The sequence below is a fragment of the Eschrichtius robustus genome, chromosome 21 (assembly GCF_028021215.1).
Source record: "Eschrichtius robustus isolate mEscRob2 chromosome 21, mEscRob2.pri, whole genome shotgun sequence".
In the NCBI taxonomy this organism is placed as follows: domain Eukaryota; kingdom Metazoa; phylum Chordata; class Mammalia; order Artiodactyla; family Eschrichtiidae; genus Eschrichtius; species Eschrichtius robustus.
Window position 1 is genome coordinate 32976040 of NC_090844.1, and position 70964 is coordinate 33047003.

The 70964-nt window shown below is 52.0% G+C and overlaps 1 protein-coding gene across 1 annotated transcript; it reads right to left on the reverse strand.

Annotated features, from left to right (window-relative positions):
- Positions 1-3252: 3252 nt before the first annotated feature.
- SFRP1 (secreted frizzled related protein 1) lies at positions 3253-47465 on the reverse strand. The gene is made up of 3 exons (XM_068532089.1): positions 46723-47465; positions 41644-41721; positions 3253-6585 (listed from the first exon to the last, which is right to left on the reverse strand). Exons 1-3 carry the CDS (start codon positions 47246-47248, stop codon positions 6263-6265), a joined length of 927 nt encoding a protein of 308 aa, XP_068388190.1. The 5' UTR covers positions 47249-47465; the 3' UTR covers positions 3253-6262.
- Positions 47466-70964: the final 23499 nt, after the last annotated feature.

Sequence of the window (70964 nt, forward strand, 5' to 3'; positions counted from 1 at the left end):
TCTCAGAGCAGCCCTAGCCCAGGATCCCACCTGGCTAGCTGATGGGCAGGCTTCTGCAGTGTGCTTAGTTTCAGAGCCCAGGACTCAGGAAATCCAGGGAAGAGAAATGGTAAAACCATCCCTTGCATCTCATGGATGCCTACAGCATAGCTTAGCTGAAATGCCGAGGACAGGACCGTGAGAATTCCGAATCCTTCGCCCCCGCCCCATCCACCAACTCTGGTGCTCAGGTGATGGGAAGGTCATCCTAATTAAAGCCACGTGGTGGGGTTTCAGCTGTGGAAAAATTGCTGGATCCTTTCTCCTACCTCCCACCTCCTCTGCCTCTCCTTAAACATACACATGCAACCTTCCCTCCCTTTATTTAAGCAAACAACTCTCTCCGTGATTAAGTACAGCCCCCGCTTATCTAAATAGTCCACAGACCTATAAAGACACAGGCACTCTCGGGTGCTATTCGGAGCTTGTTCTGGTACCTGTCTTCTCCAAACCTACAAAGAGCAGCTTTCCTCGGCCTTTGCTGACAGAAATTCCTCACGCCTGTTCCCCCGGTAAAGCAGCCTTGCTCGGCAGGCTGTCCTCAATTTATCAAAGAGGTGGGATTTCCCCTCCAAATACTTCATTCCCCCCGCCACCCCTCTTTTCGTGGCCTCTCCCATAACCTGAGCTTGAAGCTGCCCAGATGTGAACATCGGAACATGAAAAGTCCCCGTTCTGTTGTCAAATTCTGATTCTGTTTGGCGGTGGAGGGGAACACCATCGGGAGGTGAACTCCAAGGCCCCCCAGTGGGCGGGGCTGGGGGGAGGGATGGCGGGGAGGTCCAGAGGCAGACCCGGACAAGACAGGTCTGGATGGCTAATAGTTTGCTGAGGAAGAAAAAAAAAAAAAGGAAAGGAGTCTGGGGAAGAAGAATCAACCGTGGAGAGCTAGGACAAAGAACCCTAACGAGTGGATGGAGAGGATGGGCCCCCAGCTTGGGGTTTCTAACTGCGACTCTCCCAGTTTGATTTTCTTTCCACCCCAAAGCATGGTTCATATTTTGACTTCCGAGGAGATGGGCGCTGCGTGGGGACCCAGAGGTGTCATTATTAGTGCAGGGAGTCAGGACACTGCTGAGCGGACCAGCAGCGCCAGCTCCGCCCCTCACCCGGGAGCCAATCAGAAATGCAGAATTCCAACCCGCCCTCAGATCTATCCAATCAGAACCTGCATTTTAACTCGGTCTCCAGGTGATTGATATGCATATTAGAGGTTGAGAAGTACTCCTTGGAGAGCAGGATGTACCCGGCAGTAAAGAGTTAGGTTCATCCCCTCCCTCGTGTATCTAACTTACCTCTGTTAATTTATACCTAGTTAAGAATAACTCACAGAACTTCAGAAAGGGCTGCAGCAATATGAAGTGTGTGAGTAGGGAAAAGAGATACCAAAATAATCGTCTGCCTCTCATTTCCAAGCCACCACGTATGTCCTACTAGGATGTCATGCAAAGACCCAGAGGACTGCTGGCATCTGGAAAACCTAGAGCACTAGCTCAAAGTTGAGATTCCAAGGCCCCATGGCAAACCTCCCGAATCTGAATCTCTGGGAGTGGAAGACAGGCTGCATGTTAGTAAGCTCCCCTCGGTGACACATGCTAAAATTTAAGAATGAGCCTCCCTATTTCCTCTGAGTACTATTGGATGGTTGGTACGGATTTCTCTTCCGCCAGAGAGAAAGTGAATTGCTAGTACTTCTGGATCTGTTGTTGCCTTGGAAATAAGACCCACCTAACTTGGATAACATTGTGACCCTGATCTCTTTCTGGCCCTGAGTTGGAGAGCACCTGTACAACTCCTTCAAGAGGTGTGAGTGCTATAGAGCCTGAGGGTAAGGCTGTTCTCAGCACCGCCACCCTCTCTTAGTCACGAGGCTCTGGCAGTCCTGACACTTGGAACACCCCAAACTCCAGGGCGACGCCAGCTGCTGAAGCCAGGATGCCCTTGAACACACTTCATCATCTTTTTGGTGATTTGATTTTTTTTTTGATAATTCTATTTTAATTTTTAAATTTTTTAAATTTTTTTAACGTAGTTGATTTACAACGTTGTGCCAGTCTCTGTGATACAGCAAAATGACTCAGCTATACTGATTTGATTTTTAAAAATGCAAAAGAGCAATGAGAACATATGGGTTGTGGTGGTAGGGTTCAGTGGGGTGACGATATCCACGCTCAGCCTAAAAGAGATTTTCCTTCTTATTAACCACAGAGGAATAAAAAGGAACTGCCAGTATTTTCCTTGGCTGGGCTGGCATTCCAGGTACAGGTCCACTAGTCTAGTATGGGAAAATCTTTTGATACCCTAGCACGACTTAGTGGAATTTTTACAAGTCCTCATACCACGCCTTAAAAATGGTGCCTCTGTGCTTAGGTGTGGTCTGGGGTCACTTGGAGTATTTGCTCACTTCTGGGTAAAAGTGCCAGTTGTCTGAGGTCTGGAAGTGCCTTGTTAGTCAGGCAAAGACATGAACTGAAGTTGTCACTGTAATTGCTCACAGAATTAAAAGTCACAGCGAAGAATTCCTTAGGCAAGAAGCCTAGAGCAGCCTATAGCCTCATATCAGAGAGCTTGGGCTCGCCAAGTGGTACAGTCTGGGTCCAGAGGGAGGCTCAGCTGTAATTCAGACCTTGTTCCCTTGGGACTGGGACTTGGGAGCCCTGGGTTCTAGTTCCAGCAATGCCAGTGACCTGGGAGCCCCACCCTCCTTGGGAAACCCTAGCCATCTCACATCTGAGCTTCCCATCTGTAAATTAAAGGGGCAGACGTGGTCTCCTCTAAGGCTCATGTGGGTCTAAGACTCCAGGTACCAAAGAGTTTTCAAATTTTCGTTGGAATTTTAACATAGAATTGGCTGGAGGGGAAAGATCATGTGAAACCAAAAACATGGAAAAGAAACGCAGGCACGGTTGAAAAATACATTCTTGGAGAGCAAGTATTTAACTTTCTCTCTGACCTGAAACACACAGACGGGGGAAACTCCTGGAAATGATTCATGGGAGCAGGTGGTGTACGTGGGATGGGGTGAGGGTGTCTGCAGGGCCCCCCAGGTACTCCTCTGGCTCACCATGCCCAGTTACTATTTGAAAGCTGTTAAACTGGGACCCGAAAAAAATCAAGAGAGGGGTATGTGTGCAGTGGAGGAGGGTGAATGGTGTATCACTGGCGGGAAAAAGTCACCATGCGCATTACCATTGATTAATTGAGTGATTTTAGTCGAGTGAATATTGATACATGGCAGGAAGGCATGAAAATAAAATGAACACATATGGGAATTACTATTAACATAAGTGATAACATCAAAACATCTGGTAAAATGCAGTTAAAAAAACAACACACAAATGAAATGGAATGTAAAACATTTTCACAGTATTCAAAGCTTTTGTAAGAGATTTAGACTCTATAAGAGGAGTGCTACGTGGAGGAACTAGAGGAAACAGGAACCTCGTCTGTGTCCTGTGTATCTGCTGGTGAAAGGTCAGGAGGGCCAGCACATTATGCCACGAGAGTCTCTCCTAAAACAGAACGCCTGAGCCCAACACATCCACGGGGTTACAGCAGAGCAACTAGTTACTTGGAGTCTGATGAGAAAGACAGACTCTTGGTTTGGGCAATGGGGTTTCTGTAATTTACAGACCCAGATGCCTTAGGGAGCCCTCAGTGCTAATTCACCGACACCCAAAGCCAAATGTGACACAGGATGCTCTAAAAATAAAGTGTTCTTGGAATTCTCACCTCATTTTCTATCTTCTAAGATAAGTACTAATATTCTTCAAAGATTTAGCTGAGTTCTGCCCATGACCTCACTGGATTCCACCCAGAACGATGAATTTAAACCTTCACGAATACGACCTTTGCACTAGCAATAATTACCAAATCACACACAGACCTCTTTTGGAAACCAATGAGAAAGCCTGTGAGTCTGCACATCGTTTTTGTTACCTCCTTTGCTGAGAAAAACAAAGGTTTGTGACCAAGTGCAGCTTTGGGCCCAGAGCCTCCCTTTGCCCTGCAATGGCTGATGTGTAATAGTCAAGGCTGTTCCAAGTCCACAGGGAAACTCAGTCCCGGGACTCTGTGGTTGGACTCTACAACTGCAATTCACATTTCCAATTTATTTTGAACTCTCTTACTGCTTCCTACCTGAGAATTCCCATTTAGAGACTCCACCTGTTATTTATAACCTTCCTGGGGTAACTGCTATGGCCCACACAAAGCCTTTCCCAAGGCCTCCACCCTGGACAGAGGCCTTGTTGCCTGACCCACTCTGTCCAAACAAGCAGACACATATGAGCACAGAACTCTTGAGTTAATCAATCAAGACTAAGACCCAGATCCATACACTCATGAAATTGCTCTGAATTTCAGTTGACGATAGGAAAGTAGAATATCTCTAATTAACTAATATATATACACATTTTTTAAAAAATCGTCCAAAATTACAGGCAAATCACTTAAGATCCCCAACACTTTATGATTAAAAGTCAGAGAGAACCAAAAAAAAAAAAAAAAATGTATTAAATGATGGGTCACTAATTGTCAGGGGTTCGTTAGATCAGGATAACCCTCAGGAACGTAATGAAGTTGGCAGGCTGGTTTTCAGACTGGAGTTTTGGGAAGTTAACAGACTCTTCCACTGTTTCTGCGTCAGGCAGGGGCCATGCGGGTGACGCCTTCCAGCCCCACTGAAGCACTGGATTGGGTATAAACATTTGCCCAGAGGGACAATCGTTAAATCTTCGAGGTGTTACAGAGAATCAAGAATCAGGCTTGAGGGAGAAATTAATTTGGGAGGAATTACTTCCTATACATTGAACAAAGAGGAGTCAAGTTGCTTCCGTGAATGGGTTTATGTACATCACTTATTAAACACAATGGCTTTGAGAATTCTCTTAGGGCCCTTGGGGGAAAACCAGAGCTGCATTGCCTTTTAAACTCCCTCCTTGGATGGGGACCCTTGTAGCTTAACTTTCCCTCTGCAGAAATGAAAAAAAAAAAACCAAACAAACATTTTTTTAAGTTCAGAGGACAGGCAGGCAGGCTATTCTGAATTTCTCTGATCTCTAGGCAATCAAGTTCAAAGGAATCCATTTCTTCACAGGAAAGACAGGAATGGGATGTATTGTGAGTTTTGGTTAGCGTTGTGTTCGGGCCAAGGCAACGCAGAACCCCTCAGGAAAGAGGACCCACAGCTACACTACCAGGAGAAACCACCTCCCACTGGAAATGCTCAGAGAGACGGCCACTCAGCTAGAAAGTTGCCGCAAAGGCACCAAGAGACCCCAGTCTTACCACACCTTTCAAATGCTCAGTGGAGATTTTTTTTAAAACCTTGAAAAGTAAGTGGGTCTGTTGGTTGCTTTAAAACAATGTGAAATGAACAAACAAGGGAATTAGAACGCTAAGCTCTTTACCCAATGACAATTCACCCTAGACTAGCAATTTGCTGACTGTTCTCAATTTTTTGCTTTTCTCCTTTAACTCTGTTTTTTGAAAACCACCGCTGCCTTCTCAGTCTACGAATCATCACCTCTGTCACACCAAGGCAGGCCCGTGCCGCCCTCCACGTGTCAGGAGGTGAGATCAAACCCAAGGCTGACGGTGACCACCTCCAGGGCATCTGAGACTGGCTGGTTCGTATCAGAGGTGACACGTGGCCACAGGGCCAAGCAATGCAGGCCCCTCCCTTTGTTCTCACTATTTCTCCTGTGCACTGTCACTCTCTGAGTGTGGTGTGTGTCTGTTTCTGTCCACGAGGGACAGAAAGAGAAACTCCTCTGGAACTGAAAGCCGTGCATCTTACCAACAGTTAGAATTTTCTAGTTCCAAAGGCGTAGATTAGCTGATAGGTCGTAAGCAATTTGTAACGACACAAAGAGAGTGGCAGAACCTAACGAACGTTTGCTGTCGCCTCTCCCTTGCCGCCAACTCCCTTTCTTTACCGGCAGCGTTTTCTTTTGGAGCAACGGTGTCTCTGGTTGGGGTCGTGCTGCTCCACACTGTAGGTCTTCAGAAGCTTCCTGATCTAAATGGGTTTCCTCATCTGGGCATGCAGCTTTAAATATCGGCTATACTGGGGTCTGGCGCACAGGGATGGAGGGAGGGGTGGGAAATGCTGCAAGGGCAAAGTAGCTGGATTACGATGCCCTCCACCTCGAAGGAGCAGGGGCTGTGAACCGCCGAGGGTCCAGGGCTGTCCGCTCCCCCCTAACCCACCCCACGAGAATCACTTAAAGACCGACTGGAAAGTGGGACATTCGTGATTCTTCATCTTCCTCATGAAGTTTTTGAATTCTTTGTTTTTCTTGTCCCACTTATGGATGGCCGTCAGCAGGTACTGGCTCTTGACCTTGCGGCCCATGATGAGGAAGTGATGGCTGAGGTTGTCCAGCTGGTGACAGGGGCAGTCGGCCCCATTCTTCAGGTACAGGACCAGCTTCTTCAGCTCCTTCTTCTTGATGGGCCCCAGCTTCAGGGGCTTCTTCTTCTTGGGAACAATCTTCTTGTCACCATTCTCCTTTTTCACTTCTTTGATTTTCATCCTCAGGGCTAGAGAGGGGGAGGACAGACAGGGGAAGAGGAGAGAAGGGAGAGAGAGAGTTTTAGAACGCGGCTTTTCATCAGAAACCACAACCCACCTGCGGGCAGAAAAGCAGGAGACATAAAAGGCAAAGAGCACGTAAAGGAGGGAGGCTCTATCTGTCTATTCTATAATAAGGACCAAGGTCTCAGCTCACGTTCACGCACCAATTCTGCCCCCCGGTTTTGCGGTATCTGATGGTATCTCAATGGTTGCCACAGGATACCGTGAGAGTCTCAAATAAATGTTCAAAACCAAATCATGTGTCTCTTTTTTAAAACTCCAAGACTCAAGACTATCATACAATGCTTTAAGAGAAGAAGGGGATCATCTAATCCAATCAAGTCCACATAATCGAATGCTACCAACATCAGCACTCAAAGAAAAAACTTACCCTGAGTTTTGTTTGTTTGTTTTAAGGAGAAAGTTATTGGTTTAGTTTTTTTTATAACATCCAAAGGACCGAAAATTCTTTGTCAGTTGGGTCCTGGAAAGAAGGCAGACAGAACCTATGTGTGTGCAGTCAGCAAGGGAAAGCTGACTGCATCAAACGTCAGCGTCCAACTTTGTCATCAGAGAAACGAGGGTTCCAACCACTGGGCCTCCAGGGCATTCAGACAGCAGGTACCGTTGACGTGCTGTCCATCACTCATCAACCACTAGATGGCGCCACTAATGGGCTATCCTACCCACCGTGTAGACCCACAGAACCAAACTCGACTTTGACCTCTCGACCCGTTCGAGCAAGTCCTGGTGAGGGCCTGATGGATAAATCCAGGTGGTGATTCCTTAAATCTCACATGGTACCTGGGCTGCTTCCATTCTCAGCACGGCTCCCTGCAGAGAGGGAAAGCCAGCCCTCTGCCAACTCTGCCTTCTGGCCTCTTTGTCTCTACAGAGCCTGAGTCAACAGTGCTTCAGGGTTAGTGTGTGGACCACACACTCTAGTGCTGGCTTCATGGGGTTAACTGGTGAGGATGAATTAGCGTGGAGGCGTTCTATTCATTGGAAATGCACCAGAAACACAAACACAGCGTCCCGGTAACGGTCAACTCCCCTCGAAGCCTCGCCAGCCCTGGAGAGTTCCAAAGGAGTTGGAAATCATTTCTAGATTCTGGTCACCAGATGATGTGTCCATCCCTTGAATTCTTGTGAATTCCAAATCACGAAGCCCTCTCTTTTGAATAACTCAAAGCTTCCACCCACATTCCATGAGGAAAGACTTGAATCGAGCTACAGAACAGTAGCTAATGACTAGGAAAGCATCTGGATGCCCTCAAGAGCGCTGAGTATTTTCCATGCACTTCCTCAGTGAAACCTAATGCCTCCACGAGGAAGGTGCAATTATTTCCCCCATTTAACAGATGAGAAAACTGAGGCGTAAGGGTTACGTTTACTTGCCCAGAGTCACTGACCCTAAACTAAACCCACGGACTGAATGTGCACTTATAATCACCGTGCTGTCCAGGCCAAATTGCAAAATTCTTTATAATGAAGCTGACATTTCAAGTGCTGATTAAACGGACCAAGACAATACGGGAAAAGGGCTCGGGCTCTCTTCCCAGGTTTACCCACATTTCAAAATGACTTTACTTACGAAATGGTAAGAGTTCCTCCTGGTTGAAAGGGAACACCGCAAGAGTGAAGGCTTTATTATTTACTCTTTAGCTGATTAGAAAGCACACCCTTGGCCACCCCAAGAATTAGGAGAAATCCTAGGAACAAAGCTGCAGTGAATGTGTCAAAATCAGGAAATCAAATGCAATCCCACCCCTTTTGCTTACGGAAGGAGTTCCAGATCTGCAGCCACCGAGCCTCAGGGAACAAATACCCCAGGCCCGCAGCCCTTAGGAAAGACCTCACTCCCAAGGGTGGCGGAGGTTTTGGAGACTGGCCCAAGCAGCAGACGGTTAGCCCTGACCTCGCAGGCTGGCCCAGGCCCCGTGCACACGGGAGTGCGCTGAGCACAGTTTCCCAGTGAGCTCCTCTCTTTACTGCCCCCCGCCCCACAGAACCAGCCACTGCCCAGCACCTCTGATTTTGCTTGATTCCTGCACCCACTCCCACCCCGAGGGCAGAGGCAGGGGGACCAGCAGGTGGGAAAGCCGCGACTAGGAATCAGCAGAGACCACCCCTCTGGGACCTCCGCCCAGACCTGCCCAAGCAGCGCTCCCTCTGCCGCCCCGGCTCAGCTCCCCTTGTCGGCTTACCATCCTTGTACCTGGTGGGTCACCTGAGAGAAGACTTCACCTGGGCGAGTCTATAGTTCGCTCATCTAGAAATGTATCCGGGGGGTTGAGCCAGAGGAGACTCCCCGCCCAGGCCCGGGCAGATCAGGGCTCCATCTCTGCCCACCCTCCGCACTGCGAGAACCGACTGACCCAAGGAAGGCGGCCGGGGACTGCAGGGAGGCAAGGCGGTGAAGACACCCTCTGAGAAGTGCCCCGACATGTCACGGGACCCAAGGTCCAAGGCTGGGATCGATTACATCACTGGCAGGAACGAATGCATTTCCAGTGACAACTGGGCAGCCTCTTTTCTGCAGAGAGGTGAGCCATCATTTTTTTGGAGAACCCACTGTGTGCCAAGCACAGGACAGGTGCTCTCTGTGCGGCTCTCCTGACTTAACGCACAGCAACCGTTGTTATTACTGACGACGAACAAGGAGAAGGACTCAGGTTAAGGGACAACACGAGGCCACACTTTGTAGGAAGAGACTCAGGACTAGAACCCACCCCTGACCCCAAAGACCACGCTGGTTCCTACTATACCATGACGGGGTTTCAAATGCTATTGCTTCAGTGGAAACTATTTCCCTCTTTTGATTGTGTTGCTTTTAATCACAACTCAAATCAAAAATTAATGTTCCTTTGCCATGACCGTGTCAAGGAATTTAGTTTACATAGGTGGGAGCATGGCGGGGAGAGGGAAAAGCAAACGATGGAAATGTGTTCTGCATTAGACTCTTCGTTTCTTGCCATTTGGCTCACTTTCTTTTTTTGAGGTAGGGAGAGTAGGGAAGGAGGAGGTACATGTGGCCAGAAATTACTAACATCTTTCCATCTTTCAGGGGTTTATTTTAGGGATGCAGATTACCAACAATGTTTGGATAGGCGATTAGCCATCCCAGGTTGATTTCCCGCTGCCTTGTGGGTATGTATGCAGCCTCCCACCACATACATCCAGGGGCTGCTGGGACGGGATGGGGGGAGACTGATCACCACTTCCTCTCCCCCCACCCGGCCTCCACCATGCAGACAGCCTGGACCCCAGGGATTTCACCCATGGAATGTGTTTGCGCTGCAACCGGTGCTGGTGGGCAGGGGGAGAAGCCCCAGCAGGCAGCAGCTGGGCTCCCAACTGGGGTGCTGCTGGAGTCCCAGGTCCTGGGTTCCAACTGGGTGGCCACAGAACCTGGATCAGAGCTCCCCAAGTCTGTAAAGCGTGGAGTGCAGTTTGCCTGCTGGCCTGGCCGGTCGAGCATCCAGAGGGCCCGTGCTGGGCAATCCCAGGCAGACTACTGCGCCCACCCTGTCTCCGTCCTTCTCTGCCCCCTCCCGAGCCTGTCTCCCACAGGGTGATGATTCTACACCTGCCTCAGGCCCTTGATCTCAGCTACCCGTGACAGCCAGACCCTGAACTAAAACAAAACAAAACAAGAAACAAAACCCTTCTCTGTGTTTTTTCTTAGCAGCAACTGAACACCCTCCAACAGTAGGATATGACTCCTGCCTTTCACCTCGCTGGTCACGGCCAGCGAGGATGCAGAGACCAGAAACTTTAAAAACTCAAAACTTAAGGTCACAGTTAGGGGCCGTCTGGGTCTTTCTCCGCAACCTTAAAATAAATAACCCCTTCTATTCAGGTTAGACCCTGAAAGTTTCATCCCACTTGCAGTCACCGAAACCATATTTTTTGCCCACAAATGATACCCCCTTGGTAGCCTCCCCACAAAGCCTGGCCATTTTCTGAGGCTGAAATGAGCAGAGGAAGCTTGTTACACTCATCCCAAACCCACACTCTCTTCAAAACCGCCTTTTTCTCCTGATCTGCTTATGCTAATGGGGCTGCCATCCTTCCAATTACCCAGACAGGGAGCCTGGACGCGAGGCCACTGTTGGCCAAGGGCCAGGCATTTACACGATCGACAGTGTGGAACCGCTGCAGGAGTGCAAGAAAGGCCCTGAGACAGGGAAGGTGCCGAAGGGGCTGAGTCAGTCCCCAGCTTTGTGACTCATCTGATTACAGATAACGGTTGCAGTGAAGAATAAAGTACAGAGACGAGAAGAGAAGGAGGGACCTCCACTGGGGAGTTCCTGCAAAGTCATCAGAGTCACGGATGGAAAACTAGGCAGCTCGGCGTCTCAGAAAGCACAGGGGGAAGGTGCTTCAAGTGGAAGAAATGCTCCTTCATCCCCAATGCCGCAGAGTTTAAGAATGAGTGTGGGACCAGCTTGCTAGCCTTGGCAATGGGCGGGGGGGGGGTTTGCTGACGACCCTGTGGGAGCCACGATCCCAGGGGGTGAGGGAGACTCCCAGAGAGCTCAAAACCAATGGGAAGTGAAAAGGTTTTCCATCCTGACAACCACCAAGCGTCTGGAATGTTTGTGAAGAGTTACCGCTGGCCACTTCTAGCCAAACATAGTAGATTGAGCACACAATCATTTCCACCCCTCTAAAATTATAGTTTTAAAAAAGTTATAAACACATGCAAGAAAATGGTAAAGAAACAAGGACATCACATTTAGTATAATAGAGAGCAAATGGATGGTGGGTCCTGGCTTGATGAGAAAAGAAAAGCTGAAACCCAGCTGCTAACAGAGGGAGCTGACAGTAAGAAAGCAGCAGATCCACATGGCAGGACCCAGACATGCTCGTGAACTGGGGCCACTGGGTGCTTCTGCACTCGATGACAGAGACTGTATTATATATAGGAACCGAGACGTCTGCATCAGGGCACCCAGATCCACCAGCCTGGCCATAAACCCAGATGACTGCCCCTCACCAACTCCAGCAGCAGCCAAGACGTTTATTCCGTACAGAAGGTTTGAACCCAGACAGACTGGGCTTGTGGACACCAGACTCACAGGAGGACGGGGTGGGGAGGAGCTGCCCCGACACCAAAGGATTAAATGAAAGTCTGCACAGTGAAGAGTGAGACCCTCAGGTCTTAGAACACTACAGCAACACCCCCAGTCAGAGGATTGTGGGGTTTCTATCTAAAGAAACCAGTAGCCCCAAAGAAGAGACCTACAGCTTCCCCTAACAAAATTCCAAAATGAGGCCCAGCAAATCACAGGCCATGCATACACACAAAGAGCTCCAATTTAGTGCTTTACTCTTAAACTCCAATGGCCAGCCAAGGATCAGCAGGCATTTAAAGGAAAGCCTCTAAATGTGAACAAGAGACCAAAACGTACAAAACACACAGGAAAAAAAGAAATCGGAGATAACAGAAACAAGGTATGGCACAGAAGAAAACTGTTTACAAAGGTAATGGAAGATATTGTATTCATGAAACCAGAACAGAATGCTATTAAAAGGAATGTGCAGAGAACCAAGAGTATTTGAAGTTTTAAAAGGTAAGAGCAGAAATAAAGAATGCAACACACGTGCTTTAAGATAAGGTTGGAACAAAATGACAAAGAGATGGAAATAGGAGAAAGAAAGATAAAAGAGAGAATCCAACCAGGAGGTTCAACATCTGAATAAGAGAAAACCAAGAAAACAAATGGGAGAAAATACCAAAGAAATAATACAAGAAAAATTTTCCAGAAATGAAGAATGTAAGTTCTCAGATTAAACAGTGCCCAGGTCAATGAATCATAGCATTTAGAAACACCAGAGGTAAAGAGAACTTATAAAACCCTCCAGAGACAAAGAGAGGCTACATTTGCTGCAAAGGACCAGGCATCAGAATGGTACTGGATTGGTCAACAGCAACATTAGAAGCCAAAACAATTTCCAAATTCAATACTGAGCCAAACAGTCAATGTGGGAGAGGAGAATAAAGACAACTTCAGGCATTCAATGGTTATAAAAAAAATCTTCCATGTGTCTATTCTTAAGAAACTGCTCCAAAAATGCAGCACAAGACCCAGGATCAGGAAACTAAAGCTCTAACGTAAGATAAAAGCAATGGAAGTCTTAGAATGGTTTCTCCAGAACAACTGTGTGGCCGGCGTAAAGCTCAACCAGTCCAGACTGAAACAGGAGGAAAGAGGGACGGATGTACATCTACAGGAAGGTCTGGGGCTGAATTCAAAACACAAACGTGAGGACCCAGGAAAATAAAATGAGGCAACTACTATCTCAAGGGAAAACAGAATGGTGTATAATAAAGGAAATAGAAATGCAGTACACTACACGGCTCAGCTGCAGATAATACTGACATAATTATAATAAATTAAACGCTGAATGTCAATTTAACCAGAAGTGTGATATAACTATATGGAAAAGAATGGGGAGAAGAGGGAATAGAGTATAAGACAGATGTCTTTATCGTCAATCATAGAAAAGCAATAAATAGTGTCTAAAAATTAAAACGAAGAATTTAAAAATTAAGATTGTGTAAAAATTAAAATTAAGAAACAAAAGTGAGACAGATCTTTGTCTTCAATAATAGAAAATCAATAAGCAATGTCTAAAAATCAAAATTAAAATTAAGTATGGTGTTTATTTACTCCCTCTTGCTATCTACCATAAGACATAGCTAAAATAGCTGAAAATTATTACCTCTGGGTTGTGGGAATTAGTGGTTGGAAGGCATGGGGCAGAGGCCTGCAGTTTTTTGTTAAAAGCCTTTTAATACTATTTGACGTTTTAAATTGCATTTATTCTGAAGCAAAAAACTTAGATTTTAAAAAAGCTTGCTGTCTAGTAAAGAACTGAAATGTATATAAAATGTCAATGAATCACAAAATGGGAGCTCTTAAAAGAAACACAAAGATTACATTTCCTGGCCCTTCACTCCCCATTCAGCTGGAGCAGCTTGGCGTTACTTAGGGCTTCTCAGGAAGGGTTTTGTTTAAGAATTCTACTTTTTCCACTGTTTATTTGGGAAGACGGGGTAGCCTATAGAGCTTGTCAAGCCGATCATTTTTCAGATAAAAAACCAATTAGGTTAGAATTCGGATTATTTACTTTGAATGCAAAGGGACGTCAAACCTGGTTCAGCTGAATAGGCTGCCCGAGGCTGGAGGTGCCCACAGCTCCCTGCCTCTCAGCCCAGCCACAGCTCCTCCGAGCAAGGAGCAGGAAAGCATGGGGTCCCTACAGATTCCAGGGACAACTGACCAGCAGTCAGATATACTGTCTCCAATAGGTGCTAATAAAAAATCCTCCTGGGGCAGGTAACCCACCACACAGTCTGACTCCTGACTTGCTTGCTTTCCTAAATTACTTTCCCTGGCAGACAGGGCTGAAGTTCCCAAACAGATGATCTGAGCAGCAGGGGGGCAAGACGGACAAACTCCTTACCCAGTGGCCTGTTCCCAGACCCCAGGACCAGGAAGAGCCCACAGGTGGGCGCCTGGACCATCAGCCCTGGGGGTTCAGCTTACACCCCTCCTCCCACCCTGCCTCCTGGTGAAAGAGCTTGTTCAGATAGCAAGACCTCACTAAGCAGACAGAGAGGACTTGCTTTCCTACGTCGCAGCCCCATTTTCACAGATCTCTTGGGTGGGCGACCCTGAGGCAGAAAGTGCCATCCCCAAAGCCAACTGTGCAAATGAGATTTGGTAACAGCACTGGGTAAGGGCGGGGCTGGGAGAAACTGCTGCTCCTTCCAACACTCAGCAGAGGGTCTGGGCACCGCGCAGGCTGGCTTGCAGGCATCGGGATCCAAATGAGTCCTGCTGACAAAGGCCCTGCAAAGGCAGCTCAACAGAACTCCGTTCCCAGCAGGGGCCAGTGTTTGCATCATTAATTCCTTTAGCAAAGCAAGGGGCTTGCGCTTGGTACAATAACTCAGACTCTCTCCCTGACCACAAACCACGTGCTGCATGCTTACACGCATCTACTGGTTACAGGACAGACGCTACAGAGAGAAAAGGGAAAAAAAGAAAAATCAAAACTAAACAAACAAACAAAAAGATTGAAAGCAGCTTTTCTTTTTTTCTCATTTACAAAAAAACAGCAGATGTAAAAAATGCTCCTGAGTGACTTATTTGAGACAAATTATTTAATTGAAATTGTCCTGTTTTCTGGATCCCAGACATCTTGGGGAGGTGGGGGGATGGGCAGGCAGAAGGGTGGAATTTGCAGCTCTATGCCCTCCCAACCCACTTACAAGTACTCACGCGCACAGCACGGTGGCGTCGGTGTCAGCCATCGGAATCCCGCTGCCTAAGTGCTTGATTTCATGGATTGTGTTAAATCCCCACTGATCGAAGCTAATGGTGCAAAATGGAAACCCCACTTTGAGAACAAAGGGCTGCTTGGTGTGGGTTTATTCGGGAAGACGTGTGCACCGCGGCCCAGGCAGCAGGGGCTTGGGCCCCTCTCCTCCCAGTGAGGACCGCATCCCTCCTCCATGCCTCCCCAAGCAGTCGGCAGAGGAGAACAGGAGACTTGCTTAAATAAAGTCAGTCAAAAGGATTAATGGAACCTTGGCTCCAAGTCTGGGCCAACCGGCCAAGGCAAACAGTCCTCCTGCCGAAGGGCTCACTGGTTTTCCATTCCCCTCCGTTCCACCCCCCCAGTGTTCAACCCACACGGCACGTTGGAGTGCGCAATCGTCTCTTGGAAGGAAGACGATGGGGAGTGGGTTTCAGAACCAAGAATCGGAAAAGCCATGAGCCAGCCCTGGCTCTGCCAGATGCTCCAGAGAGGAGTCCTCAGGACCTCCGGGAGGGCTTGTTAAAATGCAGAGTGCTGGGCTGCCCCCAGAGCTTCTGCTTCGGCAGTAATGGGACGGGGCCTGAGAATGTGCATGTCTAACCTGTTCCCAAGTGATGCTAATGCTGCTGGTCTGGGGACCACACCTGAGAACCACTGGTCCAAAGGGTTTGAGGGGGGCTTTTTGGTCTGTCACCTTGGTTATTCACAGTGACGCATTCTGAGGATGCTTTCTTGGATGGTGTTTAAACTTACTGGAAGCCCAGGGCAGCCCTCCAAACTCATTAAAACTCAGGCTGAAGTCAGCACGGGCAGGTCCAAGACCCAGATGACCTTGGGCAAGCTGGTCTAGTGCCATTTTCAGAATCGCTGAGGTCTCTGGGGCCCCTACCCCGCAGAGGTGGAATCTTGCAAAGTCAGGAAAACCGAGGCTTTGTTAGCAAGAGGCAGCACCTTTCAGAGTAAAGGACTCTAAGTCCAGAATCAGACAACTCCAGCTCCTGGTTGGGATTCCATCACTAACTTTTGTACAAATCACTTTACTTCTCTGGGTCTTCGTGTAGCCATTTGGACCAGTTAATCTCAATTTCCATTCCAGCACGGGCAATCTGTCTAAGTCTTCATATTTCCTTTCTCTGTCTTGAAATCCAGTATAGATCATCCAAGGGAAAGTATCCTCTATCTCAGATGGTACTGGCCGCCCTCGCCTGCTCACGGCGCCCGGGGACCCTGCTGACAGTGGTCACAGCCCAAGCCCACAGAGAACACAATGGCACGAGAGCCTGGCCCTGACTGTGGAGTTGTCTAAACTTAAAGACAGCCCCCAGAAAGCATCTCCCAGCACGGCGGCAGGCAGGTCTTCACACTATCCCATCTGACCGATGGGAGAAGAGGCCTGGGAGTGCCCTGACCCCTCGGCTGGGAGATCCCCGAAGCAGCTATGAGTCACGCCTCTGAGAAGCCGCGGCAGGCACACCTCTGATATCACCCCTTCACTGTTCTCATAGTTGATCCCTCTGAAGGCAGAGGGTGTGCTCCAGACAAAATGTATGCTTTTCTTACCCATCCTTCCGGCCAAGCTACAGATCATCTTCTCCCTGAAGCCTCCCCAGCCCAGCCCAGCCTTGACCTTCAAGGTCCCACCCCCGCCGTCTGCATATGAACTCAGCACAGGTGGTAATTACCCATGAGTGTGCCTTCTCAGCCCCCTCCCACCGTGAGCCTGCAGGCCTGGCCCACCTACCCACCTCTGTCCCTGGCCTAGTGGGTGTCCCACACACCCCAGAGCTCAGCTAACACTGATACGCAAGCGAACGAAGAGATGTAAACAGCACGGTCTGCCCTGAAGTTCACAGCCTCACTGGTGAGACGGGTATCATTCGCTCAAACCTCTGCTTCAGCGGCAACAAGCACGGCCAACGGCGACCTGGCAGATCAGGCCCTGGTGTAGGTGCCTTTACACGTTAACTCACCGAATTCTCTAGCAACCAACCCTGTGGGGTGGACACCCTCCTGATAGCTGGCTTGCTGGTCAGGAGGCTAAGGCAGGATGGCTCAAGAAACGGGCCGAGGTTTCACGGATCCCGAGGGGACGCTAACTGTGCCAGGAGGAGTGGAGGTGAGGCCATCGCCACCCGCCGCCTGAAGCACGGACAGCGCTCAGCTAAGGTCCAGGTGACCCCGGCCTCTCGCGTGAGGCATGGGCCGGTGGCCGCTGCAGGCTGGTTCTCACTAATTCTTCCCTAACACACAGAGAATGTTCTCCAACAAACCAACCCCAGTCGCTGTCCCTAACAGAGGTATGCCTGTGAAACCCCTGCATGGGACCTATAATTAAGAGAACATTTCAGAAACTAACACAACATTGTAAATCAACTTGACTTCAGTTAAAAAAAAAAAACAGGGACGTTGATATGTTGAAACAGTAAGTAAAAAAAAAAAAATCTCTGCTTTTGAAAGGCCTAGGGTGAGGAAAACTGCAGAGCAATTTTAGGCGTGGAAAAGTCTGCCACGTAATCTGGGAAGCAATCACTATGCAAAATTGTGCACATCAAAGACGCAGAGGAGGGCTTCCCTGGTGGCGCAGTGGTTGAGAATCTGCCTGCCGATGCAGGGGACATGGGTTCGAGCCCTGGTCTGGGAAGATCCCACATGCCGTGGAGCAACTGGGCCCGTGAGCCACAAGTACTGAGCCTGCGCGTCTGGAGCCTGTGCTCCACAACAAGAGAGGCCGCGACAGTGAGAGGCCTGCGCACTGTGATGAACAGTGGCCCCCGCTCGCCGCAACTAGAGAAAGCCCTCGCACAGAAATGAAGACCCAACACAGCCAAAAATAAATAAATAATTAATTAATTTAAAAAAAAAAAAGTGAGAAGTTTGTAACATGTTAATTATGTTAAAAAAAAAAAAAAAAAAGACGCAGAGGAGAGAAATACTCCAAAATATCAGCAGTTGCTGTCTCTGGGCACTCTGAGTACGGCTGATGTCTAAGCTCTTTATTGTGTTTCCCACTATTTTCCGGGTTTTATCATTTTTATAGTGAGAAAAAAATTATCCCAAAGAGAAGTAAGTCTTGTCTTACTCTGGGCAAATAAGATGTTTACAGCTTACAGTTCGTGACTCTTCCAGCAGGTGTTCAGCAGGTCTTCACAGAAAGCCCACGAGACACCAAATTAAACATCGATTAACCTTGTGTGCCTTCGACCAGATTTCCCAAACAAACAAAAAATTAAAGTCCTTGCTACCCCCTGAAGTTTCCTGGGGCAGCCAGCAGGGAAAAGCCCTGGTCATGGGCAGGGAAGCGAAAGGAACACAACTGAGCCTGCAAACCAGGACACTTCGGAGACAGAAAGAGGGCCATTCGTTTTTATGCTGGGACCACAGGAATAAACCGGGACTGTCCCGGGCAGACAGGCTATGTAGCCACCCTAACAAGGAGGTGGCCCGTGTGTAAAGGGTGGGTGCGTGTTTCACAGGTGTGGCTGGCGTGGAGGTGGTGACGAGTGGCCTGGCGGAGGAGAGGGCAACGGAGGCTCTTCTTCTCCCTCCCTGGCTCCCAAAGCTACCAGGCAGGTGCAGAGGTCAGAGGGTCAGCACCCTGTCTGACTGCAGGGTTGCCCACACTTCCGCGGCCCTGGCTGGGAAGCAGAGTCCAGTGGACACAGAACCATCGGGCTGGAAGGAGCCTCTGACACAGCCCTACGTTCTACGTCCCGTTCCCTCAGTGGAGTGAGGAGGGCGAGGCCCGGTGATGTCAGTGACGCCGGGCGTAATAAGCAGAACAGGAGACCCGTGTCCTAGGGCGTCCTCCGCCGATGGGGCCTGGGGGCAGGGAACGTCCTCACTCAGGAGTCACTCTCCCCCTTTCCCTCCCAAGGACGTTCAAGGTATAAAAGGATTCGGAAAGGGAAGTACCTCTCTGATTCGTCACAGATATCTCTCAAGTACCAAGTTCAAAAGAGGGCAAAAAAACAGCCCATGTCCAAAATCGTTCATTCTAACCATCACGGGATGGCACAGGCAGAAACAGGGGCTGGTCCTAGACCTGAGCCCACCCCTCCCCCGACATGAAGGTTCTTCCTGCTCTTCCGAGTTCCTGACCCACGGAGCTACCCAGCTGACTGCACTTGAATGTTTCGGTTTCTTTTTTTCAGTCTTTCTAGGCTTTGTATAAAGAGCAGGGAGGCCGGAAGTCACCCTAGCAGCCTGCCTGACCCTGGCCTGGGGGGCACCGAGCCCAGCCCACCGTGCACACCTTCCCCATCCATCAGATGGGGTAGCACCTGGCTTCACCCCAAAGCCCCAGGGAAGGGCAACAGCGCACACGTTTTCCTGTCACCCGCCCAGCACTGCCCCACCAGAGACAGACGTGTATCCCCTTGGATTACAACGTAATCCAAATCAGGATTACAGTGTATCTCCAATCAGGATGGAGAGGAATTCTGGCCTCCCAAAGGTGAAGTTTGTCTTGGCCTCAGGTAGGTCTGGGTGAAGCCAAGAATCTGAAAAGTTAATGGGAGTCGGCACCCAGTCCTAGTTCTGAGCTGGCCTCCTCTCGAAGAGGGAGCCCTCCTACGCTGTTGGTGGGAATGTAAATTGGTGCAGCTGCTATGGAAAACAGGATGGCGGTTTCTCAAAAAACTAAAAATAGAGCTAACATATGACCCAGCAATCCTACTCCTGGACATATATCCACAAAAACAAAAACACTATGTATGCTGAAAAGATACATACACCCCAATGTTCATAGCAGCATTATTTACAGTAGCCAAGACATGGAAGCAACCTAAATCATCCAGATGAATGGATAAAGGAGATGTGGTATACACACACACACACACACACACAATGGAATACTACTCAGCCATGAAAAAGAATGAAATTTTGCCATTGGCAGCATGGACGGACTTGGAGGGCATTATGCTAAGTGAAATTAGTCAGAGAAAGACAAATACTGTATGATATCACTTATATGTGATCTTAAAAATCTAAAAATACAACTAACTACTGAATATAACAAAAAAGAAGCAGACTCACAGATATAGGAACAAACTAGTGGTTACCAATGGGGGGGCATGATGGGGGATGGGGAAGGGGGTGGTACAAACTGTTGGGGGGAAGATAGGCTCAAGGATGTCTTATACAACACAGGGCATGTAGCCAATATTTTGTAAATGGAAAGGAACCTTTCAAAACTGTATAAAACAACAGATAAAATAAACTGAAAGCTGGCCTCCTTTCTACTGTCTAGGGTCCTTGCTCCCGCCAAGCTCAGCAAGCAGGCACGCAACGTGGCCAGTGGTATTGGCCCCGAGCTGGGTGTCCCGAGTCCTGCTTCCAGATCCTCTGACTTCACTGAGTCTCTTTTCTTTCTCTCCACCCACCTGGAGCGCCACACCCAGGTAAGGGGTCAGATCTGGGTCCTCAGAGCCCGGGGGACCGCGGGCAAGGGGAACAGAGCGATGGGATGGGGTGCCCCACTTGGGGCTCTTTTCTGCTTCTCCAGGAAAACCACTTATTAAAAAGAGACGGAAACAAAAATCAATACATCAACAAACAAACTTCCCCATGGCTGCAGAAGCCGCTGCGCCCCGGGGCCCAGTTGGCCCAAAGGAGACCCCTGGGGAAGCCGGTGGATGGGCAAGGACCCGGATGACGGGGACAGAGCTTCTTGGGCAGCAGGTGTCTGACCACATCCTGGGGCGGCGCGCCAACTGCCAAGGCACGCCTATCACTCAGGAAGCCAGTGCTTCCTACGTGTTTACCAAGCTCCTGGCTCCGGAACCGACAGATTTTGGTTAATGGGCCCCAGGACGCCCTGTGTGCGGTGCATCCCTTCCTGCTGAAGACAGTCAGGACCCCGGGGCTCCGGGCGATGGCTCTGGCTCAGTCCTGCTCCCCAGCTTCCGGCTCCCTGGCCAGGTGTGCCCTTCACTGGCAGAGGTCAAGAGCGCTGACCCTCTGAGCCCACACACTCGCTTGCCCCCAGTTGTCCCCCCCGAGATGGGACGAAGCAGGAGGAGTCGGGAGGCTGGGTGGGTCCCCCCGGATCTGCCCAAGAACGGAGGTCACCGCCCTGCTCACACTCCAGGCATCGGGGACTGATGTCACCACCACCGACCAGGGAAGGTGGAAGACGAATGTCACCCGGCCTACGATCAGAGCTCCGGCACCAGCACAGCCACTTCAGGACACAGAATGCTTGAGCTCACGGCCACCACCCGGCCATTGCAGATAAGCTGGTACTACGTAGGAGGCACCTGGTCACCTGTCAGCACCCGTTTTGATCTTTGGTGGACAGATGTACAGACACCATACACCCAACAGCTACAGTGCCAATTTGTCGTAAATTGAGGGTTTGCAGTGAAACCATCCTTAACACGGCCTGCACGCGTGACTAATTACTACTGGTAGCCTGAGGGGCTGACACACCCTCTGTATGAAGAATTTCATTTGCTGGCCAGTCAGGAAAGATGCGGTTTCAAGATCCAGGCCCCCTGGGCAACGTTGCTGGCCGTTTTCTGGCATTCTGATCTACCCCAGTCGTGATTTCTCCAAAGTTCCTCCCTCCTGTGAATGCAGATTTTGTGCCTCACGTTCTCGTGCCTCACGTTCAACAAATAAATGGTTTTTAAAAGTTCCTTATTTTCTAAAGTGCTTCAGATGAGCTGCTGGGGCAAATCCATCCATGTGCTGGAGACCTTCGGGACACTGCAGGCCAGGGGCACAGAGGGGGGCTCCACGATCGCTCGCGCCACCCTTTAGAACCTGTTCCAAAGATGCCTTGGGAGCCGACCTTGCGCCACATCTGCAACTGACTTTCCCTGGCTTGGCTGAGGGGAGACATCCTCTCACCTCTGAGGCTCTAGACACTGCACCTTGAGGCTCTTGGTTTTCTGCGGTTCTATTCCCCAGCTCACCTACAATGTTAGAAATCAGCCTTGTAACACCCCTGCCCCCAGCAGCTAAACAACAGAGCCACTGGCTGTATTTGGAGCTGCTCCCTGCTTCCCAGGGGCCACCAGGAGCCAGGCCCTGCTGTGTGTGACACGGCGCTCAGCAGGCCACCATCTCACATCTAGAATTTTCTCTGCCAGGCCAGGTGCTCCAGACTAACAAGGCTTTTTCTCCCTTACAAATGCCTTCCAAGATTCGCGCATTGGTACTCACCGCGTGAAGCCGGCTTTCTTTGTCTGCGAGTCCATCACGCCTTTGACGACCACCGCCCTCTGCTGCCACCTCCCAAGTCCACCTTAGGGACCCGTGGTACTGACCGCAAGTATCAAGCACCATCCTTGAGGGCCTTACAGAGACCTGGTAAAGTTGGTACGACTATCATTCACCTTGTAAGACAAGAGGAGTTAGACTACAGCTTTCCAAAAGACACCAGCTAGTAAGTAATGGAGAACCAGGACTCAATCTCAGGTAGGTTGGCTCTAGAGCCCTAAAGTGAGTTCAGTAGCATGCCCCCAAATTCGCGTGCACCTGGACCCTCAGAATATGACCTTATTTGGAAATGCAGTCTTTGCAGGTGCAATTAGTTAGGGTGAGGCCACACTGGATTCAGTGGATCCCAAACCCAACAACTGGTGTCCTTACAAGAGGAGGAGAAAGGACACAGACACCAGGGAAGAGCCACGTGGAGACAGAGCGGAGATCGGAGTCATGAGTCAAGGGATGCTGGGGATTGCCGGCAGCCAACAGAAGCCAGGAGAGGGCCCTGGAACAGGGTCTCCCCAAAGCGTCCTATGGAGAGCACCCCACCTTTGGTAAGCAGGTGGACCCCAGCAAGTGCAGGCTGGCAGGGCCACACGCTGTGGGCGGCAATGTCATCGTCCATACTCACAGGGGACAGGCCAGGGGACACTGGGTAAAGGCCCCAGTGTCCATCCAGGAAGAAAGTACACAGTGAGTGTCTCATCGGATAATCACAGCCTTTCTTCCTTGAGGTCAGACACCCTTCCACACGCCCAGGAGCCTCTTAAAAGAGTAAGGGTCAGTCATGCACCGCGAGTAAGAAGTGGCCAAGCCAACCCAGGTCCAGGCCCCCCCTCCTCCAGCGGAGAGGCCCCCGTGGACCAGTTTCTATGATGAAGGTTAGGGTAAGATTTCCTTTGAAGAAAGGGTCTGCTTCGTGGTGTGTGTGTTTAAAGAACGCTACGTTAGGACGCAGAGCACATTCTGAGAGCGACGTGGGATTTAAGAGGCCATCCAGCCAAAGTCTTGTTCCAGAGATCAGCGAACAGGGGCTCATCCGGAGCTGGAACCAGGATCCCCGCTGCCCCCCGCCTCGATCCCCAAGCACTGTCCTTCAACACACACTCCGTCTCAGAAAGAGGACCCCCGGCCCCTCGGGCTCCCACCCCATGTGATCACACAGTCCCCTTCCCTCCTCTCCAAATGCAAGCAACCCTCCCCCTGCTCCAAGGCCACGACAAAATGCCGAAAACCGGAAAACCAAGCTGCAGCCGGGCTGAAGTACAACCCCGGCTTGCTCTCAGATCTGTCACTTCTTGCAAGAAACGTGGCTGCAGTGAAGGAGGAAAGCCGGGGCCAGAGGCCCCTCTGCCAGTCCCCCCACCTTTTCAAGGAGAAACTGGCCCCTCACTCTGACCCAGGACCACCCATCAGGCAGAACAGCAGGCTGCGGCCCAGCACCCCAGCCCCTCCGGGCCAGGAAACTCTTACTGAGCCATCCTGGGGCCTGTCCTCGTGAGTCCCCGACCTGCCTTCCTCTGGGGGCCTTTGGGGGTGAGTCAGGGGCTTGGACAGCAGGCTGCACTCCCACGCGTTCCCTCATTAGAGAGCCGCCCAGGAAACGGGCTCCCAGGCCTCACACCCCCGTGACAACCAGACCTGGGGGGAACGCCAGCGACCCTTCAGGCCGCTGCACAAGTAGCTGCGTGTCGGTTTCCTGAGCCAGAGTTTTTTGGGGTGTGGGCCCCCCTGGAATTTCCACGCTGAGGGCTCCCAGGGAGGAGCAGGAAGCTTCTCAACTCTGGCTGGGGTTCCTCATTCTAAGGCCCTGGGGGCCAGGCAGGAACACAGAGAGTTCTCAGCTGGTCCAGACCGGATTCCACCCCCCAACCCGCTCGGAAAGGGGGGACCACGATGGGGATGGTGAGCAAAAGAAAAGGAAAGCACCGGTGCTCTGCGGGGCCCGAGTAATCAGAACAAGGAAACCTGCCAGAAGACACATTAGGTCTGTAAGGAAAGAAGGCTGCAGGCGAAGAGCTGTCAGTCACAAGCAAACCCACACCAGCCATGGAGCCCCCTCCTTCCAGAGAAGCCGGTCCCGGGCTCCGCTGCCCCCAACGCCTCACACACACAGTTACACAACTGGGAAAGCCAAGTCCCCAGGAAAGCTGATACCCAGAGTGGGGGGTGGACCAGATGTCCCGTCTGCACGAAGGAAAGGGCAGGAGGGAGGCCTGCCCGGGCCTGCACTTCATTCCAGGTCTGTCGGCCTCCTCCCTGGCAACCGGAGGACCGGTCCTCGGGAGTCAGGAGCTCCAAGCCATCTGGTCTTCGCCACAAAGACACGCAACTCGGACCAGCTTCGAGGTTCTACTGTGCGCACCGGAGCCAGCCCTTCCCTCCTGAAGGGTCTACGCGTGAGGGCGGGGACTCGAGGCTGGCATCCCAGGTTGCTGGGTGACTCAACCAGGCCCCAGGCTGTCCCTCCACCTTCCTCCGGAAAATCAGCCGACGTCCTCCTGAGAAGGAAAGTTCGCCCTCTGACACAGCCACCTTCCTGGGGAAGCCACCAGCAGGAGTGCCGCCAGCAGGTGCCCTGCGGACCACAGACTCTTGTGGGGCTGGAAGGACCGGAGAAGTCATCCTCCTGCTTCCTGCCAGATGCAGGCCTCTCGGGTTCGCAGGCAAGAGGCCATCCCACCTGTGAACAGCTCCCTGGGGAGGGGGGACCCCACCACCTTGTTGGTCAAGGTTTTGTTTCCTCAGCAAGCCGGGTTCTACCTGAGCTACACAGCACACGATTTCCCTTGGCTGGACAAGCCAGTCCCAGCTCTCTCAACCACTGTCCTCCTGGCCCTTGTGGTCCGGAGAGGCAAACACAGCCTTGTCGTTTGAAGGAGGAAGTGGGAAGAGAATCACCAGGCCCCAGAGAAAGCGGGAAACACCCAACTTTGACCCTGTAGCACCCAGGGGTGATGCTCACGGCCTGCCCGCTGACACTTCTCAGCCGCTGCCCGCACAAAGTATCCACCACTGGCTACCACGGGCCAAAGGGATGCTGAGTGCGCATTCCACACGCCGGCATCAGGGCAGAGGACCAGTGCACAGGGTGTCAGTAAAAGCCCCGGGTCACTTGCCACTGAGGGACAGAGGCTCCCAGATGGGCCCTGTCTGCACCCGGCTTGCCATGGCCACTGGCCCCTCTCAGGGACAAGACTGACGCAAAGTCTCAGTCCCAGACGTTCTGAGTGTCCTCTCCACCTGATGCTTTGAACTTTAGTCTTCAGGTAAGATTTGCTCCCCTTGTGAACCCAGAGATGTCTGGGGGGTGAAAACAGCGTGTATTTTAATAGCCTCTAAAATTACTTTCAAGCTCCTCTGAGAAAAGCATCACCGTTAAGTATCCTGGTTCAGATCTGGTCTATCTGTAAAATGCATTCATTTTATTTTTTCTTTTTTAAGGAAAGCCAAGTGTGTGGCTTAGGTTAGAAATGCTTTAGGGAAGAGTGGCCATGCGGGGTTGCCCAGCAGAACTGTAAGATGGCACGTGGGACCGTGGCCAAGGTCACAGGCTCGGGGTGGATTTGCAGTGTGTCCTTTCCAGGACACATCGGTACAATCTCATGGGGTCTATCCACCAGTTCTGAGAAGTATACACAATTATCCCGATTTGGCAGGTGAGAAAGCTGAGGCCCAGAGAACTGGAGTTGGCCAGAGTCTCGTGGCTGATAAATCGTGGGGCTGGAATTGAAAATCGGTTCTGAGGCTTGGAAAGTCCTCCTTGGAAATCACCCGCACCGTGCCTGCAAACTGGTCTCCCATCAGGCTATCTTCCCCGCACAGGTGGAGAGGGTCCCCACTGTCCCTGGGTTTCTGAGGAAGTGCGGGGGAACACGTCCAGGAGAGGGGCTGAGGTCGGGGCGCCCAGCAGCCAGCCAGGCCCCATCAGGGGATGCGGACCTGCCGTGGACCAGTGCCGCTCCCAGGCTGGGGGTCCCACAGCTGCACCCCAACCCAGCTCCTCCGCAACGGCCTCCCACTCACTTCTCAGCTCTTCCACACGCGCCCGAGATGGAGACCCAGGTCCCCGGCAAGCAGGGAGGTGCCAGGAAAGATATTTATCAAGAAACCAAGTCACAGAGTTTTGCAGAACAAAACCATAAGATTTCAGAGCTGGAAGGAGCCTTAGAGGTCACCCAGGGTGACCCCTTCAACTTGCTTAAGGAAACAGGCTCAGAGACGTCACTGACTGGCCGAGTGGCAGTGCTGGGTCACATCGCAGGACTCCAGGATTGGGGCGATTGTCTGTCACATCCCACTTTATCTCCTTGCACAGAAGTTTTAAAGTTTGTTTTATTGTTGCGTTTTGTGTACAGGTGGGTAAACTGAGTCACGGAGCAGTGAAGCGGCTTGCCCAAGCTGACACAGTAGGTGGTGGGACCAGGCCTTGAACTCAGGCCTGTATGACACCTCAGGCCATGCCTGTTCCTCCGGATGGACTTTTTATATCCCAGGGATTACACCATGCCCTTCACAACAATCCCTGCGAACCGCTGGAATCTGCTGAGGAGGTGGCTCTCGCCCAGAGAAGCAGCAGTTCTAAATGGACTTGCTGCAAACACTGAAACCTAACAAAATCGGCCTGGTTGGCATCTGGAGGAATAAACAAAACACAGGGACTGGAGGAGGGCTCGCCGACCCGCAGAGATGGCCCTGGGCGTGCCCGCTGCCCAGAAATCCCTGCCAGGCTCCAGAGCCTTCCCGAGTCTGGGGAATCGGCGGCGGGTTCTGTAAGGCCTCTCTCTGGAGCGACGGGGAAAGGAGGAGGCCCCTGACCTCGGCCGTGGAGACTCAGCCCCCGGAGGGGTGACTGGCACTCACGCTCACCAGGCAGACACGCTGTGCACAGATCAGCGCGCTCAGACCTACCCACACACACAAACCGCACTCGCACCCCAGCCGAGGCCTCCCCCGCCCCCGCCCCCTGTGGCCGCAGCCCCTCTTGCCTCCCCCTCCAGGAGGCCCCAGACCCCTGGGTTGACTCAGCCCCACCATCACAGGCCTGGCTCCACAGGCGCCGAGCTTGCTGCCTGCCCGACCGCTAACGAGGTCTCGAGAGCAAGTCAGGAGTTTACGACGGCTCCTAACGACCTCCTCCGCTCTCGGGAATGACCGGCTCTGCGGTGACCCGCGTGTGGGCTGATGACACTCTCGGGCTCCTGCTCCACGCGCCCCAACGGAGGTCTCCCGGGGCCCTGACCGCAGCAGATGGCCTGCCCGGCTGCCCGAGCCGCGTGCAGACCTCATCAGAACGGCCGACAGCGGCGCCTTCCAGTGGGTGGCCCGGCACCGGCCAGCGCTGCTCTGAGCCCACAGGCCCTCGTGCCCCAAACCTCTCACCCCGACACCTGAGGCTCTGCACAATATCGCTTTGGATGAATGAGCACTTCCTCCTTCAGTCTTCCTCCTTCCCCTCTTCCTCCCCCCCTCCTCTCCCTCCTCTCCCCCTCCTCCCCCTCCCCCTCCCCCAGCCCCTCCCTCTCCTCTTCCTCCCCCTCCCCCAGCCCCTCCTCCCCCCCTCCTCCCTCTCCTCTCCCTCCTCTCCCTCTTCCTCCCCCCTCCCCCTCCCTTTCATCCTCGCCCTACCCCAGACCCTCCTCCCCTTCCTCTTCTCCCCTCCTCCCCCTCTCCCTCCTCTCCCCCTCCTCCCCCTCTTCCTCCTCCTCCTCCCCCTCCCCTCCTCCCCCTCCCCATCCCCTCCCTCTCCTCTTCCTTCCCTTCCCACCTCCTCTCCCTCCTCTCCCTCCTCCTCCCCTCTCCTTCTCCTCCCCTCCTCTCCCTCCTCCTCCTCCCCTCCTCCCCCTCCCCATCCCCTCCCTCTCCTCTTCCTCCCCTTCCCACCTCCTCCCCTCCTCTCCCTCCTCCTCCCTTCCCCTTCTCCTCCCCTCCTCTCCCTCCTCCTCCTCTCCCTCCTCCTCCTCCTCCCCCTCTGCCTCCTCCCCCTCCCCCTCCTCTCTCCGCTCTCCACCCAAGCCCTTCACTTTAAAATAGGCTCCTGACGCCCCTCATTGCCAACAAGACAAATGTTCCTTTCTTCAGCATAGCATTCAAGGCCCTGAGCTGACTTTGGCCTACGCTGTCAATCTCACTTCTAGATACCCGCCCCCATACGCCTTATAAGCCGTCCACAAAGAGAATCACCACTCCCCCATATACAGATGGCGTCATGCCTATGTGTCCTGGTCCCTGAGGGGTCCACCACTTAGAATATGCTTCCTATGCTTCCTATATCCATCTTTTTGGTGAGAAACTCCAACCAATCGTTCAGTGGACAGCACCTCCTGTCTGCAGCTGTCCCGCCCCCTCCCCGGGAAGACCTGCTCCCTCGCCTGCGCTCCCATGGCCCCCGTGCTCACCTGTTACAGGGATTTCAGCGTTGATGACGTGATCTTATACTTGCCTGTTTTCTCCCCTCTGTCCCCTCCAGATGGTAAGCCTTCTGAAGGTAGGAAGCACACCCCGGTCATCCTGCACGACCACTGTCGTGCACACTCACTGCTCCTGAGTCTGCACGTGGTACAGCCTTCAGTTCCGCCGGCATTTATGACATCTCTAACGCAAACGCAGGACTGGGTCAACCACTCACTGCCCTCTCAAGGGCAGGGAACACCATATGGACTGGCACAGAACTGGTGGGTGCCAGGTCCCGAGGGGCAGAACAGAAGCCCCATGGGGAAGCCCCCACATGAAGCTTTGGCCTCAAGCTGGCTCCAGGAAGAGGGAGCGTGAGGTGCCCTGGTCCTCCTATGAGGTCACCTAGAGACACCCCGCCCCCCGAACACCCCACCCCCGCCTCCACCTCCACCACGTTTGGATGGAGGCCTGATAACGTGGGCCGCTCGCCTCCTCAAGGCAGCTCAGTGCAGGCCTTCTCACTGAGAATGCAGTTTGAAAGGCTGCACACAAAAGGATGGATGGAACTGCCCCTACTAAAAAGCTCCCCTGATGTGCACAGGTAAAAGCTATCTTCTGCCTGAGGTCTGACCTTCCTCGCCAAGGGCAGAGCACCTGCAGAGAGGAGACAGCCGCGCTCTTTGGCTTTGACCGTGGGGACTCCCCTCCTCCCAGGCTCTAGGAAGAAACAATACAAACACTCCTGCCTCTGGATGTCTGTCGATCCCAAAGTCAGCATACGTAGCTTAAAGTATAAGCAGGGCCGCGTCCTCAGCAGTAGCCCAACAATCGTCTGTAGGATCAAATCTGTGCAAGACTGCCCACCTTCTGCGATGGTTAGACTTTTCAAAAGAAAACACACGCACACGTCATATGCCTGTTTTTAAACAAATGCATGTCAAGAGTAAAGGAGCTGTCACCCTAGAGGCTGGGTGCTCGCTGGCACCTGGCACGCTGTGGGCATCTGAGCCTCCGCATCTCAGAACAAAGGCCAGGCCATGACTCTCTCTATAGTCAGCCCCCTCCCTTTCGTGGAAGCCGCTGTAGGTGACATGAAGTTAGAGGCTGTCTTCGTAGGCTCAGTCGCCCAGAGCAGACTGCCACACTCCCCCTGCAGCCACGCCCCACCGGCAGGATCCCTGCCTCGGACCCACAGCCGTGCTGGTTGGGTCACCCCTGTAACACACCTGCTCACTCCAGCTGCTGCACCCTCTGGGGCCCCAGCATCCTACCAGCGGGGAAGCTGGAATCAGAAAGACCACCTCCTTCCTCACACCTCAACTCAGCCCTTGAGTCCCCGGGTTTCGGCCGAAGCGAGTCCCAACAGGACACCAAGTCAGCTGCCAGAACCAACAGATGACCTTCTCTACCTGTGCTGATTTACCCGAATCAGGTTTTGTCAATTTAAGAAGTACTATTTGATACCATATGATCTCGCTTATACGTGGAATCTAAAATATGACACAAATGAACGTATCCATGAAACAGAAACAGACTCACAGACACAGAGAACAGACTTGTCATTGCCAAGGGGGAGGGGGTGGGGGAAGGATGGAGTGGGAGTTTGGGATTAGCAGATGCAAACTATTAGGTAGATAATGGATAAACAACAAGGTCCTACTGTATAGCACAGGGAACTGCATTCAATATCCTATGATAAACCATACTGGAAAAGAATATGAAAAAGAACGTATATATATGTACAACTGAGTCACTTTGCTATACAGCAGAAATTAACACAACATTGTAAATCAACTATACTTCAATAAAATAAATTTAAAAAAAAAATTTTTTTTAAAGTACTATTTGTTTCGAGTCTTAACTCCTTTCCCAGCCCTCACCTCCTGACACCAGGATGCCTTCCTTGACTTTCTCCATTAACCTTCATCTCCTCTAGGGAGCCGCCCTGGATGTATCCAGCCCCCGCAGGAGACCCTGCCCTCCTACAGGCCTGAGAGTTGGAACCCGGCACTAAAGCAAGAGAACAGGGACTGACAAGCCTGGCTCCGGCCTGCCTCATCCTCCAGGTCCTCAGATCTGTTCAGGACCTGATGGGGAGCTGAGACCACAGGAAGGAACACAGGCCGTCCCTGCCACAGACACAGACCTGGGTCCAAGAGGCCCCAGTGGAGCCTGAAGGGTTTCACGTGCTTATTCCAGGCCCCGATTCTAGCTCTGCGGCCATAGCCACGGAGGTAGGGACTTCCTTCAGCCCTAAAGCCGTCTCCAGAAGCCAGTTGGATTTGCAGTGAAAGACACACCAGTGTGAACTCATTTTCAAAGGGCTCACAAAGAGCAGAGAACACGTCTGAGAAACTCCCAGAAGGAAACGTCCCAGGGAAGATGCTGACGGAAGGGCTGGAGAAAACAGGAGAGAGAAAACCCCTCTGGTTATCCTGCCTGAATGAGAGAGAGCATCGTTTAGGGAAGCTGGTTCCTAATTTTTCCCCTCTGCCAAAGTACTATTTTGGCATCTCTTTCCAACTCACAGACATCCTTTCAGGATCCGTTGTAAAGGATTTCCCTTAATTCCTGCCCTAAAGAAATACTCCTTTATTCCCCTAAATACCCACAGGCCAGTAAGCATCCATTACCCGCACATAAATCCCTAAGGAGCTGTCAGGACGGCCGGGCCTTACACACCCGCGGCTCCTCCAGCCGTGAAAGACCAACACCATTTCCTCTCAATCCTCAAACGTGAGCCCTGACCCCAACCCCCAAAGCCCTCGCAGGTGACATCATCTCTTCTAGGGTCCTTGCTTCCCCTCCCTGACCCACCAAGGAAATCAGGATGAGCAGGACCCAGGATGGTGCCTAAGTAACAGGTGGTACCCACAAACACCTTCAAACTCAGCCTTCCATGAGCACCCCAAGGCCAGGGTGATCCAGAAGCTCCAGACTCCAGGGCTGTCTGGGAACAAGCAGTATAGAACTCAGCAGCCCCTCCCTGGAAGGTCGCTATAAATAGCCGCTGCACTGTCTCCCTCAGAAAGACCTAGAAGGCTCTGTTTCCTCTCATTCCATCATCACCATTCATCCGTTCATTCCCTCCCTGACTCAGACAGGTCCTGGGCACACGTGCCTGTGCCGCCCTCACAGGGCTGGATCTGCCCCCTTTATTCCTAAATGGAGCTCTCACAACCCCCAACGAGCAGAGCCAGAGACCCTGGGAAAGCGTCTCAGCCCTCTGCCCCCATCCTTCAAGCTCAGCAGAATCTTCAAGGTGATTTCACCCCCGACCACCGTGCCCCAGCCCCGGCTCCCAAATCATTCAACACGCCCCAGCCTCCTGCCAATTTGCTTCAACAAATGTCTATTTGCAAAGAAAACTAAGGTGGCCACTTCTGGACGGGCTGTCGGTGTGATGCAGAGGGAAGCCGGACTGAGGCTTGCCCCCTCTGAACCAGGAAGCTCCCGGTGCCACACTAAGTGGCACTCGAGCCCAGAGAGGCCCACGCAGCAGGGGCAGCTCCGGCACACAGGGGCCCTGCCAGTCCTTGGGCCTGGCAGCCCACCGGCCCGGCTGCAGGGCCAGGTCCTCCGGGGCACGGCAGGAGTGACAGTGCTGGTGACAGGCCGGGCCTCTGACACAGCGAATCTGTAGCTCAAATATTTATTGTATGCGTCTGGCTTTCACACAGAATTTGCAATCTGCCAGTTACCAGTGTTTACCTTGGTAGAAATTCACGGGAAATCTTCGTCTGAACAGGCCCGGAGTTTATTTTACTGCCAGATAAACAACTTTCTTTGATAAATCATCCATGTGACAGTGTTCCTGAAAGACTAAACAAAGATTTCAAGTGCAATCTATAGGGCTTTGAGAAGCCTTCCAAAGCTAATGCATGTTTAATTGGCTGCTCCAAGCAGGCTGGGGCAGGGCGAAGGCCTGACATCTCTTTGGCCATTTGCTCTCCTTTGAAAAATAAATACAGATTGGAGCTTCTGGCTCATTCCTGAAAAACTGGAAGAAATCTGCCAATACTTAAATGCTCACTTGCTTCTGAATATGGCCTATTTCTTTGGCTCACGGGCGTGCATATCACAAATATCACAGCTGCTGGAAAAAACGTGAAAACTGCCCCAGAGACAGTGCTTGGGAAAACGGGACAACACGGAGGACTCTAAGGTCTCTCTTAGACCCAATAAATTAGGAGCAGAAAAACTCATATCAAGAATAAGATTTCTAAAAATCACTCAAAAACAAAAGAACAAAGTTCAGTGGGCGTGTCCTAGAATTAGCAAATACTCAATCCAAGCTCTACATATTCTGCGGTCATCATTGTCCGATGACTTCCAGTTTTCACAGTGACTTTAGGGTGTCATTTCACTAAAGCCCGGACTGTCTAACTTCTAGTATTTATAGGGTTGCTTTTTGTTTGGTTTTGGTTTGGTTTTGGTTTTGTGAACTTCAGCACCTTGAAGCCGCATCAACCTTTTAAAGTTTTCCCCAGTGGGGTTTGTAAAAGATTTCTCCAGTTTAATCCTCTACTAACCAGAAATTCATCAGGACATTCCATTCCATTTCCTAACATTTTGTGCCAAGCAAGCTGGTTTTATTAGTGCTTGAATCCTCCTACCGAGGCCAATTTCCATCCTGAAACAATTCTTTCCAATAAGAAGAGATAATAATGGTTATGGCTGGAGCAGGCACCATGTTCCAGGAACTGAACATGCTTGACTGACCCAGTTCTCCTCCCAACACAGTCACACAGGAATCACCATCCACAGGTGATAGAGACAGGTTCAGAGAGGTTAAGAGACTTTCTCGTGGTCGCTCAGCTTATAAGGATGGGATTTCATCCAAGTCTGTCTGGCCTGAAGCCTATGTTCTTTCTATTCAACAGCACCGCCTGCCTCTTCACAAAGAAACCAATGATCGCCAAGCTCTTTCCCTGTGTCAGGCACAGACATCAGTCCATTTATACCCGGCAAACTCTGAGAGCACCCAGTGCCCCTTCCCAGAGAGATTCCTCTCCCATTCCTGGCAGGATGGGAATGTGATGGGCATGAGGGGACATGAAGGAGGAAGGGTGTGCAATCCAGACTGGCTACCCAGCTAAGAGCTTCTGGGAACAAAAACGGTAAGGGATGCAAGGCAGAGAGTGGCCTTGGGCAATCTGATGACTAACTCCTTTATATGAGTCTTATTTTCCTCCATCTGTAAGCTGAGCGCCCTGGACTGGCTGATCTTTGAGGTCCCATCCAGCAGATCTTCAGCAGATCTTCAGAATGACAAAGGGGTACGGAGGAGCAAGGCAGCACCCAAAGAAATGGGCGAGCAGCCCCCCTTGTCTCAGCTCATCCTCTACCCCCCTCCTTCTCCACCCACCCCCAGAAAGGCTCCAGGGAACAGAGGTGAACTTGAGGGTAAATCCTTCCCTTGGCTCCCCTTCTCCATGACCGTTTATATACACATCAAATGATAAGGAGGACATGATGCTAAGTGAAATAAGCCAGACACAAAAGGACAAACAGTGCAGGCTTCCACTTACACGCGGTACCTGGAATAGTCAAAGCCTTAGAGACAGAGCGTACAGTGGGAGTTCCTGGGAACTGGGGGGAGGGAGAAGGGCAGTTAGCGTTTGGGTACAGGGTTTCAGTTTGGGATGGAGAAAAATATCCAAAGATGGATGGTGCCGATGGCGGCACAACAGTGTGAATGCGCTTAATGTCACTGAGCTGTACACCTAAAAAGGATTAAAAGGGTACATCTTATGTCATGTATATTTCATCACAATAAGTTTTTTTTTAAAAAGGAAGGGAAGGCAGTGAGGCGGGGCCGCTCAACAGGAGAATCACGGGATGGCAGGTTGGAGGGTGCGTCAAAGGGCACCCAAACCCCGCGGTCTGGCAACTGACCGTCCCAAGGAATAACCTCTTCGGAGCTGGACTCATCGACAAAGAGGGAGCAGTCACACGCCCCCACCTACGTGTCTTGGGTCAAAGAAAGCAACGACTCCAGCAGGATGTGAGACAGGGAAGGGCTGGAAACAGGATTCGGCTCGGGAGAGGTGCCAACCGAGAGCCTTGGAGCTGTACACCCTGCTCCTTTAGTGAAGGGCGGCGGCGTCTGCTGGGGACAGAGGGCTGGGCCACCCCGTGCTTGCCCAGACCCCCGGGATGAACAGCTAGCGAGTCCAGCGGGTGTGCGGGGCCCAGGGCTGGGTTCCTTACACCGGCTCATCTGCTCCACCGAAACCGATGCTGGGTATTAGTGTCACCTCGCAGGGAAACTGAGGCCTGGAGAGGTTCTGAGATTTCCCAGTGTTGCCCGGCATATGTATAGGGGCAGAGGGAGAAATGAACTCAGCTCCAGGGGTGCTGCCTCCACCCGAGGATCCTGGGTTTCTGGGTCCTTTCTCAGTTCAATATACTTTCTCAGGACCAAATATGCTAAAGAAAAGTGTTGCTATTGACATTTGCCTTATCTAAGAATCTTCCTGCCAGGTACAGCCAAGAGAGAATTAAATGTGCAGAGAGCGCTCACCACAGGGGGAAATTTGGCTCTTTTCCCAGCTTTTCCTCGCGGTGCCTCAACATGGCTTCAGAGTGCAGAGTGGTCCCCATGGAATCTCGGCCCAAACTGCCCGGGGCTTGATTCCCCCCTAGCCAGGCCCCCAGCTCTCCACTGGCAAGCCGTGGAATCGCCACCATGACCCACCCAGCCCACTGGAGGGCTTCAAAGGCCCTCAAGTGTTCAGCAGTGGCCTCTGCACGGAACAAGCCACCCCCATCACGGGCGAAGGATGCAGGATGGGCCACAGGCCACGAGCTGGGAGTGGCATTTCCAGGGCACTTAAAGCTCTGACCCCGTGTTTCCCTGAATGTGAAATGCCATACGTCTCCTTCCAACTATTTCCAGATCTGTGGATGGGCTGTGTATTTTAGAGACCTTCAGTGACAATAAAAACCAGTTGTTTTCAGCCTACCAACTCCACCCCGGGATTACAGTTCCTTCTTCCATGTCTATTTAATTTTACTTCGACTGAACTAGATTTCTAGATATTAGGGCTTTTTTTTTTTTTTTTTTTTAATATGTACACTCAGTCACCCAAAACAGGGATGCAGTTTCCCTCAAATTTAATAAACAAGTTGCACATACTCGTTTGGAAAGAAGTTTTCTCCTTTTATAAAAAAGGAAGGCCATAAACAACAAGGTCCTACTGTATAGCACAGAGAGCTATATTTAATATCCTATAATAAACCATAATGGAAAAGAATATTTAAAAAATGTATATATATAACTGAATCATTTTGCTGTACAGCCAAAATTAACACAACATTGTAAATCAACTATACTTCATTTAAAAAAAAAAAAGAAAGAAAACTGGAAAACAAAATAAAACCAATGCTCTGTTACCTTTTGCCTACAAGGTGCATCTACTGCCAGAATAATATCCTTTGTCTATTCACCAGTTTTCCATAAGTACTAGTGGAATGGAATAATAGTGAAAAAAGAGGATATACAATGGTTAGGTCAAAAAAAGGCTACCCATACAATAAGTTAAAAAGTAAGTCTAAATTATCCCAATTTCTAGTCATCTGGGAACATTTTAATATTAAATAATTTTTACATTGTTTTTCTCACTTAAATACAACCCAATCTTGTGATATAAATGTACTTGTTCCCATTTAACAATTGTGAACATTAAGGAAAGGCATTTCCATGCACACTGTAGAAAACCTAGGATTTGTACTCAGATGTGTACTTTCTATTATAATATTTTTGGATTTAAAAATTCCAATTTTATTCACCTTTGTGAATTTTAAGATGATACAACATAAAACCAGGTTGTAGTTACATTAACAGAAAATAAACTGGAAATTAAACCACTCAAAAAAACAAAAAAAGGCCAATTTCCATCTCCCTACCATGCCCTGTCATTCACACACACGTCCAATCAACTTTTATTTTATGCCTACCACGGATAAGACACCATACCAAGGGCGACTGAACTACACACAGGCCTTGTTTTGTTCATTCTAAGACACAGATTCTCTTCACATTTTAATGTGAAGTATGTTTTCTCTGTGGGCGGGGCATCTCACGTGATGGATGGTGCATCTCGCAATCAATGGGTGCCTTAACGTTAGGCAAAATATGGTATCAGAGACAGATCGTGCTCTCCAGCAGCTTACAGATGTTGCAATTACCGTTCTGGCAGCTACCATCTCCTCCTCTGTGGGAGGAAACCCAAGGTTTAGTTTGGAAAGGCTGAGCCTCCTTTTTGCAAGAAATCAAACAATGCACCTCCAAAGAGCAGCCCAGCCAAAACACCTTGAAAGCAGAGTGAGCCAGAGTGAGAACAAATTAGTGAAGGTCCAGAAACCGGGAGAATGTTTCTTCTAGGAAATACTCGCAAACACTAATGGCGAGAGCCAATTTTTTTCTCTTTCCTTTTTGACTCAGTTTAGCGTTGCAATGTACAGTTTTACTCTTTATGAGGAAACATATAAATGGAGAAAAAAAATGCTTCCAGAAGGCAAGGAAAATTTCTGGGGGCCAAGAAATCTTTTTCCACAACCAGAAAATACTGGGCTAAAGAAGTGGCCACCTGAACTCTCAAAAAAAAAGGAGAAGCCAGTACAAGAGGAAGCTCTGAACTGTCTTAGCAGAAGTATATTATTCCACACATTTCTACCAGGAAAGCTTAAGGGTGTTTACAGATCCAGAAGCTAGAGAGAGTGGCCAGAGGCAGGATCCTCACCTCACAGCCATTATAAATCAGATCCCCCATCACTGGGATAAGCTGAGCTGAAGGAAAGACAGTTATGGGTGCTGAGTTGTTAACAGCAGGATTATTAGTGTGGCAACTTGCAAATAATATATGGACCTGTCGAAGGGAGAACAGCAGCACCCTGTTGTCATGGAGCAGGAAAAGCAGAGAGAAAACAAGCAGCAGGGCCGGGTGTCCTCACTGAAGCACAGCAGGCAGCCTGGCCGCCATGTTGAATCCAGAGACTTTGCACCATCTAACTTTTGGCCGTCACACATCTGGTGCTTGATCCAGGCTGATCCAGCTGCATTCCTGAGCATCAGCCCACAGGTGTTTCTACTGAGGCTTTTCCCTGCCGGGGGGGGGGGGGGGAATATGTGCTCTGAACTGAGGAGGTACAGTGCAGGGGTGGAGAGAACCAAGCAGACCTGCCAGAGGGTTAAAAATGCACCGCCCGGCACAGTGGTTAAGTATCCGCCTGCCGGGGTTTCCCTGGTGGCGCAGTGGTTGAGAATCTGCCTGCCAATGCAGGGGACACGGGTTCGAGCCCTGGTCTGGGAAGATCCCACATGCCGCGGAGCAACTGGGCCCGTGAGCCACAATTACTGAGCCTGCGCATCTGGAGCCTGTGCTCCGCAACAAGAGAGGCCGCGATAGTGAGAGGCCCGCGCACCGCGATGAAGAGTGGCCCCCGCTTGCCACAACTAGAGAAAGCCCTCGCACAGAAACGAAGACCCAACACAGCCATAAATAAAATTTAAAAAAAAAAAAGAAAATGCTCCCTATTTCACTAAAAAAAAAAAAAAGAATCCGCCTGCCAATGCAGGGGACAAGGGTTCGAGCCCTGGTCCGGAAAGATCCCACATGTTGCAGAGCAACTAAGCCCATGCGCCACAACTACTGAGCCTGCGCTCTAGAGCCCGCGAGCCACAACTACTGAGCCTGCGCGCCTACAGCCCGTGCTCCGCAACAAGAGAAGCCACCGCAATGAGAAGCCCACGCACCGCACGGAAGAGTAGTCCCCGCTGGCCGCAACCAGGAGAAAGCCTGTGCACAGCAACGAAGACTCAACACAGCCAAAAATAAATAAATAAATAAATTTATTAAAAAAAAAAAAAAAATGCGCCGCCCGGGGAGTCGGTGATGGGCCGGGCAGGCCCAGCTCCACGGGGGCGACAGGGGTCTAAGGACGCACTGGCAGGAGAGGGCGAGGGCGTGCTGACCCAGAAGGAAAGCACCCCTTGTTCCTGGAGCTCCCAGGGAGCCTTCCAACAACCTGATGCCTTCCCACAGGGGATGTCAGGGCCGCTTAAAGCAAAGTTTGATCCCTAGAGTAGGGAGTAAAGCATTCTTTTTCTTCTCTGTTGTGTGTCAGCTTGCCCTGCTGCATTTCTTTGTCTCTTAACTGAATCCCATCAGCGTGGCTGACTACCTCCCTTACTTGAAATGAGCTGAGCTAGGAAACAAGTTTCTCAACAAGGCTGCATTCTCCAGGGTGCCGAGAAGGGCAGAGCTGAGCTCAGCCCCTGCAGAGAGAGAGAGAGAGAGAGAGAGAGAGAGAGAAAAAAAAATCCTATTTACTGCCTTATGAGACCATGACACACAGAAAACCCATAAAAGTCTCTCCTGCATCCAGATAAAGAAGGCTGGCGTCCAGGACACCCAAGCACGGAGGAGATAAATGCCTCTAGGATGGAGCCCAGCGGCTGTTCACCTTCTCTTAAGGGGGGAACGCAGCGTGACAGCGAGTAAAAGAACTCCAGTGGGACAAGTCAGACGCCTTATTTGTGAAATAAGTGGACTTGATAGGATGACCTGGAGGATCCAGGAGAATTCAGAAGTTCTAGGAACTCAAGAAGGAGATAATCTCCGGGCGAAAGGAACACAGTCCCGAACAGCTAATCAGATTGCCCAGGCCCTGACCGGTTATTAAAATAAGATACACCCCTGGTGCCTGCACGCAGGGGGCAGGGAGCCACTGCCGCGGGAAGAGGATGTCCCTCCCCAGGGGGGTTACCCCAGCCCCCTCCAGACCTTTCCCCTTCACCCAAAGGTCAACCTTTACAGTCAAATTCTTTCCCAAGGTTTGCTTCTTCAGCCCATGTCTAGCGAATGGCTCTAGTTTAACGAGTTGCCACTAAAGCCCCCAACAAATGTAGGTTGGTGGGTTACTGGGAATCTGAGCGGGAAGATGCAGATTCTCTTCTCACGGCTGCCGACCATCCTTCGCCTGGAGTCTCTACAGCGCCCCCTTCAGGCGGTGAGTTCTATGACGCCACGATTCTCTAGGAAATCACCGGTTCGCGTTTGGTCGGGGTGAAGAAATTTCTTTAATGAAATTTTCATCTATTCTAGGTCCGTATTTGAGAACACAGTATCTAGCACAGAGCTCTGCACTCAAGAAATGTTGAGTGACCGACTGGACGCGTGGCTCAGTCAATGACTGGACACGCTGAATCTGAGTCGCGTCCTCCGCACACGCAGTCCCGGGAGAAGTCATCTGAACGTAAAACATCAGCTAATATATCACCTTTCAGAGTGGGCTCTAATACGATTCCCTGGATTTGCTGAAACGTCAGGGAGTCGACTTCTAAAAGTGAGTGCGGTGATTTACACTATCGGAAGAGGGTCAGTGAAACGTAAAGGCGGCCCCTGAGTATTATCCACACTGCTCCCGGTCCCCCGCAAGGAAGGATGCTTCGGGATGAGCCACACCGGAGCAGATTCTTCCTGCCACCCCCCCACCCCCCACCCCCCCCCCCCAATCACGCAGCAAAAGGTTTCTCATCAGGACTTCTGAGAGCTTTTATCTCTGGTCTTTTTCTCGATGCCCAAATGCCTCTTTGGGAAGGAATCTCGCGCCGTTTGCGGAAGGAAAGCTTGTGACCCGGACAGGCTGGGGCCGCGCAGACCCGCCAGCCTCGCCGGGCGTTGGGCTCCCCTTGATGGAGCACGGGTGTGAGCCTCAACAAGCAAGTGTCACCGCCGCCAGACGGAAGGGTCCTCAGAGTTTGCGAACATTGCTGCAGGTCCCTCTACAATTTATTTGAGTTCATTTAAAATGGCAACCAGAACAAAGGATGTGACTCAAACACAAGCAGTGGAATGCTTGGGAGACGAAATTGTCCCGGAGGTCATTCACCAAGAACCAAGAAGGCAGGGAGAGATACTTAATGCAGAAATAGGGCACTAAAAACATGTGCATTCTCAAGAAGCTCTCCGTGGCAGAGGGTCAGAATTCGCCAATTCCCGCCTTCACTCACAATGACAAATACCTTGAGACTACACCTGTCACATGTACCATTTCCTTCAGCTTACATGTGTGCACATACACGTGTGCAGCTCTCCATCACGGCACTTCGCCAGCACGAGGCCCTTTCACGTACTTTATTATGCTTGGTTAGTGAAAACCCAGAGGAGGTAGCCCTGGCTGGACATAAAGACTCACGTTACCTACCATCATGCTTTCCCTGGGAGGAATTCTGTAAGAAATCCAGCCTCGGGGACACAATGGCCAGAATCGTGAGAACCTGTCCTTGGCAAAGCAGGCCTGGCTGCAGTCACTTCTCAGCATCCATACAAAATAGAGGCAGGCTGGAGGGAGTCGGCCCTTCAAAAGGATGCAGTTCACTTCTACTTTTCCAGAGGACAGCCTCCCAAGGTGTCTGAAGCTCGGTCTTCTGCGGGGCAGACTACCAGGGACCGTCCCTGAAAGGCTCCCTGAGATCAGCCCCCGGGGCCACATCCAGCCCTTCTCCTAGGGCTGCAAGTGCAGATTCAGAATTCCCTTTTAGCCCAGAGTGATTAGCGAAAAAGGGAGGGGAAAACCCCTCACTGTGGGATTGTCAGTTTCCTGGCCTGGAAGGACCTGAGAGCCACTGCACCCACTACCCGCCCACCCCGGCAATGCCCTAAGCGCACGGATGCTCCCCTCCCAGATCCTGAGCAGAGTGGTGCTGACACCTAGGGGCGGATGGAAGAAGAGTTGTGCCGAGAGGCCAGCCCAAGCCGCCTGGTTTCCCCCAGCTCCTCTACAGCTCTCCCCAAGCCTGCCTCCCTCCACTCCTCGAGAAGGTCCCCCCAAACCTGCCCAGTGATCCCACACACGGAAGAACAGAAGCCAAGTTTGACTTTCATAAAAACCGGCCGGTTCCCCACCCTATCTGGTCTTCCATCTGCCTGAGAACAGCAGCCATCTGGGGAGGATGGAGGGAGAGAATACACATCTCCAAAAAGATGCCCCAACAGGCTCTGCACCAGGGATGCGGACCGGGAGGAACCAGGGATGCCCAACCTCCCGGAGGCGGCCAGGGACGTTCTTACCAAACTCGCTGGCACAGAGATGCTCGATTATGGCTTCAGATTTCAGCTCGTTGTCACAGGGAGGACACACCGTCGTGCCTAGGAAGGGCAAGGGGAGAACAGGAGCTGAGTGACTGCGGTGGAACGCAGGGAGGATCCGCCCCTGGGGCCGAGATCAGCCCGGGAACCAGGCTGAAAGGAGTTAAAGGAAAGGTCTTCTGGAATTTCTGATAGGGCAACTTGAGAAAAGACGAGTCCTGGAGGCCAAAACAGACGCATAGTTTCTTGAAAATTTGGGGACTAGAGCTGTTGAATATGGTACAACTATTAAAACCAACACGATGTGGCGCTGGATGGGGCAGGTCCTATGAGTCGTGGCTTGATGGGATGTGGTGGGTCCCTAGGAAAAGCTGACTTGTAACCAAGCACTTCTACCCCAGTCGTTTGTCCCCCGTTCTTTCTCCCCTCTCCTTGAAATACCCCCCTCCGATTCCTGCCCCCTTCCTGTTCCCAAACTCCCCACAAGACGGCCGATCCGTCTGACCAGCTCTCTAGGAGCCAAGAAAGAAAATCAGCCACTCACAAACTCCAACCGCAGGCCCTGAACACCCCTCCCCAGAAGGGCTATTGCAGTGAGCTCCTGCCGGGGGCGGCGGGAAGCAGGAGCAGCTGGTGGGGGCTGGGAACGGCACCAGCCCTGCTGCCAAAGGGAGGGACTTGGCGGGACATGGGAGAGACCCTCTGGAGGCGTTTTCACACTGTGAAGGGCTTTGAAGAGGAGATGTGTGTGCTGCAGGCATGGGGGCCGCTGGGGGCAGCTGAGCCCCGGGGGAGGGGGAGGCCTCGGAGGCCAGGGCCAGCGCGTCCTCCCAGCCAAATGCTGCCGATGCTGGAGGGACCCCCTGGGAGGTAAGGGGGCTCCGTGGAAGGGCAGGGAGAGAGCAGCCCAGTGCAATCGCCAGAAGGGAAGGCGGCTTGTCACCACTGCCGCCATCCCACCGTCACCTCCATCATCTACCAGACCACTTCGAGTTTTATCCATGATGGAGGAAAGCACGAGCACGTTCTAAGGGCCCTCCACCTCGGCACAGCACTGGAGGCCATGCCCGGCCACGCTGGGGGGCCAGTCACCCCCAGAGAGGACGGGGCGCTGAGTGACCTTCGCTCCGAGTCAGGCTCTTCATCCTCCTCCTCCCCCTCCCTCTTCGTGGCTCCTCTGGCGGCATCTCCTTCACCTTCGAGCACTTCTGTGGCTCAGAGAAACAGGCAGTGCCTCCCACGGTGGATGAGGAGGGAGCTGCACAGCCCTCCGGGGTCAGTGCTGCCCCCAGGACGCAGCGGGTCCCCAGCGCCGGGGAGGTGATGCGCGACCCCCCCCCTCCCACTTCCAAGCAGGGTCCCTGCGAGGCGCAGCAGAGGCCGTACACCTTAGTCTTTACTGACAGATCCCTGTCCCACCTTTACTCTGTGCCCAGGGCCGCACTCCATCCAGAGTCCTGCAGCAAGAACCACAGCCACACCCCGAGCAGGAGACCGTGGGGCTATCTTTTGGCCTGGATGCTGGAAATTTGCTTTTCAGCCAGAACTTAAGATTGGATTCCAGAGGTCATGTTTCTGACAAAAGGGAAAAACTCACCCAGAATTTTGCATCATGGTTCTTGCTTCCATGGGGAGAAAAACGGAAAGGAAATCCCGCAATATGGGAAGGACCGCGGTACCTACTTCGGGAGTGTGGACTGTGCTTTGGGGCTTTCCTTGTTTGGGTTATTTTTTTTAAGTGGAAGTTATCATGTTGCAAAGTTCTATGAACGTGACCTTGACCAAACAACTAGCAGGGCAGGACTATCCAAATACAAACACCGGGTCCCCGCTTGCTCACTCACATCACCTTGTCTGGACACTCTGAGTTCCCCGATCCGACTGGCGGCCCCGGGCTCTGGACACCACAGGGCCGTTGTTCTCAGTCCCATCAGCTACGTTTGGCCCTCAGCGTCTCCCAGGCGGGCAGGAGCTGGCTGGGGTGGGCTCTGTGTGTTCGCATGGCTTTCCCCCACCCACCTCGACTTTTCTCATAGCCGACTGTGGAGCAGCTCTAGATTGTATAGGGCGACATTAATCTGTGGCCTCTCTGGATTGTGCTGGGGGGCCCTGCAGGCGGCCCGAGCAGGAGAAATCCACCCAGTCATCCATCGGAGAGGCAGAACTAAATGGCTGTTTTAAGGTGTATTTAAAATAATGTTTAAAGCAAAAGAACCAAAAACCAAAAGGTTTTGTGTTTCATCAATATTTAAGGGAGGGGAGGGGAAAGTCCAACACTGGAATCAAGAGTAAGTGGATTTTTAAAAATCAATGCACACACATGCACATGGCACACACCCCACACAGCACACAGCAGGTCTTCCCTGGCCAGCTCTTCAATACGGGGAAGGGACCCTAAGGAAGGCTCCCGGGAAGGATGAGCGCACCATGGCCTCTGCAATCTGTGACTAAGACAGCCAGGCTGTTTTAACGCACAACATGCCTAATCAACAACAAAATAAAACTAAAAGTATGTGCTCGTTCGCAGAGCTTGAATCAGTAAAACCTGGCTGGGAGGAGGAACGACAATTTATCGGCCTGGGAATGTACAGGTCTAATGCAAGTGCAAGATTTAGAAATAACTTTCCTGAAAACAAACAAACAAACACACACTTTTTCCTCTCCCATAACAGATGCTGAAGCAGCTTGGGCATCAGCCTTTTGGGGGTGTGGGGGAGTGCCTTCTGACTCATTCTCATTATCAAGTTTATCTTTAATAACATGCGGCCCCAAAGGCCTGCCCAATACCCCCAAACGGTGCTTGTCCAAGTATGTGAACAGGAAGCAGCCTGCGGCACGCAGAGATATGCTGCTGCCTCGAAAATTCCATTTTAATTTTACAGAATAAAAAGAAATAAAGAATAAAAGTAGGGCATGTATACTTGGTCTCCTCCAAAAGTACCAGTTCTGATTCTGGAGCCACCAGCTAGCTGTAAGGTTACGAGGACCAGGAGTTTGGTCCGTCTCCACCTGCCCTACACACACACACACACACACACACACACAGCCCTCCCACCTCTGGGCTCAGCTGACAGTCAATGGCCACGCGGCCCCAGAGGACTGACTCCTAGAGGGGGTCCCTCCCACTGAGGGGTCGCAGTCCTGGGCAGGAGCGGAGCCTCTCGCAGAGCCTGTCACCAAAAACACGGCGGGGAGAACCGGGTCCCAAGTCCCACACTGGACTGGTCCCGTCGTAACTGTTCTCTGTGTGCAGCTGGTCTCAGGATGGTGACTACCTGAGCACTCCTGGGATGGAGGGAGGAGAGGAGATGGTACAAAGGGCAGACTTCGGGAGCAGCCAAGTGGGACAGCAGCCAAGGAGTCAAAGGCTCCAAGAAGACAGCACGTATTTGGTCTCCCTACCAGCACTCCGCCACCCCTGCCTTTGGGGCGCCGAGCTGGAGGATTCTCATCCCTTCATAAGTAGGCAGCCCAGCCAGCACCCCTACTTTCCCGTCGGAAGGGCTTCCGCCTCAGAAGGGTTCTGTCGCTGATGGTACCAGAAAGGGACACTATGGGGGTGGACTCAGCCCCAGCAGAGCTGGCCGCGGCCTCCGGGGGCAGGGCTGGGCTAGTCTGCCCGCCGCCAGTGAGGACGGGGAGAAGGAAAATCCCGTGGGTTCCACCCGGACAGAACACAACACGCTTTGTCCGCTCCAGGTAACGGCTCAGCTCCCGTTCTCAAAGGGCTGCGCCTCCCCGAAGGTGAACTCTGCTCCCCAGGACGGGGGGAGCAGTGGGACCCAGACCTTGCCCTTGAAGGCGGGCCGCTACCCTGCCCACCCGCCAGACCTGCCACCCCACACCCGCCCCTCTGGGCCATCTCCTCCTTCCCTGGAATAAGCCAGGGCATTCAAAGTTCGGGGTGCCCTTTCCCGGGACTACCCCGGCCTCACTCTGGGGAGTACGCCCCTCGGGGGACATTTGTGCTTTGGCATCCCTTGGAGATGTGCTGAGTCAGCAATCAGCAGGTTTTCCCCCCCACCCTAAACCCGTTCCTCAAAAGCCCCTGGGATGTGGGCCGCTCTGCTCAGCGCCCTGGGTACGGCTCCCCATCCCTGACGACCTCCACCTCTGTGAGCCGCAACTCCGCTTCCGAAGAATTTGGGGTTGCATTCACTCCTCTAAAAGTCAGGCCACAGTGCTGGGTTGTTTTCGTTGGCTGGTTTGTTCTGTGGGGTTTTGTTTTGGCTTCTTTGCTTGTTAACTTGTTTTGTTGCCTCCCCGGGATGGTTTTTCCTCCCCCCCCCCCCAAGAACTGCCCTTTAAGGGGGAGGGGTTTCAGAGAAGAAACTCCGGCTCATCCCTGGGGCTGTTAGGAAAGCCTCCAATCTGCGGAGCCTCGCTCCCCAAGGGGAGCTGAGCCATGAGCTAATGACAATTTTATCTTTCTAATTACCTGAGGATTTGTGTAAATGAGAGAAGCAGGGGGTATGCAAGAATGAGGGAGAAGAGCCTTTCCATCCCGCCCCCGCCCAAACCTTCCCGAAGCTGTTAACTGAAAGGGGTAGAGAAACAGAAAGCCTCGCAATTTCTAAACTTTTTTTCTCGGCCAGTTCTGCACCAGTCCTGGACCTACTTGGCTGAATAACTAGCTAAGGAAAGCGTTTAAAAAAAAAAAGAAAAAAAAAATCCTCCTCAAACCTAAGAAAATAAACAAAGCTGCACCTTAGCATTTGCTCGGCCTTTCTGAGCTTCCCAGATTTGGGGTTTGGGTTGGTTTTTTTTTCCCCCCGGCGCATCCCGTCTGGGGGGTTCAAAACTCCGACAGGGACTCGGTTCCCTCGCGGGGGGCAGAAGAGCTCTCCTGGGAGCCAGAGCTAAGGCTTTGTTTCAGCGTAGACTGGATCCCAGGACAGCGGCTCCAGGACCCGGACCGGGTGCGCGCGGGGCTCGCCCCGCCGGGCACCACCTCGGAAGGGCCGCTAGCTCTCAAGGCGGTCGGGCACGGCTCAGAGCACGTCCCCAGTCCCGCGGCGCAGCGCGGACAGCCCCGGGACCGCCCCCCCCTCCCCGCCTCACCTTGGGGCTTGGAGGCCTCGGTGGCGTTGGGCGGGGTCATGGCGATGCAGACGTCGCCCTCGGGGAACTTGTCGCATTTGAGCATCTCGGGCCAGTAGAAGCCGAAGAACTGCATGACGGGCTCGCACGAGTCTCGCACGGCCTCGCAGAGCCAGCGGCACGGGTAGATGGGCCGGTCCAGGCAGACGGGCGCGAAGAGCGAGCAGAGGAAGACCTGGGTGCCGATGTGGCAGTTCTTGTTGAGCAGGGGCACCCAGCTGCTGGCCTGCTGCTTCACCTCGGCCATGGTCTCGTGCTCCAGCAGGTTGGGCAGCACCATCCTCTTGTAGCCCACGGTGTGGCACAGCCGCAGGTCCACCGGGATGTCCACGCACTGCGGCGGCTTGGTGTAGAAGCGCCCGCTCTGGTACGCGCCGACGTCCGACTGGAAGCTCACGTAGTCGTACTCGCTGGCCGAGCCCGCGGCCAGGAGCCCGGCGGCCAGCGCCAGCAGCGCGCCCGCCGCGGCCCAGCGCCCGCCGCCCATGCTCGGCGCCCCGGCCCCTGCGACGCGGGGCGTCCTCGGCCGCCTCCCCGCGCGCGTCCCGCCGCGAACTTCCAGGAGCCCCCGGGCACAAAAGGCGCCGTCCGCACCCGCGCCCGGCGCTGGTGGGGCGACCCTGGGGAGCTCGCGCGGGGAGGCGAGCGCGCGGCCCGAGTGCGGCCCGGCTCCCGAGGCGGCGGGACCCGAGTGTCCGGCGCTCCCGCGGCCGAGCCCTCCGAGCCGCGCCGGCCAATCAGCGCCGGCCGCCGCGAGCGCTCCGGGCCCGCCCGTCAGTCACCCGCGTGGCCGGCCAATCGGCTCGCGGGCGGGAGGGGTCGGCTCCCTAGAACTCAGCGCAGGTCAACACCCCTTAAAAAACAAAACCAAAAAATAAATAAAGGAAGGAAGAAGGGGGGGGGGGGGGGGAAACGAGAAAAAGAAGGAAAAAAAAAAAAAAAAAAGGAAGAGAGACTGGGGACGAAGAGAAGCGTGCGGTGGGTAAAGACGATGTTTAATGCTGCTTTAACCTGAGTCGGATGGCAGGAAAGTAAGGAACCTTAAGAGTACTTGCAAGTCCATGAGATAATCAAGACTTTTTTTTTTTAAACACTTTTCCCTAACTTTACGTAGCAGCCCACCTCCTCGGTGTTGTTCTCTGTGGCTGCAGACGAAGATGGGCCGTTTCCGACAGACCGGGGCTCAGGAAGGCTGGGGCAAGGGAGGTCTGCTTTTTAATCCCCAGCCCGTGGGGCTCGGCTCCCGCAAGGGCCAGGCGAAGGTGTCGTCGGGCTGTTTGCTGGCTCAAAAAGGCAGCGCCTTTCCAGGTGGGATAACCGGATGATGGCCCTCCGACAACCCGGAGGCAGTGTGGCAGGAAAGGGTGCTAACAAAGGTGTTAACTTCGGGAGAACAGTTTAAAAAAAGAAAAAGAATAAGAAAAAAAAGAGCCCTACTCAAGGCCCAGCCCAAGAGCACGTCTGTGTGTGCATGCATATGCACATTGACATGTTTGTGGTCTAGAAAGCCAAAACATTAAAAACACATGTGCACTTATCAGCGTGGCTTGTGTAAATATCAAGTCCATCACTCAGGCACACATGCTACATTCAGAGCTGGCCCAGGAACCTCAAGTCAAAAACCAAGGGTTCCGTTAAAGCAGGAGGCAAGAGGGAAGTCTTAGCAGAAACAACCCACCCTTCCCATCCAGCCCCCCGGGAAATGAAGTCCCTCTGCCACTGCCACCTCAGAGTTCCTGGGGATTCTTTGTATGTTTCAAACGGGACCCTGAGAGGGAGGCTCAAACTTCAGGAATCTGAAGTGTGACCACGACTGACCCCAGGGGCAGAAGACAGCAACAGCAGTTCCTGAGGTTAACTGGGTCTCCACACTGCTTGTGTCCTGAAATGTGGGGTGGAGGGCGGCCAAGAATGCTGCAGACCACATCTGAGCAGTGTGGCACCACCCCAGGTGGCAAATGGCCACAGAGCTCCGAGCTCAAGGCAGACACCGGAGAAGGCGCTGCCTTGCTGGGCCAGCTTGTTTGTAAAGCTCTGGGGAAGCTTGCTTTGGATTCTGCAGACCAAATTTCTTGATGGACAGATTCCAAGTCAAACGACTAGAGTTTCTGAAGAAGTGAGGCTATTTTCTTAAAGCCCTGGTGCCCCTAACGAGATGGTGATTCCACTGTGCACACAGGAAGCAACTGCCGATGGTCAACTTCTCTGTCATTTCTAAGCTAATGAAAGGTGCATTAAAACAAGAGGGGCAGCGTGGAGGCAAAGAGATGGCGGGAGAGCAAGACTTTGGGTGGCAAAGGGTTAATCCCTAAACAATTGGTAATGCTCAGCCCCAGAAGCTGGGGAAGACATTCCTCACAGACAGAGAATAGACCTCAGGAAACCAGGCAACTGTGACTCAATTCAAGGGGCAGTTAGAGAAAAATGCAGTTTGGTAGGGGTCCTTTTCTCTCCTCCAGGCAGGCCCTCAGTCCCAAGACAAATGTGTCTGTTTACGCACTCATTGCAAAGAGTTGTGTTAGCAGATAACATCCTGTCACCTCTGGATCCAGGCTTTGCCCAGCTCTCACTCATGTTTGCACTGTTTCCCCAAATGGTGGGAGGACTTGGGTCTGCCCACCATGAAAATTCTGGAAACTAGTCCAAGTGACTACACATCCACCAGTCCTGGGGGCGGGGGGGTGGGTCTCGAGTCAGGAGTAAATCTCACAAATCCGTTCATGGGAGGGCCTAGCCTAGGTCTGGTTGTTTCCCATTGATCACCCGCAAATGGCCTTAGCGAGAGGCCTCTTGGGGCAAGCCAGGGACATGATTGTCCTGAGAAATACAGGGAGTGTGGGTGTAAGACCCCAGAATCCTAAACTCAGTACATTTCTGGCTCCTCTCAAGGCCCAGCTGGAAAGGAAAGGCTCAAGTCTCAGTCCCACTGACAGACTTTAACTCACACCTAGGATTTTGGAGAATGACTGCCCACCACCAATCAGTGTCCGTGGAGTTTGGAACTGCACTGAGCATGACTGCCCAGGTAATCTTTTAAAATGTTTTTAAAGAATATGTCTTGATTTTCTTGAAATTGAGGAGGAAGCTAGCACTAATTTTTATAAGGTCATCTCATATATAACAAGAGATGTAATGATTTCTAAATCCAGAAATTCAGAGGGTAAGTGGAAAATTGAATAAATGATTAGCTCTGAGCAGACAACTCTGGTGAAAATTTACTGAAACAGTACAAATATTATAAATTCTAAAAAATATGTGGAACAGCTATCATTTAATAAATTTTACATTAAATTGAATAATATAATTTAGCAAGTTTGTTAAACTAATAAATTTTAAACACTTTAGCTCTTGTTTTTGATACCTGAACATTTACCCTAAGTTGACCTACTGCTTTTTAAGAATAAACACAATTTCTTCTTTCTCCTCCTCCTTCCCCCTCCCCCTCCCCCAGAACAGCACCAGGCAGAACAGCCTGAAGACTTCATATTTTAGAGGTGCATGCAGCTGTTGGGTTTGTGTGTGTGCTTTGTCATATTGTCAAAACTTTGCACTTCAAAGCCCAGTCTCCCTTGCCCTAGTGGCAAGAATGTGTGTGTGTGGAGGAGAAAGTTCTAGAACAAAGGTTCTTTAAACATGCTATTGACATGACAGAGCTCTCAGAAACCAGGGGTCTCCAGTATGGGAGTTGTGAGCCAGGCACATCTTTCCTCCTTGAATGAACAGGGGCAAAATACACCTTTAAACTTGTGTTTTTCGTTTCAAAAAAGTGGAAGTGTGTTCCCTGTTGCTTCATAGCCCCAGCTTAAGGAGGCATTCTTCAGTCTCCCGGGTCGCCCAAAGCTGAATGTCAGGCCACGCAGGGTCACTGCGGGGCCTCCCCGGCGCCTACACACAGAGCTCCTTCCTGCCCTCTTCCAAAAAAACAAGGGTTGCGGGGTGGACCTTTCCGGCCGGTTTCTCCCATTCTGTTTCATTATCATATCATCAGTGATTTTGATGACACTCTCCAGAGGTACACTCAGCGTCCTCTCCATCATCCTGGAGCGGGAGTGCAGGGCGGAGGGTCTCCTGCCTGTGGCTGGGTGGTGATGGGACTGCATTCTGACCCAGGATATACGGAGTATGGCCCCAGTTCTGCTCCTTACAGGCCGGATGACTCACACTTGACTCTCTGCACTGAGTTCTCATCTGTAAATCAGGGCTATTAATGCCTGCCCTGCTACCTCAGGAAATAAAATATTTGGATTCTCAACATCCAGTGTCAGGGAGGCACACAGTCCTGTGTTCTACAGTCTGCAACGTTTAAACTGGCATTCCATACAAGACACCGCAAAGCACAGAAATGTTCTCACTTGGACAAGCTTCTTTTCGCTCCGCCTCTGTGGAGGTGCAAATGCCCGGAGGTTCCCAATCCCCTCTGACTCAAGAATTGGCCTGACCTGCTGTCTGGGGTTGGGAATGTCTGGGAAGAATCATAAACATTTGGAGTTAAAGGCATAGTCCAGCCCCACCTCCTCCCGGGCAAGCACCCCTCTGCATCTTTCTTTTTATTCATTTTTTACCGTGCTAGGAACACCTAACATAAGAGCTGCCCTCCAAATGCATTCTTAAGTGTCCAATACAGTATTGGTGAACCTCTGCACCATTTTTTTAAAAAAATAAATTTATTTATTTATTTATCTATGTCTGTGCTGGGTCTTCGCTGCTGCGCACGGGCTTCCTCTAGTTGCGGCGAGCGGGGGCTACTCCTTGTTGCGGTGTGCGGGCTTCTCGTTGCAGTGGCTTCTCTTGTTGCAGAGCACGGGCTCTAGGCGCGCGGGCTTCAGTAGCTGTGGCTCGCGGGCTCTAGAGCGCAGGCTCAATAGTTGTGGCTCACAGGCTCAGTATTTGTGGCGCACGGGTTTAGTTGCTCTGCCGCATGTGGGATCTTCCCGGACCAGGGCTCGAACCCATGTCCCCTGCATTGGCGGGCGGATTCTTAACCACTGCGCCACCAGGAAAGTCCCCGAACCTCTGCACCATTCTTGATGGGGGCTGGCTGAGCACCAAGCCACCACCACTGGACCCTTTCACTTCTTGGGGACACAGCCACCAGGTTCAGGCAACTTCATTAGAATGTTCTTCCTTTCCTGAAGGGAAATTCTGCTCCCTGTCATTTCTCCTCCCTAGGCCACCCAAGCATCAGTGCCCACCCTAATCTACCTCAAGGCCACGGACACACAGCCCCTGCCTGCCCCACTGCTCAGATAGACCCACCCTCTCACTCCCCAGAAGAGGCATTGTCAGACTGGGCTTGGCAATTTGTATTCATTTATGAATATACTACCTTATTTATAGATACATATACATTGTAGAATTCATATACCACCTTCCAGAAAAGAAGGAACTAAAACACACATTTTTAACATAACTTTTTAAAATCTCTAATGGGCTGGTTCTCTGATTAAAACCCTCACAGACTTTTTGATTGTCCACAGGAAAAAGCCCAGACTCCAGCAGAATATCAGGATCTTGCCCTCCAGTGTCCCTCAAGTCCCTCCCTCTTACACATGTTGTTTTGTCAGTAACACCCTCCTTCACCTTCGTACAAACTCCAGCTCATAAACTTCCCAGATTTAGCAAATGAAAATATAGGATACCCCCGTAAAATCTGAATTTCAGATGAACAAGAAAAAAAAATTTTTTAGTATAGGTATATCCCAAATATTGCATGGGATATACTTACACTATACATTATTTCTTGTATATCTGAAATTTAAATTGAAATCGGCATCCTGTATTTTATGTGGCAAACCCACCTGTTCATCCTTCTAGCATTGCTTCCCCCCAGCAGCCTTGTCTGACCCCCTCTCGGCCCATCACCTCCCTCCTCCACCCCAGTCGGATTAACCGCTCTCTCCTCCCATTGACCTTTTATAACTGCTTGCTTTGGGGTGTCTTTTACACAACTGGGAGCTCTTGGAGGGTCAGGATCTTATTTTGGCTCCTTTATCCTTGCATCCCCAGCATCTAGCATGGTGCCAGGCATACAGTAAGTGCTCAATAAGGCTCTGCACCCCAAAAAATGCATAAATATGTAGTAGAGAGAGGCAGATGTGTGAAAGACCCAGGCTAAGAGAGCATCGATTTTACACTGTGTTTCCTGAGAACCAAGGCAGTAAGTAAGAATGAATAACTCACATGGTTCTCTCCGTCTGCAGAGGAACTGATCCTCAGCGCCTTATACAAAGACTGTAAACAGAGTGTGGGACTTTTGTAAGATGTATTATCATCTTACAGCTTGGGAGGTCAGAAGCCTCTCTGGGCTACAATCAAGGTGGTGGCAGGGCTGTGTCCCTTCGGAAGGCCCTGGGATTTTCTGCCTTTTCCAGCTTCTGGAGGCTGCCCACATACCTTGGCTTCTGGTCCCCTCCTCCATCCACAGAGCCAGCAATGGCGGGTTGAGCCTTTCTCCTGCATCTTTCTGATCCTCACATCCGGCCTTGGGGACAGACACATATCCAACTCACCTCTCCCCAGGGCCGGCACCAAGTAGCCTGCTCAGTTGCAGATGGGCATGGGAGGTGGGCGAGCTGGTGAATGTACTGGCCGATTTCCGGAGGAGAACAGAACTTCCTGCAAATCCTGCGGGGACACTGATCCTAACACAACCCTGTTAAAAACAGGGTCTGGTACCCAGAAGGCCGGGGTTCCTGGGAGCCTCTGACAGCACCTGGGAGTGGAGGAGGGGCAAAGACAAGCAGGAGAGGGCTCCGCAGGGTGGGACCTAGTGCCAGGTCCTGGCTCAGAGCTCCGGGCTTTGCTTGGACATCACAGAGCAGGGAAAATGGGTCTTTAGGAACGCCCCCCTCTGGTGATCCGGGCAGTGAAAGTGAAGCGACACAGGCTTCGGGAGGCCCGTAAATCGCTGGGATTGCTTCCGGGGATGGGGTGGGGACGGCCAACGGGGACACATTCCCCAAGGAGCCCCGAGCCGCCTTTCTCATGGGTTTGGTATAAACGAGGTGCGGGGAGAGGATGAGCGAACGCCCATCAGGTGTGGTGACCACACATGTGCTTTGAAGGCGCGCACCCCCTGATCTCCATCCGCGGCTGTGGGGGGTCTCCTCTCCCAGTCTCCCTCCGCCTGAATAACGCATCGCGTCCTAGAGGCCCTGCTCCCCTGAGCTCAGGCACAATGCCTCCCGGCCCCTAGCCCCTAGCCCCAGTAGTGAGCTGCCATTATTCAGTCTTTCCCAGTTTGCAGTCTACCCGCATTATCGCCTTTGGACCTCACAAGAAGCCTCTGAGCTGGCACAGCGGTTCGTTATTCCCATTTTTCAGAAGAAGACCCGGAGGCTCAGAGTGGCGGGACCGCCACCAGCAGTGCGGTTTTGAAAGAGGGAGCGATGGAGAGATAGGTCTGGAGCATGGGCAGGTACATGAGGTGTCTTCCTGTGAGTCCTAGAACCAGAGAAGAGTGGGATGGAGTAGCGGGGGCCTTCAGGGGTCAGAAGTGGGGGCTTTGGAACTGATGCAAGGAAGGGTGACCCGGCCTGTCCTGGGTTGCCAAGGAGACTACAGTGCTCTGTGCAGGCAGCTGCCAACAAAGCACGTGTGGCCGACCTGGCAGCATGTGGATGCCCAGAAGAAATGCTCTAGGGGAGAAAAGACTGGGAGCCATGCAAAGAAGGGGGGCTCACTACACCCGGGAGAGATAGAGAAAGAGGGCTGTGTGAGAGCTGGTCCAGGATGTAAGGCAGGAGTTCTGCCTATGGTCCTCTTCAGGGCCTGAACATCTTGAGAGTTACGTGGTCTTTCCAGGGGGGATATTAAAAATATTTAAAACCCAGTATGGCACAACTGATCAGATTGTATGCCAGACAGAAACCACCTGTGCAGCCCTACAGGCGTGCCAGCTTCATCCCAGCACTGGGATGGTTCCCATAGAGGCGTGAGAAGATGTACCATTCCCAGATTGCATCAGGCCAGCTGTCCCCCAAGTCGGTACCCAAGACTCAGCTCCCCATCTTCTCTTGGCTGGCCACTCCCCAGGGTCCCCCTGCTAGAAGTAGCCAGGGCAGTCCTCTGTCCCTGTGCACCATGGCTATCCAAGCAGCCCTCCTCAAATACTCTTTGCTTGTTTACATGTCTGGAGCTCCTCCAGAAGCTTCTTGAGGACAGAAGCTATATCCTTTTGGCCCTTGTATCTTCCGTACTTAGCCCACTGCCTGCCATGTTGTAGACACGGGATCCCTGAATGAGATGGGTCCTATGGCCCAGCTCTGAGCAGTAAGAAGTAAGTGCAGGTTGGTAACTGGGGCACCCTGGAAAGCATTTTAAAACAGACAGCCTTAGGAAATTCCCTGGTGGTCCAGTGGTTAAGACTCCATGCTTCCACTGCAGGGGGCCTGGGTTCGATCCCTGGTTGGGGAACTAAGATCCCACAAGCTGGGCAGTGGGGAAAAAAAAAAAAAACAAACACCCAGATAACTTTAGAAGGCATGCACCTTGACCCTCCCTCCACTCTTCTGCCTGCCTGGAATTCAGATGTGATACCAAGAAGTACAGCAGCCATCTTGCAACCATGAGACCACAAGCATGAGGATAAAGGCCCACACACTAGAGTGGAGGGACAGAAAGACGGAAAGAACCTGGATCATAAGCAATGACCTGAGTGGCTTACCCTGGAATTCCTGTTGGGCGGGACCTACAATCTCTCTGCCTCACTTGTTGAAATCCAAAGTCATTTGGGTTTTCTCGTTCATACAGCTAGAAACAAACCTAAGTGATACAGGTCTCTCATTTAGAGGCTCTCACAGCAGACAGTAAGCTCGAAGGCTGAACATTCCAATTTTTACTGTCTCCTGGGACATTACTATTCACAGTGTGGTCCCCAGACCAGAAGCATCAGTAGCTTCTGGGATCTTGTGAGAAATGCAGAACCTCAGGCCCCACCCCGGACATATTCAATCAGAATGTGCATTTTAACAAGGTTCCAATATGCATATTATGCATATTTAAGACTGAGAAGTACCATCCTAAGAAACTCATCCAAGGCTAGGAAGTTGCTTTGTCTTTCTCCTGTTTCAATTCCTATGGCTGCAGAAAAAACCTATTTCTAGGTGTCAGTGGATTTGTCACACACGGGAACCCGCATTGCTCTGCATTCCTCGATTTAGCAATCAACGCTTATGGATCCCCACTTTTCAGAAGAGGAGACTAAGTCACAGAGAGGCTCGTCAGCCACCCCAAATACAGAGCATTCAGACAATCCTTCAACAATGAAATCAAGTTCACAGGCCGAAAGGGTGGACAGGCAACTCTCTTTTCTAAAGGAAGCAGTGCTGCAGGGGTGCTACCAAGCAAAGGGCAGGCAGCACAGAAGCGCTGCCCCTTGGCACCTCTGAGGCTGACTGCAGCAGCCAGGGGCAAACAGACCCCGCTTTCTTCCCCACGTGCTGCAATATAAGCAGCTGCGCATCTGGAGGCTTCTGTAATCTTCCAGCAGCTCCAGGCTGTATCATATTAAATATCTGTCGCTAGACAAGCATGGCCTTTTATGGGTCCTTCTAACACTTATAGTGTTGCAAGAAAGCCATAATCCCCAACCCCCAGGAAAGCATAATTTGTCCAAAAAACCCCCTTGTTCTTGATTTTTAACTGTAGTCTATTAACCAAACTGCTTAAAACACAGTATAAGCTCCATCAGTAACAACTTCCCAAGTACAGCCTCTCAGCCTTGGAGTGCTTTCCAAGTTCTGCATGAACTCCTTGGGTGTGAAAAGTTTTCCAGCCACTTCGGTCCATAAATATATAACCGACCACTTCCTGAACTGCCACATAATCCTTACCACTATCACTTATGTTTTCTTTTATTGCCATCATCATTGGCGCCTTGACAGGAGAATAAAATATTCTTTCTGGACATGCTCTGCATCCTGCATAATTTTAACTCACCCACAGTCCCAGATTTGGGGTTTTATTTCCATCTCCACTGCAAGGAAATTGCCCCCTCATAATCAGTGGGGATTTCAGATTGGGGGTTAATTCCATCCTCTCTTTTCTCCTGACATAAGCTTTGCCTGAGCTGGGTCCTGTGGGGAAGAGAGGTCTTCTAAGATGTATCCCCAGACCCCTAAAACGGTAGAGATGGGAAAGAAAGACACACATCAGCGATGGCTGAGGGGGCCAGTGTATGCAGAGCAAAGTTGGGGGGAGTGGTGGTAGGAAGAGCGTGGGTGATGGGCCGTCACACTCTGTCAGGACAACATGCTTTATCCTGGAGCTGCATCTGCCCACTTATTGCCCAGCAACTCAGGGAAACCAGCGGACATGCTAGGAACTCGGCCCCAGAACAAGCCCCCCAGAACCCCGCCTCACCCCCACTGTGGTTTACAGCACACAGAGACCCCGTCTTCCTCAGGTCCATCGTTCTGTCAGGCTGGGAGACAACTCTCTCTCTCTCTCTCTCTCCCCACCCCATCATTTTGTCCACCCCCGACTACCCTAAACAAGGAAGCTCTCAGCCTCCCAATACCGCCCCCAAAGTTTGAAGGGTTGCTGTCACGAGAATAAGTACACTTGTAAAAGATTAAAGGGGGTGGCAGGGAGGAAGAACCCGGTGGTGCTGAAGTCCAGAGGAATCACACTTCCAAACCTCTGTCTTGTTAAGAAAGACCTAAACCAGCAGACCACACCCTGCCTTGCCTCCTTCCTCCCCTGGCTGAGGTCCTTTCTAGCCCTCCAAGGTGAGGGGAAGCCTGGGATGGAGGCCCAGCTTTGCAAAAACACAGGGAACCAGAGGTAGTCTCCCCAGATTCACACAGACCCCTTCTCTGTGCTGAAAAGGGCATATATGATAAATGTGTCAGCCCAGGCTCTCCGTCTCCGAGCCCTTCCCTCCTTATCTTTCACACATCATATTTCTCTTGCTTCGGGCATAACTGACCTTGGAACCAGAGATCTGTAGGCAGCTCAAAACAAATCCGGTGACCCCTCTTGTCCTCGGAGGTGGAATGTTCTTGATGGGAAATGGATTGCAGAGGAGAAGGGGCTGCTTGATTGGTGACTGTGCCCTGCAGAGCGGGGGTGAGGGAGACAGGGCTGGACCACCAGCGTGATGTGCCTGGTTCCGTGGAAACTCCCCACCTTTCCACTCCCATCCCTGGCTCGCTTCCTGGGCTCCTGGCTGCTCTCAAGACCCTTTCTTTCCACCCGAGGGGTTCCAGATGGGGTGCCTCCCCCCACTGATTTTCCCTGGGAGGTGAGGCACCCATGGCCCCAAAGGCTGCCTGAGCAGCTCCGGTGCTGGGGGAGGGGCGTCTGTGGAATGCAGCCCTCTCCCCACGCTCAGAGGCCAGCCCAAGGGGCACAATAGAATACATTAGTCCCGCAGCCCTTTCAGCTCTGCCTCTTTAAGAACAATGGCGGCCACTGAGCTGATTTTTGCCAAATGATTGGCTTTAGTCCATTCGGAGCAGAATGGAGGCCGCCAGACAAAGTCCATATTCAGGGCTTCAGAAGGGGTTGGCTAATGGGCACCAGCCCAGGCTACTTCCTGGGACCCACTCTCAAAGCATCCCAGTGGCCAAGAAAGAGCCCAGCAGCTGATGCCAGTCAGCCAGGCCCATCCCCATCCTGGTCAGAGCCACGCTGCTCCTGAGACAGGTGGCCACGCTGCCACCCTGAACACAGGCAAGGCAGATTCTCTGTTTAATTTGAGAGGCCTGCTACCAGTGGTTAACTCCAGAACAATCTTAAGTATTATGAGTTTTATTTAGGAAAAACCAGCTTGGCTTCTGGAAGGGGATGGTGCTGTAATAACATCAACTCTGTGATGTTAGGAGTCTAGTTTTCCAGCCTGACCAAGCAGAGGGACCTACCTCTCGGTCTCTCTGAGCCGCAGGGCCTTAATTTGTGAGGCAGTTGGGCGATTTAGGCTCTAGACCCCTTCAAACCTTGAAGTTTTATGTAGAAAGAAAACTCTGGCCATGCCTCCTTTACTTTACATCTCATACTGCGTTAGGAACTCCGAAAACACCAGAAAACCCAAAAGCCCAGGGCAAATATTAGTGATGATTATAACTAACAAAGATCAGTGTGAAAAAGATCGGTGTGAAAAGATCAATGTGAAAAAAGCAAAGCCACCACCAGAGATACAGCTGTTTTGAGGTGACTTTGTTTTGTTTTGTTTTTTGTAGGTTTTTGGCCGTGCCGCGCGGCATGCGGCATCTTAGTACCCTGACCAGGGATCAAACCCGTGCCCCTTGCATTGGAAGCTTGGAGTCTTAGCCACTGGACCCCCAGGGAAGTCCCCGCTGATGTGATTTTTTTTTTTTATTCCTATAACAACTGTGTCCAAATGGGGAGACGAGAGAGCCACCTCGTTGGCAGTGCAGAGTGGGTGCTACGGCGTCGCCCTCACCAGCCCTGCCTTCTCCCAGCTCCTTCTCTTCTCTGCCGTGGACATGCTCTGATCCCCCCTGGGAAAGATGCACGACTCGGCCATAAGCTTTGAGCACTTCTCTTTTCATTTTTCTTCTTCGCTTCTGCATTTATCAATATGCAAGGTACAAGAATTTTGCCTAGATTTTTTGGTGCACCTGAGAAAGTCATTCCAAGCACCCAAAGCTTAGGTATTGAAAATGGGACATCTCGGGAGGGAATATGTCCTGCCAGTCCAGCCCAGACATCACCTGCTCAGGCAATCACCTGCTCAGGCAGGTCTTCTCTATTTAAATTGCACCCAGACTCTCCACCGTGACCACCCCCTTTTCCTGCTTCATTTTCCTACCCACCTCTTATGCTCTTCTAACACCCACATATTTTTCTCATTGATTTTATTGTCTGTCTCCCTCCCTACCATCACCAACGCTTCCCAAGGGCAGAGATTTGTATCAGTTTTGTTCACAACTGCATCTCACAGAACAGTGCCTTGGTCCCTAGAAAGCACTCAAGAAAGAGACACTTGCTGAATGAACAAATGAACTAATGATGAATGAATGAGTGAATGAATGAGGAGAATATAGGATACAAACCTATCTACAGTATGATTCAAATTTTGCCGAAAGACTGGAAAGAAAAGAAAGAAGGGAGTGATAGCAAGTACTGTACATAAAATAGATAAGCAACAAAGATTTTCTGTAGAGCACAGAGAATTATACCCAGTATCTTGTAATAACCTATAATGGAACATAATCTGAAGAAAAAGCGAATCACTTTGCTGTACACCTGAAACTAACACAATATTGTCAATCAACTATACTTCAATTTAGAAAAAGAAAGGAGGGAGAGAAGGAAAGAAGGACAAAAGACAGCTAAAAAACTGAAAATAACTACACTGAAATGTTCATTGTCTCTGGTTGTTGGAATCAAAGGTGATTGAAACTATCTTCTTTTGGCTTTTCGTCATTTTCTAAAATGTCTACAATGATCATATATCACTTTGGGGGAATAAAAAGTGAAAGTATAGATATTAACTTTAAAGTAAAAAGGATAGGCAAAGAGACCAGCATAACTATTTTTCTCAGCAAAAGGAACAACGTGAGTCTCTAATATTAGTCCCGATGACATAGGTTTTTAAAAATCCTGCTTCATTTGAAATGTCAGGTAATTATTGCAAAAAATTTCGTGTGGGATGGGGTGAGTGATGGCTCACATTTTCCGGATAATTGCCCCCATTGTCCAGTTCACGATGCATATAGAGTCATATCTGCATCTTCCAGACCACACAGAAGTGAAGTCTGGTGTGAGAACTCTGGGGCCAGCAATCAATCAACAGGTATTTAATGAGCTCCTACTACGTGCAAGGTTCTTGCTGTGCATCCTTGCTCACTCTTGTGCACGTGACCTCCTCACTGCCCCCCAAGACCTCTCGCCAGCCCCATCTGCTTTGTGTGGACTGCCTGCCCTCCCGGGGCATCCCAGGCCCAGCCTGGACATCTTTCCGTTGCGTTCTGCATCCCCTAAGGAAGAGACTCTGAGCTTCGTCCACCTGCTCTAACTCTGGGCAGGAGCAGCGGATGCGGGGCCTCTGAGCTCCCTCCCAGCAAACTTGCCTCGGTCCCCTCCACCCTCCTGGCCACTGCCGGGCATGGCACAAGCTCTGCCCGAGGTGACCCACCCATGGGAAGGGGCCAAGAGGGGAGCCTTGGAAGGTCATATGCCTGTCATATGAGGAGAGCACTTGACAGCTGCCCTTTCCAGGCTGCAGGAATTCATCCTGTAATAACTTGCCACGCGAAACACACCTTTCCTTTCCCATTTGGACTGGACTGTGTCCCGGGAGGGGAGGACTGGTGAGAACTCTGCCCTGAGCACCACAGGGAGGACCTGCGTTTCCTGCGGAGTCCTGGGGGTGTTTGTTCTGAGGAAATGCTGGACCAGTGGGGTGTCACCCAACAAGAGAGGGGAGGCGGAGAGCCGGGGGTCCGGACATCGGGGAGTGTGTCTGGGCATGTGGCGGGATCCTGCGAGGCTGGAGGGATTTCCTGCCAAGCTAATGAGGGTGCTGGCAGCACACAGCCATCACTGCAGGAATCCTGGCTCTAATTGGGATCTAGCCTTGGCTCCTCTGGAGGACGGCGGCGTGTGAGTGCTGGGGCCCGTCCTCCCCAGGCACTTCCTGCCCTGCCTGTAGGCCCCCCGCCGGGCACAGCCCCGGGACACTCTGCAGCCTGTCACCAGACCCCCCAACTGCCCCTCTTCCCTCCCCTTCCCCCCACATCGAAATGCTTTCCATATCCCACCCTAAGTAGACGTGGCTAGAGAGACCAGCTTCTCTGCAGCCCCACCTGAGTGCTTTGGGCTCCAGGCCAGCCTCTGCGCCGCCCACTTGTCCGGGTTCTGACGCCCATGTGTGCTGCTTTCCTTCTTCCTTCCCACAGTCTCCTACAGATGGAGAATTTCAACCAGAAGGAGAATAGCACGGCCGGCGCCCAAGCTGGACCTCGCAGCCTGGGGGACCTGCTGTAGATGGGGAGGGACCCCCAGGGCTGGTGGGGCCTCCAGACTCCAGGGAACATTCTCCAGAAGGAAGGACGATTCCCCACCTTTCAGGGCATGACCAACCCTTGATCAGCATCGTGTCTTGATGAAGTTATTATAGTTCTGGCCTTTTGGTCATTCATTCAGCTACTCCGTGCTGGGCGGGGAGCGATCAGGGCAAACACGAGGCAGATCCACTCTCAAGGTAGCCCAGCCTCCCGGAGACCTCATTTGCCTGTCCGCCAGCTGAGACGAGATTCAGATCCTGACTCGGTGAAGATCTGCTCAATGCCTTCTTTGTGTCAGACACTTTGACAATCGTTTATACACAGATGGGCGCAGTAGAACCTCAGCAAGTCTGGGAGGTAAGTTAGTTCTGAAGAAACTGAGGGTGAGACCTTAAGCAATTTGCCCAAAGTCACTCAGCTGACAAGTAGAAGGACCCAGGTCCGGGGCTCAGAAAATCTTTGACACGACACAGCGGCCGGGGTGGGGTAGGGGTAGGAGGAGGGGGGCTACTAACTGAAAAGATTAACGCATCAAAAAGAGCCCCACGTTAGGTGACAGGTCCTGTGCCACCGGTCCGCACTGGGCCACGTGCACCCAGGGATCGAAGGCCCTCGCTAGGCTGGGTGCCGCTCCACGCCCACTTGCCAGAGAGGCTGCCTCACCCCGCCCAGCAGAGGACCACGGCACCCTCGGCACTTTTCCGACAGCTATGGTTGCAGCGCAGAGGACTCCTTCCACGAGGGGCGCGCAGGTGCACGTTTGGATCCGCCTTCCAATCTGGGCTGCTTGTTCCCTTCTGTCTGTGTCTCTTTCTGTCCTCCTTTTGAAAAAGAAAGCAAGGTCTCTATTGTATCCCATTGTGCACTGACTGCCCAGCCGCTGGTTTTTTCCGCCCTGTCTCATTAAGATGGATGGGGCTGCTGCCTTATTCATAATTGGGAAGGTTGCCCTTTGTTTCCCTTTCCTCTCCTCGCTAACGAAGCCTGCTCCAGTGGCTCCATAAAGAGCCTTGCAGCCCCGGGCGCACCCGTGCCCTGCGTGCGCGGCACCGGCTGCCAAGGCACGTCTGTTGGCCAAGCCTGAGAGCCCCAAACGTACCCACCACACCCGGGGCTCTGGAATCACAGGAAGAAGGGCTGCCGCCGTCCAGCCCCAGGGAGGCTGCTGGACCTTCCCCGGGGTCACCCACGGCGTGGAGGTGAGAACCCCAAGCCAAGTCCTGGATCTGCAGCACTCCAGCGTCTGTTCCGCCCGCTTTGCTGCCCTGAGCATCTCTAAGCCTTTGGCGAACCGGCATCGTTCTAGGCACCGGGACCACTGTAGTGAACAAGGCATCAAGTTGCCTTCTTGCCTGGCTTTCCAGTAGAGTGAGGCAAGAAAAGAACAAACACACAAGGAAGCAAGATGTTAAGACGTTGGGAAGTGCTGTGGGGGAAAAGTCAAAACAGGATGACTAGCTCTGAAGGGCTGAGACCAGGCCGCTCTGAAGAAGTGACATTTCCCTGGAGAGCCGAATGGAGCTCGGATGGTTCCAGCCCCCCGGCAAGAGAAGCAGTGAGGGCCCAGCAGGCATCACGTTGTGTGGGGCTGACGTTTAGCTGGACTTGGCTGGAGACTTCAGGAAAGAGACAGAACCTACCTTGGGTTACATCGGGGCTAGGCTAAGCGGGAGAAGAGGTGGCTGGGCGGTCCAGGAGAGGGAAGCCTGGAGCTGGGGCAAAGCTGGGGGTGGGGAGAGGGCCACCAGCCATGAGTCAGGAGGGTGCAGGCACAGGGTCCTAAGTCTCTGTAACCAATGGGTCTGGGTGCTTGACCACCTCCCCCTCCCCTCACTCGCAATCCTGCCTCTCTCATTCCAAATGGATGGGACCCGATCCCCCAGGCTGTGACTGCAGAGCCCAGGTGAGCAGAGAGGAACAGGGGAGATAGGAACAGCCAGGTGAAGGAGAACTCCATTGGAGAAAGGTGAGGCCTCACCAGCTTGCCAGTTTGTACAAGCCGTTGGCCGTATAAATTATGTTCCGCGCACAAGTTCAGACTTCACCAGGCCTGCCCTTTCTGCCCCTTCTGCTGGGAACACAGGTGTCTGTCTTCGGAAAACACTGCAAAATTCCTCCAAGGGCACAGAGTCCCCTCCGTGTCTACCCTACCTCCCCCTCCCCCCAAAAAAAGCAGGAAGGAGAAAAGGGAGAGATGATATTTGCTTCTTGTAATGCTACTTGATTTTCTTCAAGCCCCCCTGACATTTTTTATGTCCTGGGCTTAATAACGAAAGCTTATTCACCCAGCCAAAGAAGACAAGGATCTCTCTGCTCTCAGGGATGTCCCAGTTTGAGGGATTCTGGCCCCCAAGTCCCCGCTCCCACCCCGGCCATGTCAGGAAGATTAATCCCCTTTCTCCAACCTGTGAATGGGAGGCTGGGCTGTCACTGACCTCCAAGAAAAGGGGGCCCCCGCATGTTTGCATGGGGCTGAGGGAGCTTGGTTGAGTGCACACACATACACACACATGCATCATCCTAGGATCCACCAGGGGAGGCTTTTATTCTCCACGCCGTTTCAGGCTGCATCAAAATTTATCATGGCCTCCAAGTGGAGGAATTAGGTTGATTCTCTAGTACATCTGGGGGCCAGCAGGTCCCATGGGGAGGGGACCCTGGCTCGGTCTGCTTGAGTTAACCCCACAGATTTGGTAAGCCTCCACCGTTGCTTCTTTTGGTCCTGCTCCCAGAATTTACTGATGAGAAAAAAGGAGCAAATCCCAAGAGCCCTGACCAAGTGCCTCCCAGGCACCAAGTGCCATGCAGGTCTGAGGTTGCCACCCGCCCTGGGCCCACCCTCAGGGTCTGCCCTGACTCCTACCTGCTCTGTTCTCCTGCCCCAGGGTCTGACTGGCTTCTCTCCTTCTGACCTCACTCCTGGGGTCAGGGTTTAGAATGGTCTTCACACCTCATAGCCCTGCAGTTGTAACACAGATGCTGGAGTCTGGCTAAGTCTGCCCCCCGCGGCCCGCCACCTCCTGCCCATCCCCCAGATCTCCTTCATTTGATTTGTAACACTATGTATGTATGTTTCTGAGCATGTTTCCTCAGCCTAAGATAGTGAGGATCCTAGTAGCTATCTCATCAGGGTGTATGAATGCATTTAAAGCAGGTACTGCATTGAGAAGCATAACGATGCCTGTCAAACAGCCCTCATCATCCGCAGAACATTGGTGATGCTTCTTTGCTGGATTGCAGGACCCTCTGAGCAGCTACAGCAAGAGACCAAGGTGTGTTCATCTTTATCCCCCAGCTCCAGCTCTCCAGCTTAGACCTTTGCACACTTGACAAGCTCATTAAATGTTTGTTAAAAATACTCCATATCCATCCAGCCCTGGGCGCTGATCACTCAGAAGCTGGCAGCATACAGATTTGCTGACCTAAGGAATCCATTCATCCTGAAGGTCAGGGACCCAACAGTTCTCCATGTGTTCCCCTTCCCAGGTAGGCACGTACATGCCAGGGACCTTGTCGTCCTTAAACCAAAAGAAGGCCTAATGGTGCCCACTTATGGCATTGGCGGGGCAGGGATAATTATTATGGACAAAATACCTTTTAACACTCTTTAAAGTATTGTCAGAAGTAAGCTCACTGCTCATTTAAAAAGGACAATGATGACTTGTGGTTGCCAAGCGGGAGGGGGTGGGGGAGGGATGGAGTGGGAGTTTGGGATTAGCAGATGCAAACTATTATGTAGAGAATGGATAAACAACAAGGTCCTACTGTATAGCACAGGGAACTGCATTCCATATCCTGTGATAAACCATAGTGGAAAAGAATACGAAAACAAATGTGTATGTGTGTAACTGAATCCCTTTGCTGTACAGTAGAAATTAACACAACATTGTAGATCAACTGTACTTCAATAAAATAAATTTTTTTAAAAAAGGACTGTCATGGGACTTCCCTGGTGGTCCAGTGGTTAAGACTCCCCGCTCCCAATGCAGGGGGCCCAGGTGCGATCTCTGGTCAGGGAACTAGATCCCTCACGCGGCAATGAAGATCCCACGTGCCGCAATTAAGACCCGGTGCAGACAAAAAATTTTTTAAAAAGGAGTCATGACTGAGGCATTTACACCCACCAAGCGATGCTTCTCTTTGTCACTGACAAAGTTTAATTGCGTCAGACTCTGCCTCTCTTTGACAAGTTCTACTGGTCAATGTTTTTCTTCCATAAAGGCGACCCATCACTGAGTCATCCGGCCGTGCCTCGTGGGGCTTTCACGATAGATCCTCACACGAATGGGAGCGGCCAGCAGTGCTGGGACAGGAGAGGAGTGGCTGGGCCCTCCAGGTCAGGGAGTGACAGTGGGTGCGGACTCACCCACTGGGCGTCCGAGAAGAGCCATGAAGAGTCCCTCCCGGTGCCGCTGTCCCTGGCGGTTGTGTGTCGGCACCGCTCAGGACAGGCACCGCCAGACAGAAGCCTTGCGTGGACCCTGACTACCTCGTGCAACAAAGCCTAAAGCCAGGGCCCCCTGCAACTCGGCTCAAAAGTCTCCCCCCATCTTCACCTCCGCGCACCCTTACTCCATGGCCCAACCAAACGGGTCCCCTTTCCCTAAACAACCACAGCCTTCCCACCTGCCAGCCTTGACCTTTGCTGTTTCTGCTCCTTGAGAGGCTAATCCTATCCCCTCCATCATTCAAAACCCCCTCACCTCCCCCACCAGGTTCACCCCCTTCCTGACCACATCAGCAAGACCTCTTCCCTGAATGCTCGTGGCAGTTTATGCTCTGCTCTACGGCCCTGCTCTTTTTCTACTTTGCTTTATGTGTGTCTCTGTCTCATCCGTCTTCTTAGATTGGAGGCTCTTAAAGGGCAGGGACCTCATCTTGTATATTTCCCACCACATCTCTTGTACAGTGTCATAGGTGGATGGGCGGATGGATGGATGGATGGGAAAAGGGAGGGGGGGGGGAAGGAGGGAGGAATGAAGGAAGACACGGGAAGGAACAATAAACAAAGGGCCCTTTTCCCTGGGGACCACCAGCATCCTAGGTAGTAACCAGAGAGGCCTGGCCCACTGAAGATGCTAGACATGCAGGCCCTTCTCTCAATGGCTCCCTCCTTCCCCTCCCCACTTCCTGGTGCCCCCTTCAGCAGCATCCGTCCCACAGGCCTGGGCTCATTGAAGAGAAAATATGCAAAGGCAGAGCAGGGGTGGCCTTGCCCCATGAAATCCTCTTCTTCAAGGGCCACTGCATCCACAGGAAATCAATGAGATACAGACCCACCTGCTGGGCCCCTTTATCCCATGGCCCTGACACCCCAGAAGCTAGTGTGACCACACACAGCAGAAGACACACAGTCATCTCAACCGGGGAGTCACCGGTTGTCACTGGCAGTGACAGATTCTCCCTGCTGCACAGACACACTAAAGCTGATGCTGAGTGACGGGGACAAAAGCCACCTTCCACAAGACGCTTCAGTTAACCAGAACTCCGTTGGTCACAGTTCTCATGTCGTGCAGGTTTTTGTTTATTTGTTCTATTTCTTAGATCCCAGTACCCTTTCTGGAGGAAAAAGAGAAGGAATCCAAGAAAACAAACTGACAGTAGAATTGTGGTCAAGAATAGTTCCTGGAAAAAAAAATAAAGAGGGGTGATGCTTTAGCATCGAGAGTTTCAGAGGCAATTTCAGCAACGGTGGAGGAAGTGACTCTGCCCGGAATCAGCAAACACAGCAGTTCTCCTTCCTCGGCTGCCCCAAGCCCTCGCTGGAAGCTGGAGGCTGCCTGTAACTGTCGACTAGCCGATTCACAGAGCCACACGCCCAGGATCCAGGTGACCCCACGGTACACGGCTCACTTGCCCCACCCTGGTAACTGAAGGATCCGAGGACCGTGCTGTGATTGAAGCCGCCAGAGCCACTGCATGGCCTCGCTGCCCAGGAGGAGCTCTGGTGTCCCGCAGACGCTTGTCCCAGTCTCTCTCCCATCAGCCACTCTCCGTGTGACCTCAGCGGGTAGAAACCGCTCTGCCTCGGGCTCCTCATGATAATAACATACGCTTATCAGGTGGGGCGATAATGCATATCATGGAGTCTAATTCTCTAACACACGTAGGAGCTAAACAAAAGTTGAGTTTCCTTTCCTTCTTCCTGCCTTCCAAACCTCTCACACCCCAGGCCCCTGGCCATTCCTCCTGGAGAGTTCCGTCTGCACCCCACCAGGCCTCCTAAGGTGAGATGCTTGGACCCTTCAGACCCTGAGACCCCCCCGGGACCCTGCCCCCTGGATCTGAAGAGTCTGGGGCAGGCACCTGCCCTGGTGAGCCATGCCCCGCAACTGGGGAAGGACAGAGCTCAGAGAGAAGACAAAACAGTCAGCCCATGAAGTTCTCCCCCCAGCCTCCTCGAACCATCCTTCTACCCTGGCAGAGTGCCAGCTCCATCACATGCCGAGATACCTCACTTAATCCCTATGACGTAAGGACTGATACTGTCCCTTACAGATAAGGAAACTGGGGCCCAGAAAAATAACTTTCTCAAAGTCACACATCTCATAAGCGGTGGAACCAGCCTTTGAGCCCACGGGGTCTGGCTCCAGAGCCAGGCCTGCAGCCCCTGCACCTGGGGGCGCTCTACATCCTCAAGGCTTCGGGCAGGAGGAGCTCCCCATCCCAGCACTGCCTGGGGAGCGTCCCGCCATGGGTAAACATTTGTCATATATTCTTCCCAATTCTCACAGCAAGCCTGCACGGTAGCTATAATTTTCCCATTTTTCCAGATGAGAAATACTGAGGTCCAGAGGCGGGAAGTGAAACTGTTAAGTCACAAAGCTTATAAGAGGCGGAATCAGATTCATCTGATTGCAAAGCCTGTGACTCTTCCAATGCCCCAGATGAGTGGTCGGCTTCAGACACACAGAGGGAGCCTGAACATCCACCCTCAGGATGGTTTAAGAGGTAATGAGACCCCATCTCTTCAAGCTCCCCCAGGACTCCCAGGTACAAACCAAACTCCGGCCCGAGTTTTGCTGCTCCATGACCTTCTCCAAGAGCCCAGCCAAGTGTCTGCCATGAGTGTGTTATCTGGGACAGGAACACACACGCTAACGGACAGATTAGTGGGGCCGCCTTTATCTGGGCTTAACTGTCTGCTGGTAGAGACCAGAGCCCAAAAGGATTATGACAGAGGAGGGGACACTGATTTGGGGGGGAGGGGGCGTTGGATGTTTAAGGGGCTGTCAGGGTGACTGGAGGGAGGGAAGCCTGAGCTTGGTGGTGGGAGAGCCAGAGAGAGGGCGCCCGGTGCAAGTGGGCTGGACCGAGGTCAGACGCATGCAAACCTAGCCCTGCAGCCTTGCAAGCGCCATCACTTCTGCTAGCAGAGCTGGTGATGCCCTGATTCCCGCTGCTATTATTGCTGTTATCACTATAATCAGCGGTAGCATCACTTACTTACGTATCGGCATCATTTGTTCACCTTCTTGACATTCTCTGCAATCCTGCACGCAGTGTGGACGCCTCCCCACTCCTAGAAGTCTCGCCACAAATGCAGGGACCACTGAGCCACAGAGCACCCCCAAAGCAGGCTCCAGCCCGACACTCCGGAACCACCCCCTCTTATAACAAAGACTCCTCAACTGGGTCTTCATGTCCCGGAACCTGAGACCCTGCCCTCACCCAGGGAAGACTCCTGAGTGGACAAACAGATATGCTGCCCCTTGGGGACCTGCAGCAGGACAGCCGCCTCTGGCCCTTTAAGGATCCTGCTGGGTTGGGGGTGACGGCATGCCCTGAGCTGGCAGAATGGAGTCCAGTCTACAGAGCTCCTTGGTTGAAGGAACTGCTCTCCCGTGCTCCCTGGGGGCACCCTGGAGGGTGCTCCCTCAAATATTCACTACTGCCTCTGGTGCACCCACCCCCATCAGAGCTGGGAATATGGTGATGACTGCTCTCACCTTGTGTCTTGTGATGGGAAGCCAATATTTATTGTTGATTTCAGGCCCAGAGGTTGTAAGAGAGCCAGTGGCTTTCCAGAAAGTCTGAACAAGATAAAAGGACATCAATAGCTGGAGAATGATTTGGAGGCTGAAAGTATGGCACATCCTGGTGCAAGAGTGAATTTTTGGTTGGAAAGATATTAGATGCCTCTCAAGGATAATGAGGAGCGTTGTATCAGTTACCTATTGCCAGAAGACAAACAGCCCCGAAACGTAATGCGGTGACTCCCACATCTGGCTGATGGCAGGCTATTAGCCGGGATGACGGAGGCCACTGGGCCACGTGTCTCTCATCATCAGAAGCTTCTGCACACGGCGGCAGCCACAGGGTTCCAAAAACCAGAAGAGAAGACCGTTCCCACTGCACAAGTGCTTCTCAGCCTCCGCTGGTTTCCAAGCAGCCAGAGCAAGTCAAGTGACAAAGCCCAGGAGGGTAGTCAGCGTGCATGCAAGAGGGTGTGATTCCAAGGAGGGGGCGAACTGTGGCCATTTTGCGACCTACCTCTAGGAGACCTGAGCCACCAGGCTGTCTTTTACAAAACACACTCTTACAGGAACGTCAGGTGACTTAGGACAGATGGCCAATTAACATCTTAATGGTGTAAGTGAATAAACACACAAAGAAAGAAAGAAAGAGTGAATAAGGAGGGAGCAGGGAGTGAATGTAGGTCTAGCACTCCAAGTGCCTAAAGAAAACTGAGATCCTCAGGCCTGGGGGAAGATTCTGGAAATTCGAGAAGAAGCCTAAGAAAGACACGCAGCTCTTGAAGGTACAAAATCATGAGAGAAAATGATGTTGGGGAGAGAAAGCTTATGGGTGCAGTGAGAGGAAACTGAACTAAAAATCAAAAACCCTATAACTCCTCAAACTTTATTCCTTCTCTAATCATGATGGAATTAATGAATTTCCTTATTTTTTTATTTCAACTAATGTTTATTGAGCTTCTACTCTATGCCGGGCAGTCGGCCTTAAGCTCATGATGTTGCCAGCTGGAGGTCATTCTCATAAGGGCTTCCTGCACCTTTTTAGCAGCATACTTTCCCACTCCTATCTCTGAAGCCCAGCATCACACCTGCCCTGGAGGGGAGAGGCCGCTCAAGCTACACCACCAGGCTCCCTCCCCACCCCTGGAGGGCTTCTCAGGCTGGCAGCTGCTGTGACACTAGGTCCAGACCTGGTTTTCTGGGTGGACCGGTTGGAGACCCCTGGCCGATGTGACCTCGAAGCCCCCTTTAG

Bases quoted from the DNA above. Each gene is read 5' to 3' on its own strand.
- SFRP1 (XM_068532089.1), bottom strand. From the start codon at position 47,248: ATGGGCGGCGGGCGCTGGGCCGCGGCGGGCGCGCTGCTGGCGCTGGCC. The intron at 41,722-46,722 runs GTGAGGCGGGGA...TGCCCTTCCTAG, and splicing joins CGAGGCCTCCAAGCCCCAAG to GCACGACGGTGTGTCCTCCC. The intron at 6,586-41,643 runs GTAAGAACGTCC...CCCCCTCTCTAG, and splicing joins TCTCTGTGCCAGCGAGTTTG to CCCTGAGGATGAAAATCAAA.